Source organism: Pelophylax lessonae (genome assembly GCF_965119305.1).
Source record: "Pelophylax lessonae genome assembly, chromosome: 6".
In the NCBI taxonomy this organism is placed as follows: domain Eukaryota; kingdom Metazoa; phylum Chordata; class Amphibia; order Anura; family Ranidae; genus Pelophylax; species Pelophylax lessonae.
This window is the reverse complement of record NC_138773.1, coordinates 72,427,372-72,499,460: the sequence shown is the minus strand read 5'-3', so window position 1 is coordinate 72,499,460 and position 72,089 is coordinate 72,427,372. Positions and strand designations below refer to the sequence as shown.

General features: G+C 43.3%; 2 protein-coding genes across 2 annotated transcripts; both read left to right on the top strand.

Moving 5' to 3' along the window:
• The first annotated feature begins 6,248 nt into the window (after positions 1 to 6,248).
• Positions 6,249 to 15,664, top strand: LOC309559234 (piggyBac transposable element-derived protein 4-like). Its single transcript, XM_082262452.1, has 2 exons — positions 6,249 to 6,356; positions 13,811 to 15,664. The coding sequence occupies exon 2, from the start codon at positions 13,826 to 13,828 to the stop codon at positions 15,611 to 15,613; it is 1,788 nt and encodes a 595-aa protein (XP_082118578.1). The 5' UTR covers positions 6,249 to 6,356; positions 13,811 to 13,825; the 3' UTR covers positions 15,614 to 15,664.
• Positions 15,665 to 31,654: 15,990 nt separating this feature from the next.
• On the top strand, positions 31,655 to 58,240 carry LOC309559084 (forkhead box protein J1.2-like). Its single transcript, XM_082262219.1, has 3 exons — positions 31,655 to 31,770; positions 44,119 to 44,602; positions 56,967 to 58,240. The coding sequence occupies exons 2-3, from the start codon at positions 44,141 to 44,143 to the stop codon at positions 57,618 to 57,620; spliced, it is 1,116 nt and encodes a 371-aa protein (XP_082118345.1). The 5' UTR covers positions 31,655 to 31,770; positions 44,119 to 44,140; the 3' UTR covers positions 57,621 to 58,240.
• The last annotated feature ends 13,849 nt before the right edge of the window (positions 58,241 to 72,089 follow it).

Genomic DNA, 72,089 nt, shown 5'->3' with positions numbered 1-72,089 from the left:
CAGCCTGTGGGCTGAACGGAAAAAAAGAGAACCTATCAGAAATCAGCACAGGAATAATGCGTAGTATTACTCATCATTAACCGCCCAAACAACCACCCACTGAATTTAATGATGGGTATACACGACACTATCCACGTATACCAAAATAGGATTTTAACTGCAGTGCTGAAATCAGAAAATCACCACAGCTGCTATCAGCAAAGGTATCCATATATGCTGAGCGCAAACGCTGTTTGTGTCAGAATATATAAAATCAATGCGTGGTAGCCGACGAGGGACCTGCAAGAGAAACAGGTCACAAAAGAATGAAAAAACAAACAAAGGACATTGAAAAAAAGTATAGTAGGAAGGAGTAGAAGGACATATAAAATGACTGACAACAACAGTTTTTGGATCTTCATCATTAACCGCCCAAACAACCACCCACTGAATTTAATGATGGGTATACACGGCGCTATCCACGTATACCAAAATAGGATTTTAACTGCAGTGCTGAAATGAGAAAATCACCACAGCTGCTATCAGCAAAGGTATCCATATATGCTGAGCGCAAACACTGTTTGTGTCAGAATATATAAAATCAATGCGTGGTAGCCGTCAAGTACCTGCAAGAGAAACAGGTCACAAAAGAATGAAAAAACAAACAAAGGACATTGAAAAAAGTATAGTAGGAAGGAGTAGAAGGACATATAAAATTACTGACACCACAACAGTTTTTGGATCCTTTTATTTTTCTTTCTAACTGTTCCTTTACTTCTTGATTTGGGAGGGACTGCGATCTTCTGCGATCTTCTCTTCCAGCTTGGGTCTCTCAAAATGTCGATGGACATCCAACATCCTTCGAGACCCTGTGTTTATGTGCCCTACACTGTGTCGTGCTGTACCCTACGCTAATAATCCACTAGTGTATGGTAGCGCTCGAAACATTCCCCGATGCAGAGACCAGGTTGGTCAGGACATTTGGGACAATAATAACGGGTGTCACGCCTAAATCCGCGCTTGCTACAGACACGACATCTTCTTTGGGGCCATCTTTGGGTAGGGGTACTCGGGAGGACATGTGAAAAATGCCTCTCATGCAGCCGGCTCACTGCATCTGGAAGGGGAAGTTGGGCAGGCATGCCTCCTGGGTACAGGTAGGCAAGGATGATCTCTTCCTGGAATTCCCGGAAAGATCCAGTTCGTCCTGACGCCCTGTATAGGACAAAGGCGTTCAGCATAGCCAATTGGTATAGGTAAACAGACACTTTTTTGTACCAGCGTCTGGCTTTACGGGCAACTAAATACGGCGCCAAAAGCTGGTCGTTAAGGTCCACCCCTCCCATATTAAGGTTATATTCGTGGACACAGAGGGGTTTCTCCATAACGCCAGTTGCCGTAGGAATTTGGATCGTCGTGTCTGGGCGAAGGGAGGACAGAACATAAACATCCCGTGTATCCTTCCACTTCACCGCAAGTAATTTGTCCGTTTTCAAGCAGGCTCTCGCCCCCCGACTAAGACGGGAATCTACAAGCCGTTGGGGGAAGCCCCGGCGATTAGGTCGCACGGTGCCACATGCGCCAATTTGCAAATCGAGAAGGTGACTAAATAGTGGCACGCTTGTATAAAAATTGTCCACGTACAAATGGTACCCCTTTCCGGATAAGGGTGACACCAAGTCCCAAACGATCTTACCGCTGCTCCCTATGTAGTCTGGGCAGTTGGGGGGCTCCACACAGCTATCTTTTCCCTCATAGACCCGGAAACTAACTGTATAGCCTGTGGCCCTGTCACACAATTTATACAGTTTGACCCCGTACTTGGCACGCTTGCTGGGGAGGTACTGTTTCATAGCAAGGCGGCCAGTAAATTTAATCAGGGACTCGTCAACGCAGACAACTTGTTCGGGGGTAAACAAGGCTGCAAACCGCTGATTGAAGTGGTCTATGAGGGGCCGAATTTTGTGGAGCCGATCGTATGCAGGGTCTCCCCGAGGACGACAGAGTTCATTGTCGCTGAAATGCATAAATCGCAGAATTTGCTCGTATCTCGTCCTGGACATAGAGGCAGAGTACATGCGCATATGGTGAACTGGGCTAGTGGACCAATATAGCCGCAATTCACTCTGTTTAGTTATGCCCATGTGGAGGGAAAGGCCCAGAAAGATCTTAAATTCGGAAACCGTTATAGGTTTCCAGCCGAATTGTCTGGCAAGGGGTGAATTTGGGTTGGCGGCGATGAACTGTTGTGCATATAAATTTGATTGATCCACAATAGATCTGTAAAGATCTTCCGTGAAGAACAGCTCAAAAAAGTTCAGGGGCGTAAAACCAGCTGTCTCCACGTGGATTCCAGGTTGGGCGGTGAATGGGGGAAGTACTGGCGCTGTAGTATCAGTGGGTTGCCAATTAGGAAATGCCAGCGCATCAGGGAGGGCACTATGGGCTCTACGGGCCTGTCTTCGAATACGCGGTGGCCGCGGGCCACTACTTGTGCTAGCCACCGCACCAGCTTCAACTGCACTTAGGGGACTCGCCACGTCACCAGGTCTTACTGCAGTGCTGGTTGTACTAGGTCCAGGTTGTACTAGGCCGCTGGCGCTTGCCAGGTCGCCAGAAGGATGAGCGGCACTAGTACCCACACTCTGCTCCATACGAGCACCCTGCGATTCCTGCATCACAACAACTTCAGAATGGGGTCGGGTACGCCTGGGTCTAACAGGGACCCATCTGTCGTCGGAGCTATCTGTCAGGGAGCCGCTGCCGTCATCAGGTTCATATACTGACACTAATTCGGTCATTGTAGCTTCCCCTTCGCTATCAGATGACTCGGTCAGCATAAAACTGATAAGCTCTTCATCCCTGTACGAACGTTTGGTCATTTTGGTAACTAAATTTACTCGTACAGTGATGCGACTCACAGGTAATAAAAGCACCTGGTTGTCGAAGATTATTTCAAGCGCTACAAAAAAAAACTGCTAATGCTAGCAGGGATCAGGCCTGACTCTGCTAACACAGCGGTTTTGTGTCTTGTGTTTTTTTGCAAGTGACAGTAATCTATTGATTACTACACTTGCCTGGGTGAAAGGGTTAAACGCAGGTGCTGGCCGGAATCAGTACTGATCGTGCAAACACCGCGTTTTGGGAACCCTAAACTATGGGGGCGCTAGTATAGTTCTGATCAGATCAGATATTGATCTGTTCAAACACTATACTAAAAATGGAAGTGTAGGTGCGTGCGTGCGTGCGTGCGTGCGTGCGTGCGTGTGTGGCAATCAAGGGGTTACTTCTAGACTATGCGCTGGGGATCTGGGGGGGGTGGCGGGGACCCTAAACCTCCTTTGGGAAAGAAACTAGCTAGCTAGCGCAACCTCAAGTCACAATGACACCAATACAAAATACAGTAAAAACAGTATATTATGTGTGTATTAGTGCTAATGTGACAGAGGGTGTAGGGGTTAACGGGATGTGATCAGGGGGGGATCAGGGGTTTAAATCTTTATTGGAAGGGACTGGCGGGTATCCTAAGGATAAAAGGAACGGTGGCAAGCGCTAAACCTGGTCACAAGTCACACTTATACGGGTATATAGAAAATGCTATATACTGTATACAGTGTGCGTTGTGGTAGGGGGTGTAGGGGTGATCAGGAGGGGATCAGGGGATTAAATCTTTATTGGGCGGGTGGCGGGGACCCTAAACCTCCTTGGGACACAAACTTACTCGCCTGCGCTAATTCTGATCACAATGACACTAATACAAAAATACAAAAACACAGTATATTACGTTTGTATTAGTGCTGATGTGACAGAGGGTGTAGGGGTTAACTAGCGGTGATCAGGGGGGGATCAGGTGGGATCAGGGGCTTAAATCTTTATTAGGGGGGGGTGGCGGGTAATTCAAGTGGAAAAAGGGGGGTCGCAAGCGCTAGACCTGACCACAAATCACACTTATACGGGTATATAGCAAAATGCTATATACTGTATACGGTGTGTGTTATGGCAGGGGGTGTAGGGGTGATCAGGGGGGGGTCAGGGGCTTAAATCTTTATTGGGCGGGTGGCGGGGACCCTAAACCTTCTTGGGACAGAAACTTAGTCGCCTGCGCTAATTCTGATCACAATGACACTAATACAAAAATACAATAACACCGTATATTGCGTTTGTATTAGTGCTGATGTGACAGAGGGTGTAGGGGTTAACGGCGGTGATCAGGGGGGGGTCAGGGGAGATCAGTGGGTTAAATCTTTATTAAGGGGGGGTGGGGGGTAATTTGAGTGGAAAAGGGGGGGTCGCAAGTGCTACACCTGTTCACAAATCACACTTATACAGGTATATAGGTATATGCTATATGCTGTATATAGTGTGTGTTGTGTCAGGTGCTGTAGGGGTTAATTGGGGGGGCGATCGGGGGTGAAATGTGCCTATCTAACTGTGTGTGGGTGTGCTTGGTGCAGTACTCACAGTAAGATGTGCTCTCCTCTCACGCTGGATCCAAAAAGACCGTTGTGGGGGGAGGGCACATCTCCTCTAAGCCTGTGTTTACATTTCACAGGCTTAGAGGATGATCTGATTGGGCAGGACCGATCAACAGGTCCAGACCAAAAATGATTGGCCTGGACCTGATGACTGATCGGTTCTGAACCCCATCGAGTCATCATCGGCGGCGGGGACACGCGGGAGCGCGCACAGGGCCGGCAAATTGTGCTGACGTAGGCCTACGTCAGTTTGCCTGGCCGGGGCTGAGTGCCGACGTAGATCGTCGTGCGCCGGTCGTAAAGTGGTTAATTTAAATATATCATTTAACCTCTTTACCACCAGCCACTGTGCTGCTACTGCGGCACAGTGGCTTGTTATTGTCCAGCGACGTAGACCTACGTCGCTGGACTCCTCCCCTTGTAGGCGGTGCTCGCGTGCCGCCGGAGGCGCGCTCCTGCTGTTTTCATTCACAGCGGGAGTTGGGCCAGGGGAGGAGCGGCGGTGATCGCCGCCGCTCTTCCCCGATCGTCGGGGAATATAGTTTGGAGATCCGCCCACCTGTGTAAACAGAGCGGGCGGATCTCCTAAGTGACAGGGAGTGACAGATCGGAGTGTTCAGCATAGCTGAACATCCGATCTGTCCCTGGCTCACTCAGTCACCTCCCCCCACACATGTCAGTAAGCACCAGGCATACATTAACCCCTCCCTCTCCAATAAAATTAACCCCTTCCCTGCCAGTGTCATTTTTACAGTAACAGTGCATATATATAGCACTGATTACTGCAGTAATGTCACTGGTACCCCCAAAAGTGTCAAAAATGTCAGTCAAGGATCCGATCTGTCCGCCGCAATGTCGCAGTCCCGCAAAAAAAAAATCGCAGATCGCCGCCATTATTCGTTAAAAAAAAACCACCAAAAATGACAGAAATCTTTCCCTTAGTTAGTAAACGCAATAACTTTTGCGCAAACCAATCAAAATACGCTTATTGTGATTTTTTTTTTATCAAACATAGGTAGCAGAAAACAAATTGGCCAAAAATTTTAAAAAAATTAGATTTTTACTTTTTGGGAGGAATTTCATATAAAAAAAATTTAAAAATATTGTTATTTTTTCAAAATAAACACTCTTTTTTTGTTTATAGCGCAAAAAGTAAAAATCACACAGGTGATCAAATACCACCAAAAGAAAGCTCTGTTTGTGGGAAAAAAAGGACGTAAATTTCGTTTGGGTACGGTGTCGCACAACCGCGCAATTGTCAGTTAAAGTCGCACAGCGCCGAATCGCAAAAAGTGGCCTGGATGTAAGACAGCAAAATCCTCCGGTGGTAAAGTGGTTAAATAAAAGTATGAAACCAGAAATGATCTAAAATGGACTTTTATTACTTGATCACTTTGAATTGCACAAATCTACATGACATAAGTACAGGGAGTTTCATTGCCCCTATGGGAATTGTTTAATGAAAATGCAGTCAATTATTGGGATAAAATACTCCAAGCAGTAGAACTATCTCCTGCAGTATGTTAACAGACCACTGGGTGTCACTGTGCTTGTCTCTACACTCCTCTGCATGCGCCTTCTCAGCCCTTGATAGCTGTTAACAGATAAACACTAGAGGGCGACATTTTATATCAGCTATGACACATTTGTACCCGCTTGGCGGCCATTTTGGCGTAGTCGCCCGCCTTGATTTTCATTGTAAAAAGTCTTCGGATAAATGGCTTCCTGCGGCGCGGCTCTGTAGACACTGGAGTACACACATGATGTTCAGTTCTTGGCTAGATAGGAATCACTTTCAATACTGAGACCCCGCTATATCTTCTTATATACACCGGACAGGGTGAGCCGTGTCACCTGTGTGACTGCAGGACCTGCCTGCTCTGCCTTGTGCAGTACTGGAAGGTGAGCCTCTTCCATACAGATGGGCTTGGCCCACTAAGTGCAGGGAACCCAACAGAAATGAACTTTAACCTCTCTAAGGTGCTGAAATCTGATGCATCCTCCCTCCCTAAAGTAGTACATTGGGGGGGGACCTACAGTGGTTCACCCATTAGACAACACCTTACCACTTCTGGATCTGAAGATTTTCCCCCTTAAAGCGGAGTTCCACCCATTTTAATAAGTTTAGATGTACGTAATCCCCTTTAAAAATACTTTTACCAATGGAAACTATTTTTTTTTTTTTGCAAGGAAATACCTTTTTTTTCTTCTTTATTCATCCGCACTTCCGGGTCCGGCCGCCTATAGGCGATTCGCAAGGGCTGCTGGGATGTATCCATTATTACACCGGCACCAGCTGTACTCAGGGATGTATTGCTTGGAGTCCGCGCTCCGCCCCGCCTCCTCTCAGTGAGCTCTACGGGATGTAATGCTTTGAGCCTGCGCTCACTGAGAGGAGGCGGGGCGGAGCGCGGACTCCAAGCAATACATCCCTGAGTACAGCTGGTGCCGATGTAATAATGCAAGATTTCGTCACTAGGCGATTCGCAAGGGCTGCTGGGATACATCCCAGCAGCCCTTGCGAATCGCCGAGTGACGTAATCGCCTATACGTCACGGACTCGGAAGTGCGAATGAATGAAGAAGAAAAAAAGGTATTTCCTTGCAAAAAAAAAAATAGTTTCCATTGGTAAAAATATTTTTAAAGAGTATTACGTACATCTAAACATATTAAAATGGGTGGATCTCCACTTTAATGACCAGGTACATTTTTGTGATTCGGCACTGCGTTACTTTAACAGACAATTGTGTGGTCGACACTGTACCCAAATAAAATTGATGTCCTTTTTTCCCCACAAACGAAGCATTCTTTTGGTGGTATTTGATCACCAGTGTGATTTTTATTTTTTGCGCTATAAACAAAAAAGGAGCGACAATTCTGAAAAAAAAACAAAAACAATATTTATCACTTTCTGTTATATAACATTCCCAAAAAGAAAAAAATCGGATTTTTTCATCATTTTAGGCCAATTTGTATTCTGCTACATATTTTTGCTAAAAAAAAAAAAAAAAAAAAATCCCCATAGGCGTATATATTGATTGGTTTGCGCAAAAGGTATTGCGCCTACAAACTAGGGGGAGGATTTATGTCATTTTTATTTATTTATTTATTTATTTTTTCTAGTAATGGCGGCGATCATCGATTTTTAGCGGGACTGCGACATTGTGGCAGACAGACAAGACCCCTTACTGACATTTTTGACACTTTTGGGGGGACCAGTAACATTACTACAGTAGTCAGTGCAAAAAATATGCACTGTTACTGTACTAAGGACACTGGCAGGGAAGGGGTTAACCCAGGGGCGATCAAAGGGTTAAATGTGAGCCTAGGGGGTGTTTTCTAACTGGGGTGGGAGGGTGGGCTTGTAATATCAACACAGAGACCTGTGTTCCTAAATTGCAGGAACACAGGGGCTCTGTGTTGATAGGAGAGAGAACAATGGTCTGCTGTGTTTACAAAAGCAGACCACTGTTCTCTCTTCACGGGAAGCGATCGCGGGTGCCCGGCGGGAATAGCAGCTGGTCCCGCGTCTCGGCTTCCCCTCTGACGAGTGGGCGCATGCCTCTGGCCTCCCAAGATCGCTCCCGCAAACTGCCGTACAGCTATGGTGGTTCGCGGGAACCTGCCACCGTATAACTATAAGTACAAATCTTCAGCGCGGTCTTTGCATGCCGCCATCTTGGATTCGGGAGTCGGCTGTGACTTTCTGATCAGGCACAGCATGTGTGAGATCACAGGAGACAGTTCTGCAGTCTCCTGGATAGTGAATCGAGTCTAAATCCACCTTAGCTATCCAGCCAGAAAGTTGTCAAAACTGACAGCCAATCATAGACAGTCGAAGCATTACACGCCCCTTCAATACCGATGGGTTGGGGAATGCCTCCGCTGTCTATGATTGGCTATCGGCTTTGACAGCTTCCTGGCGGGTTCTGACTCATGTTCAAACACGGCTGAGCTCCTCCCTACTCTTTGGATGTGTGATGTATCCCAGCAGGTGGGGGGTTGGGGCACACCCAGCAAATGTCATCCTTGCCTAGGCAAGAAATAAGGAAGTGGGAGCATGTACTTTATGGAGAAACATATAGTGGGGAAATTAATTATTTTATCCCCTGCAGATTTTGTAAGTTTACCCACTTACAAAGAAATGAAGGGTCTATAAATGTTATCATAGGTGTATTTTACCACTTGCCCACCACCAACAGTACATATACTGCAGCAGGTCGGATCTGTCCCATAAAAAAGGACATAACTGTACATCGCCTCACGGGCCGCGAGTGGGGGCCATCCCCCACACAGTAAGAAAGCACCCCCTAGGGACACATCTAAACATTTGATCGCTATTGGCTGTGGACACGGGCCAGCATGGACACCCTGACTGGCCTACAGCTATGTAGCCCCATACACAACAAACCGCTGTGTATTCTGACATCTTTATATCAGAAGAAGCATTACCTTTTTCAACAATTTAAGCTACAATGGCTCTTCTATTGGATCGGACCATGACCCTGTCACTCGTTTGCTGGTTTTCCTTCCTTGGACCACTTGGGGTAAGTCCTAACCAGTGCAGACTGGGACACATCCCACAAGACCTGCAGTTATGGAGTTGTTCTGACCCAGTCGTCTGGCCATTACAATTTGGCCTTTGTCCAAGTCGCTTAAATCCTTACGCCTGCCTATTTTTTATGCTTTCAACACATCAACTTCAGGGACAACATGTTCACTTGCTGCCTAATATATCCCACCCACTTTCAGATGCCATTGTAACAAACTAATCAATGTTTTTCACTTTACCTGTCAGTGGTCATAATGTTATGGCTGATCGGTGTAGCTTTACAGCGGCCAAGTGTGTGATTACCTGCTCCTCCTGCTGCATGCAGTGGTTCCTCCCTATGGCTCGTACATCCTGTAGTGAAACAGCCAGAGGAGCTACAGATCGGTCACTAACCTGGGCAATGCAGAACATATGATCTGAAAAAAATAAATAAAAGCATTAGTGGAGGTGACCTTTATTTAATCACTTCAGCCCTGGAAGGTTTTACCCCCTTAATGACCAGGCCTTTTTTTGCGATACGGCACTGCGTTGCTTTAACTGACAATTGCGCAGTCGTGCGACGCTGTACCCAAATAAAATTGATGTCTTTTTCCCACAAATAGAGATTTCTTTTGGTGGTATTTGATCACCTCTGCGTTTTTTATTTTTTGCGCTATAAACAAAAAATACACAATTTCGAAAAAAAAAAAAATATATATATTTTTTACTTTCTGCTATAAAACATTCCCAATAATTTTTTTTTTTTAAAATCTAATTTATTCAATAATTTAGGGCAATATGTATTCTGCTACATATTTTTGGTACAAAAAAATCCTAATAAGCGTATGTTGATTGGTTTGCACAGAAGTTATAGCGTCTACAAACTATGGAATACATTTATGAACTTTTTTTTTTTTTTTATTGTTTTTACTAGTAATGGTGGTGATCAGCGATTTTTAGTGGGACTGCGACATTGCAAAGAACTAATCTGACACTAATTGACACTTTTTGGGGACCAGTGACACCAATACAGTGATCACTGCTAAAACAAAATGCACTGTTACTGTATAAATGACACTTGCAGGGAAGGGTTAACACTAGGGGCAATCAAGGGGTTAAATGTGCTCCTAAGGAGTGTTTTCTAACTGTGGGGCGAGTAGATGTACTGGAGGAAAAGAGAGATCTGTGTTTTAGCTGAGCTGAAATACAAGATCTCTCTTTTCTTCCCTGACAGAACAGAGGTCTGCCTTGTTTACATTCTGCCGTTCCGCTGAACAATCGGCCAGTCCTGGTGGCCATTGCGGCTGCTGGACCCGCTGATTGGCTCCCACTATGAAATTTCATGCGCAAAATCACGTACATGTACAAGACTTTGCACAGCCAGGCTGCTGCGGCAGGCGGTCCAGAAGTGGTTAAACAGTCCCCCCCCGGCCGTCATTTGTCTATAGGTTGGGCGGGACATTTGTCGTTCCGGGTGGACGTCATATGATGTTCTCCTGGAACAAGCCTTGAGCTCACGCCGTGAGCCACACTGCAATGCAATCTGTCATTGACTGTGTCCACTGGACACAGCCGTTGACGGATCACTGTACCAGGCCACTGACAGTACCATGTGATTGCTGTGACCAATCACAGCAGAGCACATGACAATTGTAAACCATTGCCATTCATTGTGTACAATGGTGTTGCAAGCTGTGATTGGTCACAGTGATCACATGATACAGACAGGGCCAATCACAGCCCATCTGTACCATGTGATTAGCTGTGGCCAATCACAGTTACTTACAACAATACACACTGAATGAATTAATTTAATTGAATAAAAATGGTTGCTTATTTAAGGGAAATTCACTGGTATAAGCAATCAAATTGTGTAAAAAGAAAAAAAAATCCTTTTTAAGTACAATGTTACTATGGTAACACTGTATTGCTTTGGTCACAGTGTGTTAAAAAAAGAAAAATCATAAAGAAAAAAAAAATGTAATAAAAGGAAAAAAAAATTTGAAAAAAAATGATTACAGTTTTTTTTTTTACATACTATCACCAATCAGTGTCCCTGATCACCGTCACGCCAGTAGTATGAGGACATTGTACTGCATTGGTAACAGTATGTTAAAAAAATTGTGAAAAAAGCAATTTTACAAAAAAATTACAACTTCAAAAAACTCGCAATGCATCTTACTAAATACATTGAACTGTCTAATTTTCAAAAAGGGGTCATTTGGGGGTATTTGTACTCTTCTGGTGTTTCTGGGACTCAAGAAATGAGATAGGCCGTCAGTACATCAGGATTGATCAGTTTTCAGATCTATCCCATAGTTTCTGGACTCTATAACTTTCCTACAGACTAAATAATATACAATGATTTGGGTTATTTTCACCAACGAAATGGAGCAGAATATAGTTTTGCCTAAATTTACAAAGAAAGATTATTTATTTGCAAAATTTTATAACCGAAACGAAGAAACATTTTTTTTTTTTTTTTAAATATTCGCTCTTTTTTCGTTTATTTAGCAAAAAATAGAAAACCCAGTGGTGATTAAATACCAACTAAAGAAAGCTCTTTGTGTGAAAAAAAAAATGCTAAAAATGTCATATGGGTACAGTGTTGCATGACCATGGCTTTGTCATTCAAAGTGTGACAGCGCTGAAGGCTGAAAATTGGCCTGGGCAGGAAGGAGGTGATAGTGGGCTGAAGGACACCGGAAGTTGCAGGTCTTGGCTTTCCTGTAAAAGTACGTTCGTTCTCTCTCTCACTTTCTGTATTGCTGACAACGGTTTTACCAGAGAGGAAGTGATGGAGAAACTGCAACAGGGACGCTGACAGAGGTGCAAATTTGACATTTTTTTCCGTCTGCTGCTGTTGAAAAGTTCCCTTTATTTCCTGCCTTGTAAAATGTCATCAGGACAGGTAGTATGGGCAATCTCCCTAATGCCTCGTACACACGCAACGATTATCGGCCGACCGATCGTCCGTCTTTTGTCCAGTGTTGTTGTGTTGGTTGAAATGTGCTCTAGACTGCACACGAATTTTCTCGGCCAACAAAAACCAACTTCAGAAGTGATGTCATGTGCTGGTTTACTTTCCGTGTGTTTTTTCTTCTCTGAGCATGCCCAGTCTTGCTCATCAGATTTTTGTCTGCCAAAATCTGTACTGACTGACGGAAAATCGCCCGTTCTGTTGATGGCCAACAAAAATTTTATAGCATGCACACCAGATTTTATTCGGCCGAAAAGTCGCAGTCGGTTGTCGAAAGCAAAAATATAAACAGTAAACAGTGCAGCGCTCTAAAACTAATAAAACACAATGGAATAAAATCGCAGCTAAAAATCACAGATAAAACACAAAAGCAAAAGTCCATCTAAAAGAGCCAGATCAGAGGTCGGGTAAGAAGTAATAGGTGTAGTAGTCCTTATAAGGTGCAAAGATTTCTAATGAATTCCCGAGGAGCCAGGTGCAGATAGCAGAAGACACACACACTCCCTCCACCTTCCAGAGTGGCCTCTCACCTTATTAAGGTTTTACACGGGCATTGTAAACATAGACACATCACCAACTCCAACCTCTTGACAATCCTTCCGGTTATCAATGAAGGAAAACCAATCTGTAGTAAGCATGAACCTACACAGCTTCGTACTGCACACTCCTGGATGTCTCTCCGATGATGTAGTACTTACTGTACTTCTCAGGTGGTCCGCCACGCACACAGAGCCCAGCAAGGTGTAACGTTCTTTGTTCCGTAGGATCTGCTCTCCAGGTGTGTCTTGGCTTTTCTAAGCTGAGAAAGGGACGCTCTCCTGGGAAGTCATTCTTCCAGCCAGCTCCCTGGAAGGAAGGACAGCACTTCCAAGACGATGACTGAAGCCTCTTTTGGAGGCTTCAGTCATCGTCTTGGAAGTGCTGTCCTTCCTTCCAGGGAGCTGGCTGGAAGAATGACTTCCCAGGAGAGCGTCCCTTTCTCAGCTTAGAAAAGCCAAGACACACCTGGAGAGCAGATCCTACGGAACAAAGAACGTTACACCTTGCTGGGCTCTGTGTGCGTGGCGGACCACCTGAGAAGTACAGTAAGTACTACATCATCGGAGAGACATCCAGGAGTGTGCAGTACGAAGCTGTGTAGGTTCATGCTTACTACAGATTGGTTTTCCTTCATTGATAACCGGAAGGATTGTCAAGAGGTTGGAGTTGGTGATGTGTCTATGTTTACAATGCCCGTGTAAAACCTTAATAAGGTGAGAGGCCACTCTGGAAGGTGGAGGGAGTGTGTGTGTCTTCTGCTATCTGCACCTGGCTCCTCGGGAATTCATTAGAAATCTTTGCACCTTATAAGGACTACTACACCTATTACTTCTTACCCGACCTCTGATCTGGCTCTTTTAGATGGACTTTTGCTTTTGTGTTTTATCTGTGATTTTTAGCTGCGATTTTATTCCATTGTGTTTTATTAGTTTTAGAGCGCTGCACTGTTTACTGTTTATATTTTTGCTACCCAGGTTTTGTTTCTGTGCCTGTTTTTAGTGTCCAGCTGCTATCTGTTAGGGTTGAGCGCTGATATTTCTTACCATTTGGTTGTCGAAAGCATCATACTAACAAGCCGAAAATCGGCCGATCGGACGTTGGCCAAAAATTCACGGCCAACTATCGATGCGTGTGTACGAGGCATAACAGAGCCCTTAATTGCATTAAAAACCTAACAAGGGTTCTTATCGTTCCCCACTCTATCAAAAATAAAAAAAAGTTTTGGGTGGATAAACACGCCCACCAAAAGGTATAATTTTAGTCATCTCAGGTAATTCTTCTTACGCAATTTTCCTCTACTTACAGAAAAAGCGTGCGACTATGGCAAAGCGTCACATGCCTGCTGCCGAAGTTGTAGTGCAGATCTCAGACTCTGCCTCTAGCGGAGGAGATTCTGATGAGTTCATTCCAGATCACAATCACGAGGAATCCTCAGATGTCTTCAGCAATGCGGAATATGAGCCCCTGCGCAAAAAAACAAAACACGGAGACACGGTGAAGCTTCAAAGCCATGTAGAGGATACACATACAGACTGTAGCAATGTTTCTCAACAAACATTTAGGGATGTTGCATGCGATGATGGACAGTCAGAGCCTCTGTTTAATTGGACAGTGCCTAATGTGATTCAACCTGTGCTGCCTCCTTTCACAGCAACTTGGGGATGTAGGGTTAATACTGATGGTTTTTTACCCATTAACTATTTCCAGTTGTTCCTGGATGATGAGTTCTTTGAGAACGTCGTCAAACAAACCAACTGTTACGCAGAGCAGTATTTTTTGGAACAAGAAAAAGAAAAGGATGGTAGTCCTGAATCCAGCCAGTGGACACCAACCAATCTCCCTGAGATGCGAAAGTTTTGGGGTCTCACTCTAAACATGGGCATTGCCCAGAAGCCGAGTATTGAGTCCTACTGGTCTGCAGAGCATCCACTTCCCAACCCTATTTTTGTGGCTACAACAAGCCTTAATAGATTTTTGCTGTTGCAGAAGTTTTTGCATTACAATGATAATACGTTAGCTCTACCTCCAGACCATCCTCAATTTGACGATATGTTTAAGGTGCGGCCTGTTCTTACCCACCTGCTGAAGAGGTTTCAAGAGGTCTACATCCCAGGGCAAAATCTAGTGGTAGATAGGTCTTTGCTCAGTTATAAAGGCCCTATAGTCTGCAGGGAATATTTTACCAAGGATGAAAAGTTTTGTAAACTACATAGACTCTGTGAAAGCTCGACCGGTTACACCTATCGATTTAGGGTTTGCGTTAACAAGGTTCCTGACCTGAATTCATCTGAATGCTCTTTGGACTTTGGTATCAGTGAGAAAATTGTAGACGACCTTGTGCATCCTCTCTACAACCAAGGCTACCACTTGTACATGAACCAAACATACTGCAGTCCTGCTTTGTTCAGGTTGCTGTACACTAAGGGAACATTGGCGTGTGGAACAATCTGTCCTTCTAAGAAGGGGTTTCCACGAGAACTCAAGATTAAAAAGCAGAAGAAAGGTGAAACCATCTTACAGCGCTGTGAAGAACTTCTCGCTGTGAAATACAAAGGAAGCAAAGATCATCTGCTTCTGACAACGATACACGATGAAAGCACGTTTGCCTTTGCCATGGAGGTGGAACAAAATGTCACCAAACCAAAGTGTCTCTTAGACTACAACTACTACATGGCCGGAGTGGAAAGGTCAGGGCAAATGTTGGAACCATTTATTGCTTATCATAGGGGCATGGTGTGGTATAAAAAGTTAGTACTTTATTTGGTTCAGCTCTCTATGTTCAATGCCTATGTGGTGTATCACCAAACAACTTCTGAGAAGCGCCTCTCTTTTCTAAAGTTTCAAGAATCAATCATAAAAAGCCTTCTTGATAATGATCACTTTAGTGTTGCTGTGGCAGAGTCGGAAGTGGAGGAAAGACTAGTTGGGAGGCACTTTCCTGAATTGATACCTCCAACCACAAAAGCACACCCGGCAAGGAGGTGTCGGGTGTGTGCTCGGCATGGATTTCGTAGAGAAACACGTTACTACTGCCCGGATTGCTCCTCGAAGCCAGCGCTTTGTTTACGAACCTGCTTCAAGACTTATCATACAGAAGAAACCTTTTAGTATATGAACTGCAACTGTTGTTCTTTGTCTGAGATGACTGTTTTGTGCGATTTTTAGACCCCGTTCAGACTGCGGCGACACGACTTGGTGGGGCTACCTGTGAAGTCAATGCAAGTCGCCTCCAGGTCGCCCCAAAGTAGTACAGGACCCTTTTTCTAAGTCGGAGCAACTTGTGTCGCTCCTATTAGAATGGGTCCTGTACTATTACATGGCGAGCGACCAAGTCGCCTGACAAGTCGCACTAGTGTGAATGGGGTCTTAGAAGTTATGTTTTTTGATTGTCTTATACAAAAGTTTTATTTTTCTAACATATTTTTATAAAAATGTTTATAACACAGTGTGAAAAGTAAACGCGTAACAGCTCAGAGGTCTACAGTTTAATTCATGCCTATGCTGTATGAGAATATTCTGGATTTCTGTATGATTGGCTCCTACAATGGGATGCATTGTTCTTTTAAATCATAATTCCAAATGCAATCCTAGGTAAAGTGCAGTCATACGTGTTGTGAACTATTTTCTTATTTGAACATTACAATGGTTGCATTCTTACAATAAAAGAAAGCTATAACCCTTCACATTCCCAGCTAGCCTCCACTTTTATTTTTGCTAGTGTCCTCAAGTGATGGACACCTTCTCTCTGTAGAGAGAAGCTTACCTCTGTATGTGGGGTGTTTTTCTCTCAAGACTTTTCTATCAAGTTCCTAGCTGCATTTTAGCCACTGTTGCTCGTCTTCATCAGCTACTGGGTTGGTTGACTCCTGAGCTGAGGCTTGGGGTACCGTATCTGGAACTGGCTAGAATGAAGATGAGCGGGGGCCAGCCTGTAATGTTGCTTCAGGCACTGGATTCTGCATGGGTTCTATCCTTGGCATGTGGTGCATCGTGTTGATTTAGCCACAGGGTAATATACATGTCCATGGCCGTGGTCTGCCTGTGGTGGAGTCCTGTTACTGGAGACCCCTTCAAGTGTACCCCCGAGGAGGGTGAAGGCCGAGTGAGCTTGCCCCCCTACATATCCTGCTCCTGGATAACGATTTTATGTTGCTGTAAATCAGGCTACAACCCTTCCCTGGGGGTCTTATAGGCAGTGTCGCTTTAACCACTTGCCGCCAAGCAACATACCCATACGTCACTAGACTTCAAATGGTTATACCAGAATGATGCCTGCTGGTGCAGGCATCATTCTTGTACCGTTTTTGAGAGCCAACGGGGCAGCTCTCTTGTAAAAGCAATCCTAGCAGCTAACTAGCTGCTGAATTGCTCTTATGAGAAGCAGGAGGGGAATTTCCCCCCCCCCCCACCTCACCACCTTCCGTAGCTTTACCAGGATCTCCAACCCTACCAGAAGTCCCAATCGACCAGCCAGCACTTCCTCCGGCTGATCACAGAGCCAAATAAAGACCGGAACTTTTGATCGGCTCTATTATATAGTAACCCAGAAGCAATGACCTTACATAGTTTCCAGTTTCACAGGATGTAAACTGTGCCATTGTTTTAACACTTCCTGCCCAGCAGTACATCATATGACATCCTGGGCTTTGAGTGGGGATATCTGAATGATGGGTGCAGCTGCAGGCATCATTCAGATATAATTTTTTTAAGCCACCCATTCCCTTCACCATAAGAACAAACATAGTGGCAGTTCAGCAGCTTGATCATTCTTACAGGCGGCAGGAGGGGACGTTACCCCCCCCCTCCCCCTCCCGCTGTCCTCCAGTGCTTCTACAGGCTCACCCATGCAAGCCAGAGAAGGAATCTGTCGGCGGTGGAAGTACACTATAGAGAATACAGAGGACCAGATGTTCTCCGGCAGTCTGTATGACTCTCGGAGGTCCGGGCGCAATGTTATCATGTCATGTCCAGCCTGGCAGTTGTAAATACTGTCGTGATCTCGGGTGGAAAGCCAAGATCAATTTTTTTTTATTATTTTTGTATCTCAGGCTTTCCAGCCTAGAAGAGAGATCTGGGGTGCTATTGACCCCAGATCTCTCAATAAAGAGGACCTGTCATGCACTACTCCTATTACAAGGGATGCTTACATTAATTGTAATAGGAATAAAAGTGATCAAAAAAAAAAAAATTTAAAGTGAAAGTGTAAAAATAAAAAACAATACATTTTTTTTTAAAGTGTCCCAGTCCCCACCTGCTCACATGCAGAAGTGAACGCATACGTATGTCGTGCCCACATGTTTAAACGGCATTTAATCCACACAGGTATCGCAGCAAACGTTAGAGCGAGAGCAACAATTCTAGCTCAAGACGTCCTCTGTAACTCTAAATGGGTAACCTGTAATGTTGCCTATGGAGATTTTTAAGTGCCGAAGTTTGGCGCCATTCTACGAGGGTGTGCAATTTTAACCACTTTAAGACCAGAAGATTTTGCTGCTCAATGACCAGGCCACTTTTTTTCAACTTGGCACTGTGTGAATTTAACTGACAATTGCGCGGCCATGCAATGCTGTACCCAAACGAAATTTATGTCCTTTTTTTCCCCACAAACAGAGCTTTCTTTTGGTGGTATTTGATCACCTCTGCGCTTTTTATTTTTTGTGATATTAATAAAAAAATGCAAACATTTTGCAAAAAATTGACATTTTCTACTTTTGATAGTTAAAAAATATCCAACATATTCAATTTTTGTCATATATTTAGGCCAAAATGTATTTAGCTACATGTCTTTGACGAAAAAATTCTCAATGAGCGTATTTTTATACACTTTAAGACCGGAAGATTTTACCCCCTTCCTGACCAGGCCATATTTTGCGATTCTGTACTACATTATTTTAACGGACAATTGCGCGGTCGTGCGACGCTATACCCAAATTAAATTTACGTCCTTTTTTTCCCCACAAATAGAGCTTTCTTTTGGTGGTATTTGCTCACCTGTGCGATTTTTAATTTTTAAAAAAAGAGCGACAATTTAAAAAAAATAAAAAAAAACAATACTTTTTACATTCTGATCTATAACATTCCCAAACAAAATGTAAAAATCAAAATTTTTTAACATTTAAGGCCAGTTTTCTGCTACATATTTTTGGTAAAAAAAAGTGCAATAAGCGTATTTTGATTGGTTTGCGCAAAAGTTATCGCGTTTACTAACTGCGGGAAATATTTTTACTAGTAATAGCGGTGATCTGCAATTTTTTGCGGGACTGTGACATTGCGGCGGACAGATTGGACCCCTAACTGACATTTTTGACACTTTTGGGGGGGACCAGTGACATTACTACAGTAATCAGTGCTAAAAATATGCACTGTTACTGTAATAATGACACTGGCAGGGAAGGGGTTAACACTGTTGGTGATCAAGTGGTTAAATGTTTGCCTCATGCTTACTGACGTGTGTGGGGGGAGGGGGTTCTGTGACACAGACAGAGATCGCAGGTTCTGTGATCTCTCCCTGTCTGTCACAGAGAAGATCCGCCCGCTTGTTTACACAAGCGGGCGGATCTTCTCACACTTTCGCCGACGATCGGGACAGAGATCGCCACCTCTCCTCCTCCGGCCTGACTCCCGCTGTGTCTAAACACAGTGGGAATGAGCCTCCGGCGTCACGCGCACGCCGCCGAGACCGGCAAGAGTCCAGTGACGTAGGTCTATGTAGCTTGACCCAGGGCTGCCACTGTGCCTCAGTAGAAGCACAGTGAGCAGTCAGAAAGTGGTTAAAGCCTGACATGTTGGGTATCTTTTTACTCGGCGTAATATCATCCTTGACATTTTAAAAAAACTTGTTTGAAAAATTGCTGGGCAAATACCATGTGACATAAAAAGTTGAAACGCCCGCCATTTTATTCCCTAGGGTCTCTGCTAAAAAAAAAAAAAACATGTATAATGTTTAGGGGTTCTGAGTAATTTTCTAGCAAAAAAAGATGAAGTTTACATGTTTTTTACAAAGATGAATTTTACATGAGTGGAGTGCCAAAATTGGCTCTGTATGGAAGTGGTTAAAAATCAAAAGCATTTGATCACACTGATCTTGATGTGATCAAATGCTTTTACGGGCAGAGGAGAGATCTCTCCAGTAGGAGTGCAAAACTATAAAAGGTACATCGCTCAACAAAAAGTGAATCAATTTATAAAATTGGAACAAAAGCTAAATTGAAACACACCGTGCTTTGATAATAAGTGAACAGTGAGGTGAGAAATTAATAATTCAAAACTCTGGTGCTCAAATACTAAAATTGAAGTGACAATAAATCAAATATATAAATCAAGTCTCTGGTGCTCAAATGCCATCAAAAAGATAATCCAAATATCAACAGCTGATAGGAAATCTTAAAACTTGATAGGAGTGTATGTTCCTCTAAGCCTCTACCTTCACTCGTTCACCCAGTACAAGCAAATCTTACTGCTTACCAGAAATATGGGACCCCTCGATTATAGGGGGTCACATAAGCGTAGGTCCTTTCAACAATTGACCAGACCAGACCAAATAGATCTCACATCAATAAGTATCCACATATAAGTTGGCACTCGATGTAGAAAAACACATTCTCAGCAGGAAGAGAGTGTAGCCAAACCGTGGTATTTGAATCAGGACCATGAAATAAGTGGAGAAAAGAAAGAGGCTCTCATGGCGTAGTATCTCACAATAAATCGTTTTAATGATTTAAAATTGCACTTACTACATCCAGATAAAAAGAAAGCCTTTAATGTAGAAATTGCGCTAACAAGGGATGGGAACGCCACTTCCGTGTTCCACCTGCGTTCCACCTTGACCGAAAGTTCCTCTATGGTTACGATCTCACGTTCCCGACGCACGTTTCGTCAGTACGTCACTGACGTCATCAGGATATCATGATCATGAGGAGATGTCAGTGATTTACTGACGAAACGTGCGTCTGGAACGTGAGATCGTAATCATAGAGGAACTTCCGGTCAAGGTGGAACGCAGGTGGAACGCGGAAGCGGCGTTCCCATCCCTTGTTACCGCGATTTCTACATTAAAGGCTTTCTTTTTATCTGGATGTAGTAAGTGCAATTTTAAATCATTAAAACGATTTATTGTGAGATACTACGCCATGAGAGCCTCTTTCTTTTCTCCACTTATGTTGTGGTCCTGATTCAAATACCACGGTTTGGCTATACTCTCTTCCTGCTGAGAAAGTATTTTTCTACATCCAGTGCCATCCAGCACCAGAGACTTGATTTATATATTTGATTTATTGTCACTTCAATTTTAGTATTTGAGCACCAGAGTTTTGAATTATTCATTTCTCACCTCACTGTTCACTTATTATCAAAGCACGGTGTGTTTCAATTTAGCTTTTGTTCCAATTTTATAAATTGATTTACTTTTTGTTGAGCGCCGTACCTTTTATAGTTTTGCATTTATCCACGTGTACCACTTTTATGTTGCAGCTCACAAGGTTGAAAGTAATTTCACAAAACACATGAATCAATATTTAATTTATTAAGTAATTTTTCACATTCATTAGCGCAGGTTGGTTGGTGTTTACACCAAACCCCCCTTCTTTCTCTCCATAAGGAGTACCTGTCACATGCCTATTGCTGTCACAAGGGATGTTTCCATTGCTTGTGACAGAAATTCAAAAGATAAGAAAAAAGTTAAAGCGACAGTTTAAAAAAATAAATAAATAAATAATAAAAAAAATTAAAGTACCCCCGCCCCCCCATGCTTGCTCGCAAAGACCAATGCATGCGGTGGTCCCGCACACACGCAAACAGCGATCGTCTGCCCTAGATCATGGGTGACAATTGTAGCCCCAGGCCTCCGATGTAAATCTAAAGTGGTAACCTGCAAAGGCTTTTAAAGGGTCGCCTATGGATATTAAAGTTTACATAGTTTTCCGCCCTTGTAAAGCCGTGCGCAATTTTAAAGCGTGACATGCTTGGTATCTATTTACTTGGCGTGACATATTTTATGTTTTACTAAAAAAAATGGTCATCTATTGTGTTTTTTTTTTTAATGAGTATTTTTTTATATAAAAATTGCGTTTGAAAAACTGCTGCACAATTGCCTTGTGACATAAAAAATTGCAAAACCCACCAATTTATTCTCTAGGGCCTCTGCTATAAAAAATATATAATGTTTAGGGGTTCTAAGAAATCTTCTAGCAAAAAATACTGATTGTTACATATAAGCAAAAAAGTGCCAGAAAAGGCCCGGGGGGTCAAGTGGTTAAACGTTCACAGAGCTTAATGTGCATGTATGTACCATTATTATTCCTGGTGCACAGGGGACAGCTAAGTGTTCTCCCGCCAGTGAGGCAGCACAGCAGTCAGAGGACACTACATGGGCTCTAGCTGCCATGGGTACCTGGCACATACACCGGTAAACTTTCCACCCCACTACAACTGTTGTGAGTACCCCTATGGAGCATGTGATCTTCACTAAGCCTAGTACTGTCACATTATGGAGAGGGTGATGTCTCGTTCTAAGCTCTGACACCAGGTATTTTGGTGGTCTTCATCGGGAACACTTACTGGCTCTGCTCCTGATGAAGTCATTGTGATGAAACACATAGAGCAGGGATCCTCAAAGCTATGGCCCACCAGCTTTTGCGGAACTACACATCCCATGAGGCATTGTAAAACTCTGATATTCACAGACATAACTAGGCATGATGGCAATTGTAGTTCCTGAACAACTGGAGGGCCATAGTTTGAAGACCCCTGACATAGAGTGAGGCCAATGGTTTTCTTACACAATATACATTTGCACTTATTTCAGAAGCTTTTTAGCACAATTTTTGTATTCTTATTTATTTATTTACTATACTGATTGCTTTTTTATACTGGTTTGTATTTTCTAATCGTAATAGAGAACATAATGTCACCTCCTGCATGTGCAAAGTGGCAGAAATATTTTAATACAATTTTTTTTTTCTTCACAAATACCATAGCTGCTTAATATATCAACTGCAATGAAAAAAAAAAAGCCCAGAAGCACTGGAACTATGACATGAGTTTATAGTGAGATGGCAAAAACATTTGAAGAGCTCACTAGATTGGGTTAGGCTGCTCATTACAGACAGGGCTACCCTCCAGTGGGTTCCCCAGCAGCATCCTGTATCAACATGTCAGATTCCTGGCTTAATTTACAAGATAAAAACAAGACTGGTTACTGTGGATTGCTGGTTCATGTGGTTTCATTGCAGGTAACTGATGAGCACCTTCTGCCATGGCAGTACCCTATAACATACACTAGGTGGTGCTCTTAACAAAGGCAATCCAGAGGCTGTTTGAATAATGTACAGGTGCGTCTAAAAAAAAAATGTGAATATCAAAAAGTTAATTTATTCAGTGATTCGGTTTAAAAAGTGAAACTCATATATTTTATACGATTAATTTCACATAGAGTGGTATATTTCAAGCATTTATTTCTTTTAATTAATTAATGATTATGGCTTACAGCTAGTGAAAACCCCAAATTCAGTATCAGAAAAGTAGAATACTGTGAAAAAGTTCAATATTGTAGACTCATGGTGTTACACTCTAATCAGCTAATTACCTAATTACCTCAAAACACCTGTAAACCTGAGCCTTTAAATGGTCTCTCAGTCTTGTTCAGTAGGTTTCACAATCATGGAGAAGACTGCTGACTTGACAGTTGTCCAGAATACAATCATTGACACCCTTCACAAGGGAGGTAAGTCACAAAAGGTCATTGCTAAAGAAGCTGGCAGTTCACAGAGTGCTGTATCCAAGCATATTCATGGAAACTTAAGTGGAAGCAAAAAGTGTGGTAGAAAAATGTGCACAAACAACAGGGATAACGGCAGCCTTGAGAGGATCATGAAGCAAAGGCCATTCAAGAATTTGGGGGGAGATTCACAAGGAGTGGACTACGGCTGGTGTCAGTCCTTCAAGAGCCATCACACACAGACGTATTCAGGACATGGGAGACAACGTCAGATGCGTGTTACCTAGGCTAAGGAGAAAAAGGACTGAACTGTTTCTGAATGGCCCAAAGTCCTCTTTTGGGATGAAAGTAAATTTTGCATTTCGCTTGAAAATCAAGGTCCCAGAGTCTGGAGGAAGAGTGGAGAGGCACAGAATCCAAGTTGCATGAGATCCAGTGTGAAGTTTCCAGTCAGTGATGATTTGGGGAGCCATGTCATCTGCTGGTGTTGGTCCACTGTGTTTTATCAAGTCCAAAGTCAGTGCAGACCTCTACCAGGAAATTCTTGAGCATTTCATGCTTCCCTCTGCTGACCAACTTTATGGAGATGCTGATTTCATTTTCCAGCAGGACTTGGCACCTGTCCACACTGCCAAAAGTACCAATCCCTGGTTTAATGATCATGGTATCACTGTGCTTCATTGGCCAGCAAACTCGCCTGACCTAAACCCCATAGAGAATCTGTGGGGTATTGTCAAGAGGAAGATGAGAGACACCAGACCCAACAATGCAGACGAGCTGAAGGCCGTTATCAAAGCAACCTGGGCTTCCATAACACCTCAGCAGGGCCACAGGCTGATCGCCTCCATGCCACGCTGCATTGATGCAGTAATTCATGCAAAAGGGGCCCCGACCAAGTATTGAGTGCATACCATACAGTACACAGACATACTTTTCAGTAAGCCATCATTTCGGCATTAAAAAAACTTTTTTTAGTCTTATGTAATATTCTAATTTTCTGAGATACTTAAATTTTCACTAGCTGTAAGCCATAATCATCAAAATGAAAAGAAAGAAATGTTTGAATTATATCACTGTGTGTAATTAATCTATATAATATATGACTTTCACTTAAAAAAGAACCAATAATAGCATGAGTACTGGTTCCTCTAAAGCTGACCACACACAACCTAATATACAATTTTATTTAGGTTTACTAAGTTTGAAAGACAAGGATAAAAACTGAACGGGTTATGTAAAGTACACGTTGACTTTAGACTGCATTATGGTTTTACTTAGCAGGTGATAGAAGACTGAAATACTTGATCTTGCTTTAAGAAAATGCTATTTCAGGCTTCCTCCATATCTTTGAAGCCTTTGCCACATGGCAAAGGCTTCAAAGATATGGAGGAAGCCTGAAATAGCATTTTCTTAAAGCAAGATCAGTATTTCAGTCTTCTATCACCTGCTAAGTAGAATCAACCAGCCTGAAGGATACAGCATAGGGCGCCAACTAAGTGCAGTATATGCCAACTCACAAGATACATAAGGATAAGAGCGTGTACTCATAAGAGCGTGTACTCATAAGAGCGTGTACTCATAAGAGCGTGTACTCAGCCCAGTGCGGTTTGCTGTTAAGCCTCCGTGTGCCATGAAGCAGATGCCGTTTTCAGGAGCTGTGTAGGACACCAGAAACAACACCGGAAATCCTGGAGTGTATGGACTGCGCAGGACCGGAAGTGACAACACATCTGGGGAGGGGGAAGCACTGGGAGTATGGCTACATGTTTAAGGGCGCAACTGTTCCTTTTTCAAGAGACTTGAAGAAGGAGCAATTATGCTCCGAAACATTTCTGGTTTTGTTTTTGGTCAAGCCATAAAAAATTTAAAAATAGAAACCCAACACCTTCAGCTTCTAGGCACTAGTGAAGATCCCACATCCCACAAGTAGATGCACTCTCACGGAATGTCATGGTGAGGCACAGTGATGTCACTCTAGGCGAGCCACCGACAGGCACACCCCACCATTCCCTGCACAGCCCAAGCACAGACAATGGCACAATGTGACTGTTTAGGTCCGGTATATCAGATTGGCGCAGCATGTGGCCCTCTTTTCCTGCAGCCCTCGTGGTTTGAAAATAGTGTCCTCCAGTTAACAAAAGCTACATATACTTATTCAGATTTAAAAGACAGGGCTATCTTTATGAAGATATTTAATGTTAGACCCATATTCATTGAAACACAGTCTCTGCAGCCCCCTACCTCCATACTGAGGCCCTTAATTAAGGAATTAATCCAGGGCTTTTTCTGCTCACCTGTTCCTGTCATTATTTGAATTTGGCATGGTGTTGCACTGACTGACTGATTTTGGCAAAAGGACACATTTCACCGAAGGTAAATAATGTCCCTTGTGTTGATTTTTTATTTTTTTTTTGTTTTAGGTAAGCCTACGCTTTAAATTAACATTTTGTAAAGTGCTACCAACCTTACAATCAGTTGAGGACTAATGATACCTTTTGGCTCTAAGATTCAGATACTCGATGCTAGCACATCTGATTGACCTATGATGTCTATGGCTTCCGTAAATGCAACTCCAAGTGATTGTAATAGATCACCATGTAAAACAATCCATTCAGTTTTTGTTTTGTTTTTCAATCAGGAGAAAGTTTTATTTGAACACATGCAAGCATACATGTTCCATAAGCACTCACAAAAGAATGCAAAGTTGTAATGTACAAAACAGTAAAAAACAAATAGGCAATTATAGCTTCTAACTGCAAAAAGCTCAATAAAGAGAACATACAGCCCCACCTAGTGGCTGAAAACAGAAATGACAGTGCCAATAGAGCATTAATATTGCATATTCCAAGGACAGATAGTAATAACCAGCATTGAATGACCAACAGCATTCTACCACAATATCTATAATCAGGTTTACTAAGGCCAAGTCTGGTGCACCAAGCCAACCTCCCCAAACCCTCTAAGATTTAGCAGATCCACAGTGCTGGTAAATAACCTTTTCATATCCTAAAGTAGTACCCATTTGGCCTAGCCATTCCTTAAGGGATGAAGGGGAAGTGCTTAGCCATTCAGTTTAAAATAGAAATGAAATGCAAAACATTTTTGTATAGATGAAAAAAAAAGCAACATTATAAATACCTTTTTCCCCTTTTTTTTATTCCCTCTATTCTCAACTGCATAAAGCCTCGTACACACGTGCAGATTGTCGGCCGAAAAGATTCGGCTGACGACCGATCGACCGATTTTCGGCTTGTTAGTATGATGCTTCCGACAGCCGACAGCGCACTTTCGGCCGAACAGAATCTGTCGTGCAAGCATTAAAATTTTTGTATGCCGACACCAGAACGGCCAATTGTTCGCCAGTCAGTACAGAATTCGGCCGACAGACAGCAGATTTTCAAGACTGGGCATGCTCAGAAAAGAAAAATGACAAGGAAAGTTAACCATCACATGACATCACTTCTGCAGTCGGCTGTTGTTGGCCGACAATATTTGTGTGCAGTCTTTTGCAGTTTTCAACAGACACGACAGACCTTGGACAAAAGACGGCCGATCGTTCGGCCGACGATCGGTACGTGTGTACGGGGCATAAGAGCTGGGGGGGGGGATACAGCAGCACACTAAGCTTCCCAGTGACAGACTGTGCAGGGGAGATGTGTCTGGGCAAGTATGATCATTGGAGGAGAGCACACTAAGTTCCAAGCATAGCTAGAGAACTGACTTGGTTGTGCTCTAATGCTTAGCGTGGTCAGTTTTTATTAGGAAAGAGAGGGACTGGCAGGAACACCAGGGATTTCACACACAGGAAGCAATACAAAGATAACAGGATAGTTTCTCCTACAAGTACATGGTACAGCAGGCACATATCAGGAATATGAAATGTTGGGGTAACAAGCACTTTAAAGCCCAAGTTTGGTAAAAGTTATGCCTATACACACAAAATGTTTTTCTTTATTCAACCTAGTGGGCTGCATGAAAAAAAAAAGAGCTTGCTGTACGAACTATGTGATGTTAGTACACCAATCTCCCAGCTGAGCTGTTGTGTTCTGGCAGAGGAAGGGACCCCCTGCCAGAACAAACCAGTGAGCCATTGATTGCCAGCATGCCATTTGACAGAAGCCAGTTGTGAGAGGTCCAGTACACATGGGCCGAATGTCAGCCGGCAGAGGTGTAACTAGAACCTTCAAGTCTGGGGCTCTTCCCCTGGGGGGACCAGGGGAGCACACAGGGGCCCAGAGACAGCAGAACACAAGTGAACTGGATAGGAGGAGTGTCGGGGGCAGCATACAGAGGAAACAATCTCCTCTATTTTCCTCGTGCAGCTACAGGAGGAGAAAGGAGGACAGTGATTTCTCTACATGCTGCACCCGCCGCCCCTCCTATCCAGTTGTACAGGGGAGCAGCACAGGCCCCCTGGAGCATGGGGCCCGGTTGCAATTGCAACCCCTGCAACCCCTGTAGTTACGCCCCTGTCAGCCGGTTTCTTCTGTACCGGTTGATTTTTGCCAATTTTTAGCCCATGTGTACTAGGTTGAAAAGTTCTCCCCTGTAGTGGGGCTGCCCCCACAGTGCAAGGGTTATATGCTCATTTTAGTCTAGGGCAGGGGTCTCCAAACTTTCTAAACAAAGTGCCAGTTTACTGTCCTTCAGACTTTAGGGGGGCCGGATTGTGGCCATTGGGAGTAGAAAAGGTCCTGAGTGGGGAAAAAACAAGGCCCCCCCCATCATTGGTATCAGTGAGAGGAATTGTGCTCCGTTATTGGTGTGAGTTGGAGGAATTATTGTGTCCCATCATTGGTGGCGTTGGGCCTCATGTTGGTTTCATTGGGAGAAATTGTGCCCCAGCATTGACGTCATTGGCAGGAATTGTGTTCCATCGTTGGTGTAATTGGAAGCAATTGTGTCCCATCATTGGAGTCATTGGGCCCCATTGTTAGTGTCTTTGGGAGAAATTGTGCCCCATCATTAGTGTCATTGGGAAGAATTGTGTCCCATCGTTGGTGTCATTTTGAGGAATTGTGTCCCATCGTTGGTGTCATTTTGAGGAATTGTGTCCCATCGTTGGTGTCATTTGAGGAATTGTGTCCCATCGTTGGTGTCATTTTGAGGAATTGTGTCCCATCGTTGGTGTCATTTTGAGGAATTGTGCCTCGTCGTTGGTGTCATTTTGAGGAATTGTGTCCCAGTGTTGGTGTCATTTTGAGGAATTGTGTCCCATCGTTGGTGTCATTTTGAGGAATTGTGCCGCATCGTTGGTGTCATTGGGAGGAATTGTGCCCCTTCATTGGTGTCAGTGAGGGGACTTATACCGCATTTTGGTATCAGTTATTGAAACAGTGCTCTAAGGGCCAGATAAAAGCAAGCAAGGGGCCACATCTGGCCCACGGGCTGCAGTTTGAAGTCCACTGGTCTAGGCCGGGATGGGAAAAGTACATTCACTTACATGATCCTCAGCTCCTCCAGCAGAAGGCACTCTCCTCTACTCCTCCATTCAGTTCCTTAGTATCCTCATGTCCAGCACAGGCCTATGGTGACGTCAGGGGTGTCCATCCACCTGGGTGCAGGTGTGAAAAGCCTGTGGGGACTGGTCTACCAATGCAGAGGATCCTGCAGGAGGGGAGGGGAGGTAAAACTGCTCTTCCAATTCCCTTGTTTAACCCTTGCAGTGAAGGGGCAGCTCCACTCAGTAGGAGGACTTTTATTCTTCCTGGAGTGGCCTTAAGGCTCCATTCACACTAGCTTGATTTCAAAGTCATGACTTTCCGAGCACCTTTGACCTAACTTTACACTCAATGGATCGCATCACTTTACCACATGTACTTTGTTTTATTACTCACACAGTTACAGTATATGTGCTTGTGATGACAATAGCTATTTATATTCATTATCAACTATTGAATTGTTGGCTTTGTGATTTTCTGTGCACATTAAATGCTATCTATGACACAATAGCGCCGCACATATCGCTTACATTTTGTATGCAGATTGTCCTCTGTTGTGCTGGCTGCTCATTTTTGGTCTGTTGTTAAGGTTATCAGCACGGTATTTCTCTGTTTTCTTTATATACCTTTTCAAAATTGCTGCGACTTCAAGTTGCACCAGTCTGCACGGGTGCCATTGAAAAGAATGGCTGCGATTTGTCATGCCCAAAGTCGCACGACAAGTTGCGCTACTGTGAATGGAGCCTAAAGTAGATCTAAACCCAGTCACTAAAATCTCATATAAACTTTAATAAAATTTCAAAAGATGTGTTCAAAATTATTGTAATCAACAGTTTTCATCAAAATGATATCAGGTGATCCAGCCATTAATGTCCCTGTTCAGTTACTTCCTGGTATGAGGTAAGGATCCCTATGGGAACCCTGTGCTGTCACCCTGTTACATGATCCTAGTGGGCAGACTATAAACAGCCATGCTGAAACACATTGGTTATCACTATCAGGAAGCCGGTCCTGACAAGAAGTGGATGAAAGAGGCTGCAGGAGATCAGCAGCACACAAATACAAATAATGATTTAACAAAGATTAAAAATAGTTTTAAAAAAAACATAGCAATTGTTTATTACACAGACATTTAGCAAATTTAAGTGGTATTAAAAATATATTGCAGTAGCCAAATCCTTAGATGTTATGACTGCATTTGTTTTCTTTTTTTTTTTCTCACCTTCTTCCCTCTGAGCCCAGGTCATCTTGGACCCACCCCCAGCCTGTGACTGGACAGTGATAGGAGAAGCAGCACAGTAATGAGCCCATTTCTCTTTCACTCTGGTTTCTCCTCCTATCAGCATGCTTCTTGTCAGCTCATGAACTGATTAGCTCCACACTCCATCCCTGCTGCAAGAAGCTGATACCAGGGCACATTCAGGTGCATTAAAAATAAAATTAATATCTGCTTGAAGTTAGTTTTTAACCAGTTCTGGACCCAAAGATTTTCCCCCTTAATGACCAGGCCATTTTTTGCGACTGGCACTGTGTTACTTTAACGGACAATTGCGCGGTCGTGCAACACTGTACCCCAAAAAAAAAATTGATGTCCTTTTTGTTCCCCACAAATAGAGCTTTCTTTTGGTGGTATTTGATCACCTCTGCTATTTTTATTTTTTGCGTTATAAACAAAAAAAGAGCGACAAGTGCTGCGTAAACTATATAAATATTATATAATAATAATAATAAATATTTTTCACATTCTGCTATATAAGATTCCCAAAAAAAAAAATTAAAAATCAAATTTTTTTTAACATTTTAGGCAAATTTGTTTTCTGCTACATATTTTTGGTAAAAAAAAAAATCGCAGTAAGTGGTGTGCACAAAAATTATTGCGTCTACTAACTACGGGAAAGATTTATGTCATTTTTATTGTTTTTTTTTAAATAGTAATGGGGGCGATCTGTGTTTTTTTAGCGGGACTGCGACATTGCAAAGGAGAGGTTGGACCCCTAACTGACATTTTTGACACTTTTGGGGGTACCAGTGACATTACTACAGTAATCAGTGCTATAAATATGCACTGTTACTGTAATAATGACATAACGAAGGCGGCGGGAGGGGAGGGGACGTCCCCTCTCGATCCCTGTAATGACAGCCGAGCGGCTCCTCAGCCACATTTGTTATCATTACAAGACAGCCGACCGTCGGCTATGGATGCCGGTACCGGGGTGATACCTCTAGCTGCAGGCATCACTCCGGTACAGCACTTTCCAAAATATCAGCAATATCGGTAACCTCCGGGGCCGATTCCAATATATCAGGGAAAGTGCAGATCGGACCTCGATATATCGGCTTTGCTGATAATCAATCGATCCCTATTACAAAGTATTGACTCAGGGGGGTGAATACAAATGTACACCACACTTTTCACTTATTTATTGCGTTGGTCTATCAAAGGGGTCTTTATATTTTGGCCCTCCAGTTGTTCAGGAACTACAATTCCCATCATGCCTAGTCATGTATATGAATGTCATGGTTCTACAATGCCTCATGGGATGTGTAGTTCTACAACAGCTGGAGGGCCGCAGTTTGAGGATCCCTGCAAACCCCAATAAAATACATTTACATTTGGTTGTAACATGATAAAATTGTTAAAATGTCAAAGGGGTATGAATACTTTTTGAATGCAGTGTAGGGCAGACCAGGATGCAGTGGTGGTCTATATCTATCTATGAGATATAAATGAATGGACATGCTCATTGTTCTAGGTGAATGCATAGAATAAAAGCCTCAGCAGTCACAGGACACTCCAGGAACCGTCACCCAACAGTCACATTCCTTCTCCTCAGAAAGCAGCGCACACAGCCCCTCTCCGCCTACAGCACAGGGGGAGGAGTTTACAGACAATCCCCTGGACGGTTCACAATCCCTTTCAGCCCATTGGATGGCGTGGAGAAAGGGAACCAGGCAACCGGCAGCCAATGAGATTTCAAGGATGTGTTTAAAGGACTGAACTCCCCAGGGAGGTAAGGTGGCAGAGGCAGCAGGTTAATGTAGATGTGATCATATCACCGAGGAGCCCGAGCATCACCCACCGCCTGTCACCCCGGGTACATCCATCTCAGGTGAGGAGAGCTGTGTGCAACATACATCACATATTACCAGCAAATTGTAACTTCTGCGCAACTCATCACCAACTAATGAGAGATCCTCTGCATGGATTGCTAACAAGCATTCCTGCTGATGGAGGAGAACTACAAATCCCAGCATACTCTGTTCTCCCTGACTGTAAAGAAAATATGGGACCCAGTAAGGATCGGTATGAATGTTACCTTGTAGGATATACATTTGTATCATTTCATTTTCTATTTCTAGAGCTATAGGAATGCAAACTTACATTATTATTATTATGTTCTCTGCATTGCATGTAGATTGGTAACTCTCATCTCTACTAATGGAGTAGAACTACAGATCCCAGCATGCTGTATTGTAAACAACAATATGGTACAGTGTGGATTACCTTATAGGAACTACATTTCTATCATTTCATTTAAGTTTTGTATCCCTAATATATTAGAGATTCTGTGCAGGGCTTATCGATTGGTAACGATCATCCCTACTAGTGGAGTAGAACTACAGATCCCAGCATGCTCTGTTCTCCCTGACTGTAAAGATTCTCTGCATAGCTGATAGATTGGAAACATTTATTTCTACCAATGGAGTAGAACTACAGATCCCAGCATGCTGTATTGTAAACAATAATATGGTACAGTGTGGATTACCTTATAGGAACTGCATTTCTATCATTTCATTTAAGTTTTGGATCTCTGTTATATTAGAGATTCTGTGCATGGCTTATCGATTGGTAACGATCATCCCTACTAGTGGAGTAGAACTACAGATCCCAGCATGCTCTGCTCTCCCTGACTGTAAAGATTCTCTGCATGGCTGATGGATTGGAAACATTCATTTCTACTAATGGAGTAGAACTACAAATCCCAACATGCTGTATTGAAAACATAAATAGGGACAACATTTAAATCATTTATTTTTAATTCTGTATTTCTATAGCTATGGAAGTACAGAATTGTTTTATAGATTCTCTGCATGGATTATGTATTGGTAACAATCATCCCTGCTGATTTAGGAGAACTACAAATCCCAGCATACTCTGTTCTCCCTGACTGTAAAGAAAATATGGGACCCAGTATGGATCGGTATGAATGTTACCTTGTAGGGTATACATTTGGATCATTTCATTTTAATTTTGTATTTCTAGAGCTATAGGAATGCAAAATTACATTATTATTATTATTATTATTATGTTCTCTGCATTACATAAAGATTGGTAACTCTCATCTCTACTAATGGAGTAGAACTACAGATCCCAGCATGCTGTATTGTAAACAACAATATGGTACAGTGTGGATTACCTTATAGGAACTGCATTTCTATCATTTCATTTATGTTTTGTATCCCTAATATATTAGAGATTCTGTGCATGGCTTATGGATTGGTAACAATCATCCCTACTAGTGAAGTAGAACTACAGATCCCAGCATACTCTATTCTCCCTGACTGTAAGGATTCTCTGCTTGGCTGATTGATTGGAAACATTCATTTCTACTAATGGAGTTGAACTACAAATCCCAGCATGCTATGTTGCCAACATGAATAGGGACAACATTTGAATCCTTTAATTTTAATTCTGTATTTCTATAGCTATAGAAGTACAGAATTGTTTTATGGATTCTCTGCATGGTGTATGGGTTCTCTGCATGGTGTATGGGTTCTCTGCATGGTGTATGGGTTCTCTGCATGGTGTATGGGTTCTCTGCATGGTGTATGGGTTCTCTGCATGGTGTATGGGTTCTCTGCATGGTGTATGGGTTCTCTGCATGGTGTATGGGTTGGCAACTTTCAGTCCTACTAATGCTCTATTGTCCCTTATTGTAAAGAAAAAGTGTAAATATGTACAGTACTGATCTATATATTCTTTCCTTGTAGAAACTACATTTTTTCATTTAATTTTTTTTTTTTTTTTTTACAATATTGCACCTTTGTTGTCACTGGACTTTGGCTTCTTTTTTTCATTTAATTTTATATTTCTGTAGAAATAATTCTCTACATGACTTATGGATTGGTAATACAGTACTCATTTCTACTAATTGAGTAGAACTACAAATACAAGCATGCTGTATTGTAAACAAGAATAGGGACAGCATTTGTATCATTTCATTTTAATTTTGTATCTCTATAGCTATAGAGTACACAATGTTATTACAGATTCTCTGCATGGTGTATGGGTTGGCAACATTCATTCCTACTAATGAAGAACTACAGATCCCAGCATGCTGTAATGTCCCCGACTATAAAGGAAATGTATAAATATGTACTGTACTGTATGGGTCCATATAATCTTACCTTATAGAGACTCCATTTTGTCATTTATTCTTCAATTTATATTTCTATAGCTATAGAAATACAACATTAAATGATAGATTCTCTATATTTCTTATGGATTGGTTACATTTATCGCTACTAATGGAGCCAGCATGCTGAATTGTAAACAAGAAAGTACAGTAAAGATCTGTATAATCTTACCTTTTATGGGTTACATTTGTATCATTTCATTTTATTATGCTGTAGAAATAATAAAAAATAATTAAAAAAAATATCAATTAAATGATAGATTCTCTGCATTGCTTATGGATTGGTTACATTTATCCCTACTAATGGAGTAGAACTACAGATCCCAGCATGCTGAATTGTAAACAAGAAAGTACAGTATGGATCTGTATAATCGTACCCTTTATGAGCTACATTTTATTTTGCTGTAAAAATAATTAAAAACATCAATTAAATGATAGATTCTCTGCATTGCTTATGGATTGGTTACATTTATCCCTACTAATGGAGTAGAGCCAGCTACAGATCCCAGCATGCTGAATTGTCACTGTCTGTAAAAAAGAGTATGTACAGTATAGAGTTATATAATCTTACTTTATTGGGGTTCTGTTTTTATAGGGGATCATCATTTTTACTTATTTTAGGTTGTTGGGGGAGGAGTCACATTGTTGTCTTTTATGCGGTGTCAGATGAATCCTTTTGTAGGTTTTCAGCCATCTCATATCAGAACATGTTAGTTGGATGTTCAGAAATGTAATTATGTAACAGATGCTTGCAGTCTTCTCATGCATTATGTAGCTTTTCATTTTCAAGTAGTAGCTTCTTATTGTTTTCTCACATAGGTCACTGTTGCAAAATGGGTGATTGTATTAACATACCTAAACCCAAGAAGAAAAAATATGATTGCAGCTTAGTGGTCTTTAGATGTGATAGCTGCATTCATTTTCTATTTAGTCACATTTTTTTCATCTATTTTTACTTGATAATCCTGCAATTAACACACCTGCTGCCCTAGAGTGACACAATACTGAGCAGTGTTGTCACCCTTAGGAAGAGGAGTGTGTTAAGACTACATAACACCCTGTTACTACTACATAACACTCTGTTACTACTACATAACACTTCCCTTTCTATTCCATAACAAGGGAGGTGTTTTGTAGACTAGGGGACAATGTCACATGTGACCACACACTATACAATCTGATTGTACAATCTCCTTTAGATCTACCATAAACTTTATAGAGCCTGGGCCTGCTTGTTTTCATACAAATGCAATCACATATTTAGGTTTGACCTCAAATTACATCGTTTTGCTAAATCTAAAAGAGCTTGTACAATCGGATAGTATAGTTCACAGGTGTCAAACACAAGGTCCGCGGGCCGAATGCGGCCCCCCGGTCATTTCATGTGACCCTCGCACCTCTCCTGCAGCTGCGGCACTTTCCTTGTCTCTGCCTCCACCTTGTCTCTGTAGTCGGCAGCAGAGAGGACAGAACTCCTTTGCCAGATCCTGCACTCCTCTGTGCAGCTGCAGAAAGGCTTGTCTTTGCCCCCCCCCTTCTCAGCAGCCCACAGCAGAGAGGAGGGTGGAACTCCTCTTCTACAGACCTTGCACCTCCCTGTGCATCCGCAACACCACCTTGCCACTCCCTCCTCTTGTTTTCAGTATTCAGCAGACTCTGGAAGCTGACTCCAGCCCTCCTCTGGTTCTCCTCCAGACTCTGCACTTCTTCCCAGATCCACCTGCATCTTCTTCCTGGCAGCAGCACAAGATAAAGGGGTGCATTGTGATGTAAGGAAGGGTGGGTGACTCTTGACTTCTGATGGTGGGGGGGCTCTTGACACCACATGTAAGGGTGTAAGGGGGCGTGGGTTACTCTGGACATCTAATCCTACAGATATAACACGCCCTTTGAGGGCAACTATAATGCTGATGCGGCCCATGATGAAATGGAGTTTGACACCCCTTGTATAGTGTATAGCCAGCGGTAGATCAGATCACAAGATTTCTGGCTGGGTGAACAGATATTTTTTTGCACTTGTTTAACAGATATAATAAAACGCTTCCAATATAATATTTAACTGACCAAATGGGAGCAAGTAGAAGAAAAGTATTTCTACACATTACAAATAATCATTGCAAGTCTAAACTAAAACCACATAAAGATTCATGTAAAGGAAAGGCAGTCGCTATATATATATATATATATACTATATAATGGAGCCACAAAGCAAAATGATTGCATGTTCTTCTGGCTCTCTGACGCCCATCTAAGATCTACTGCTGAGACGAGTACCAAGAAAATAATACAATACAAGCTGAACTACTATTTTTACAGCTGTCTGATAGATATGATTGTACGGCTTATGTATTTATTTTACATTAATGGCTCTCTGGGTTGTCAGCGTTTTGGCGCGGTCACATGACCTGCTATGGCCGCAGTCACACCTTCATTTAAAGGGAGAGATCAGTAATCTCATATTGGTAGATTGTGATGAAGTCAGTGTAATGGTGTTACTCACATTCACAGAGATTCAGCAGCAAACTGCTCATAGCAACTCTCTTCCTTCTGTCTCTTGTGTCAATTAGAAGGAATATAGAACTCTGGAGGGAGAATCATGGCAACTAGGGAGATGGTGGAGAGCTATGTGAAGGCCAGGCGTGTGCAAAGGCTATCACTTTGCTGCTTAAATATCTCCCTTCTAGATTGTAAGCTCTAATGAGCAGGGCCCTCTGGTTCCTCCTGTATTGAATTGTATTGTTACTGTATTGTCTTCCCTCATATTATTATTATTATTATAATACAGGATTTATAAAGCGCCAACAGTTTGCGCAGCACTTTACAATGTGAGGGAAGACAATACAGTTACAGTACAATTCAAAACAGGAGGAACTAGAGGGCCCTGCTCGTTAGAGCTTACAATCTAGAAGATTGTAAAGCGCTGCGCAAACTGTCGGCACTTTATAAATCCTGTATAATAATAATAATATGTGTGGATTGTGGGTACAGAAATCTAAACCACATCATTACACTTATCTTTATCCATATAGTGTATTTATCCATATAGTGTACAGATTGTATAGTATAATATAGTGTCATTTCAGTAAGTGAATATTTTGAGTTATTATTGCAGTATCATTACTATGTGCATTTTTGATTTTTGATGTGTCTTCTTTCACATTTTTACTTATCGCATTAATTATTGAGATTTGCAGATTAGCCACTAGAGGCAGAGTAGAGTAACCCCTAGGCTTGTATTGCTGGAAGAAGAACCAGCAAAGCACAACCATTGTGTAGCATTGCAAAGCTGGAAGCTAAGCTTGCATAGGTAATGACACCATACATATATATATATATATATATATATATATATATATATATATATATATACACATATTTGTGTATATATATATATCCCTCCCTTCTAGATTGTAAGCTGTAACGAGCAGGGCCCTCCTGTATTGAGTTGTACTGTAACTGTATTGTCTTCCCCCACATTGTAAAGTGCTGCGCAAACTGTTGGCGTTATATAAATCCTGTATAATAATAATATCTATATATATATATATATATAGCTATATATATATATATAGATATATCTATATCTATATATAGATATATATAGATATACCTATATATATATATATATATATATATATATATATATATATATATATATATATATATATATATATATATATATATCTTAGACATATGTAGAAACAAGGTTTTTACAGTATTGAAAATAAATACATCAAGCAAATCCATTTACTATCCTTATCCAAATAACATTGATAAGGCTATATACCAGTTCAATGTAGAAGTCAATGATTACTGTATGTGCCTAATGCAGTAACCCCCAGCACACACCTCCCAACTATCTGACATGGGATCGAGGGACACCTTTTAGCAAAAGTATGTAGGCATAGGACACACCCCCTGCCACACCCCCTAAAGGAGAATTGGACAAAACAATGATTGGTAAAACCCACAAATGCTTTTTTTTACCACTATTATTCCTTTATATTGGCTTTTGGAATTTACAAATGCAGCCATTTAGAAATTGGATGAAAGGATCAGCACTTGGAAAACACTTTTAGAAAGATAAATAGTGCATTTTATATACAACTATACAGATCAGACCAAAATGAGGGACAAATGGGGAGGAAAGAAGGACAGAGGGACTTTGTTACAAATCAGGGACAGTTCCTCCAAATCAGGAACAGTTGGGAGCTATGCTTGAGCAGGATTTTATTCTTTGGTAGTCTTCCGAGTAAAAGTTTATTTTCTCTTTGTTTATCATAGGTTGTGGCAGTGGCCCATTGCTTATTAAACATAACTGTTTAGTGCCGGTTCACATTGGTGCGGTGCGGGAACTATGCAAATCCACTGCGGGTTCCTGCATTGCACCCGACTCGCAGGCAGCTCACACTGCCATATGCAAACTGCTGGGAGTGTTAATACAAAGTTAACGACACCCCCAGACTAGTTTGCATATTGCAGTGTGAACTGTCAGTTCGGACATGAATCGGATCGCATAGGTGTGAACACCAAAAAAAGGGTCCTGTGCGACTTTGGTCCCAATGTGATGCAAATTCAGCCATGCAATCTGTATGGCTGAATTCACATCGCATGTGATTTGCAGAGCAGTGCGGTTTGAGTGCCGGTTCACATTAGTGCGATCACAGAGATCGCATGTAATTCGGAGCGCACTGCTCCTAAATTACATGGGATCTCTGTGCGGTGCAAATTTCAGCCATACAGTTTGTATGGCTGAATTTGCACCGCAATCGCACTAAACACGCACATGACCCTTTTTTTTATCCGCAGCAGAATCGGATCACATGGTGGTTCACACTAGTGCGATCCGATTCTGTGCAAATTGCAGATCGCACTGCGATATGCAAACTAATCTGGGGATGTCGTTAACTTTGTATTGACACTCCCAGCAGTTCGTATATGGCAGTGCGATCTGCCTGCGATGCGGGAACCCACAGTGAATTCGCAAGGTTCCTGCATCGCACCAATGTGAACCGGCACTTAGACAAGTACTTACACTGTTCTGTGCAGGTCTGCAGGAGAGCACACCAGGGTTAGAGGCCTGACTGCCATTGTATCTCCTGCATCCTGATTAAATTGCCTGGAGATCTGATCCTGCCACACATCCCAGGGGGATTGTCACCTCCTACAAATCAGCTATTACAGGGAAAGCCAAATAACCAAAAGCAGGCCATCTCTAGGTAGCACTGTATGCGTATCTATAGGGACAGGATCTCACTGTTCTGCTTCTATATAATATCCAGAGATGACTGACTATAGATTATCAGGACAGGATCAGACAGAGCTGTTCTATATAATATCAAGAGATCACTGACTATAGATTATCAGGACAGGATCAGACAGTGCTGTTTCTATATAATATCAAGAGATCAATGACTGTAGATTATGTGGAGGGGATCAACCATTGTGTAGCACTACAAAAGAGGAAGCAGATCCTGCCTATAAAATAATCTAGAGATCAGTAACTGTAGATTATAAGGATGAGATCAGACAGTACTGCTTCTATATAACATCCAGAGATCTCTGACTGTAGATTATTGTGAAGGAATCGGCCTTTGTGTAGCACTACAAAGCAGGAAGCTGATCCTGCCTATGGAATAATCCAGAGATCACTCACTGTAGATTATGAGGATGGTATCAGACAGAGCTGCTTCTATAAAATATTCAGAGATTATTGACAGTAGATTATTGTGAGGGAATCAGCCATTGTGTAGAACTACAATGCAAGAAGTTGATCCTGCCTATGGAATAATCCAGAGATCACTCACTGTCGATTTTAAGGATGGGATCAGACAGTGCTGCTTCTAAATAATATCCAGAGATCACTGAGTGTAGATAATTAGGAGGGGGTCAACCACTGTGTAGGACTGCAAAAAAAAAAAAAGGAAGCAGATCCTGCCTATGGAATATTTCAGAGATCACTGAATGTATATTATGAGGATGGGATCAGACAGTGCTGCTTCTAAAGAATATCCAGAGATCACTGACTGTAGGTTATTAGGACAGGATCAGACAGTGCAGCTTCTTTATAATATGCAGAGATCAATGACTGTAGATAATTGGGAGGGGGTCAACCACTGTGTAGCACTGCAAAAAAAAAGAAAGCAGATCCTGCCTATGGAATATTTCAGAGATCACTGACTGTAGATTATAAGGATGGGATCAGAGAGTGCTGCTTCTATATAATATTCAGAGATCACTGACAGTAGATTATTGTGAGGGAATAAACCATTGTGTAGAACTACAATGCAAGAAGCTGATCCTGCCTATGGAATATTCCAGAGATCACTCACTGTAGATTTTAAGGATGGGATCAGACAGTGCTGCTTTTAAATAATATCCAGAGATCAATGACTGTAGCTAATTAGGAGGGGGTCAACCACTGTGTAGCACTGCAAAAAGGGAAGCAGATCCTGCCTATGGAATAATCCAGAGATCACTGACTGTAGATTATTAGGACAGGATCAGACAGTGCAGCTTCTTTATAATATCCAGAGATCAATGACTGTAGATAATTAGGATGGGGGTCAACCACTGTGTAGCACTGCAAAAAGGGAAGCAGATCCTGCCTATGGAATATTTCAGAGATTACTGACTGTATATTATGAGCATGGGATCAAACAGTGCTGCTTCTAAAGAATATCCAGAGATCACTGACTGTAGGTTATTAGGACCGGATCAGGCAGTGCAGCTTCTTTATAATATGCAGAGATCAATGACTGTAGATAATTAGGAGGGGGTCAACCACTGTGTAGCACTGCAAAACAAAAAAGAAAGCAGAGCCTGCCTATGGAATATTTCAGAGATTACTGACTGTATATTATGAGCATGGGATCAAACAGTGCTGCTTCTAAAGAATATCCAGAGATCACTGACTGTAGGTTATTAGGACAGGATCAGACAGTGCAGCTTCTTTATAATATGCAGAGATCAATGACTGTAGATAATTAGGAGGGGGTCAACCACTGTGTAGCACTGCAAAACAAAAAAGAAAGCAGATCCTGCCTATGGAATATTTCAGAGATTACTGACTGTATATTATGAGCATGGGATCAAACAGTGCTGCTTCTAAAGCATATCCAGAGATCACTGACTGTAGGTTATTAGGACAGGATCAGACAGTGCAGCTTCTTTATAATATGCAGAGATCAATGACTGTAGATAATTAGGAGGGGGTCAACCACTGTGTAGCACTGCAAAAAAAAAAAAAAGAAAGCAGATCCTGCCTATGGAATATTTCAGAGATCACTGACTGTAGATTATGAGGATGGGATCAGAAAGTGCTGCTTCTATATAACATCCAGGGATCTCTGACTGTAGATAATTAGGAGGGGGGTCAACCACTGTGTAGCACTGCAAAAAAAGGAAGCAGATCCTGCCTATGGAATAATCCAGAGATCATTTACTGTATATGTTGAGGATGGGATCAGATAGTGCCATTCCTATATAATAACCAGAGATCATTGACGTAGATTATTAGGACAGATCAGACAGTGCTTCTTCCGTATAATATCCAGAGATCACTGACTGTAGATTATCAGTAGGGGATTGGATTTTTCTGGATTCTGTACAATGTATGGACTTGGTTTTATATTGGAAGTAAGGTGATTCTGTATGACTGGCCAGGAAAGGGTGGTTATCTGAACAGGTAACGGCATTCCCAAGTGGCTCAGCGACAAGCGCAGGCAGCAGGAACAAGCGCTATTTGTTCTGAACAAACAGTCTCTGGGGCGAGGCCTGGGGGAGGTGGTGCGGCTGTGGCAGAGCCCACAGAGGGAAATTATCTGACTATATTTACTGTCATTAGGGGAGAGGCAGCTAAATGGAGAGCAAGATGGCAAACAAGAGGGATCAGAGCGGTGCAGATTGATCTGAAAAGATTTATATCCATGTTTTATATAAAAAAAAAAAAAAAATAACAATTATAATTTAACACTCGATTTTCAAACAGTCATTGGCAGATTTAACATGCACTTCAGTAAAGGACTGACATACACTGAAAAATTTCAACCGATCAATTAAACCAGTTTTTACCTATCAGTAGAACTAAAGGAAAAACGTTTTATTTGTTATGGACAGAGTGGAGAGGGATTTGTATTGCTGTCTGTGACCCCGTTAGAAAGATTCACCCTCTCTATTGTCCGGTTTACTGTTATCACTAAAAGGGAAAAAATAAAAATTTGGGTCGTCACCACAACAGGCAAAGAGGGGAAATCTGCCAATGGTGACAAGGGAATCCTTTACTGTTGAGGGATTTCCTCTAACTTCCTGTTTTGGCTATGTGACAGGAAGTGAAGGTAAATCTCCCCAATAGGACACGCAAGTAAAAAAAAGGCTCTAATTCTATTTTCTATTGAAGTCTATATTCTTTAAATATGAAGGGTACTCTACAGGATTGAACACTTGTAAGGATGGGGTTTAAGAGTGGCTTTTTTATTATACAATTGTTGAGAGGGTAATGTGATGTCTGTAGTATTCTATGGTCATTCCACGTGGTGTCACACTTGGTGAAGCCATAGAAGCAAATATTTCACCTGCTCATTTCCCACAACCCTAATACTTGTATGTGTTCTAGCTGGCAGCATAGTCCATCAGGGCCGCTGATAACGCAGTACAGCCAGCCGTTCTGTACTGGGCCCCCGGCTCCATCAGTTTAAAAGTGGGGCCCAGGCACCTGTCTAGCACCAATCCTCTGCTGTCTCCCACTGCAGTGCTGCCAGCTTCTCCTCTTCCTCCTTCCTGCTGCACTGCAAGGGGATTGGTTCTAGTGCATGCACCCCTTCCATCTCCTGTCCAGACCACCCTTTGTGCTCCTTTCCCCCCGCAGCACTGCCGGCATCCCCCTCTCCTGCAAGCACACAGGGGATGTAATTTACTGGCCCCTTTCTTTTCTGAATGAACACCGTGAGCAATCAGTACCAATCACTCCTGTGTCCATTCATCATTAAGGCATAGTAAACTGTGTTTACTATGCTTTAGTTTGTGAATGAGCAGGAAGCCTCAAAGTGCTTCCTATTCATTCATCTGTGCAGCTGAGGCTGTAGAGAATGAGAATGATAAATCTACGTCCTCCGTCACTTTTGGTAGGGGGGCTCTCAGGTAGGCTGCATAGGGCCCAGTGATTTTGAATATTATTATTTCAGGTACTTATATAGCGCTGTCAATTTACGCAGCTCTTTACATATACATTACACATTCACATCAGTCCCTGCCCTCAAGGAGCGTACAATCTAAGGTCCCTAACTCACATTCATACATACATAGTAGGGCCAATTTTATACAGGATCCAATTAACCTACCAGCGTGTCTTTGGAGTGTGGGAGGAAACCGGAGTACCCGGAGGAAACCCACACAGGCACAGGGAGAACATGCAAACTCCAGGCAGGTAGTGTCCTGGTTTGGGATTCAAACCAGCGACCCTCTTGCTGCTAGGTGAAAGTGCTATAGCGGCCCTGTAGTCCATTAAAGCACACAAATATGGAGCCACCATGCTATAGGAACTGCAGAATTAAAGTAGATGTAAATCCAATCACTAAAATGTCCTGTAATTTTTAGCATGTTTATGTAATATCAAAAATTATTTTCAATCTTTTTAAATCTGCAGTTTTTATTACAATAATGCCTGGTAATCCTGCCATAAAGATCCTGGTCCAGGCTCTTCCTGTTAAAAGGGGAAATGCTGTATCCCTGACTCCTAGTTGTTCTGGTTTGTCAGCTTACCATGTGCCTGTCTAGTGGCCATGCTGTTGCCTATTGCACAGGCATGCTTGGCCATTGTCACCATCATGAAGCCCGCCCATAGCAATGACATACAGCTGTTGCTGGCATGAGTGCATGAAGATAGGAAGTGCTTGAAAGAGGCTGGAGGGGATCAGCAGCATTGAGTTGCAAAAATTAAATAAAAAAAAGTGAAAATAGTATTTTCTAAATTAAACATTTACGGCACTTGTTTGTGATTACACTTCTTATTGCAGAGTTCTAATGAGATGTCTCTGATTATAGGTTTCCCTCTTCCTAGAAGACCATGCCAGTCCTTTCTTCCCACCACCAGTCCTTAACGCTTATGGAGAAAGACAATAGTCGAGAAGATGACAGTTTAACCAACCTTCAGTGGCTCCAAGACTTCTCCATCCGGAGTTCAGACTTGTCATCCATTGCCACCTCACGTCCTCCTCCTCTTCACACAAACCAGGGTCCATGCAGCCCCACAGCTGGGGATATAGCCTCCTGCCAGGCTCCTCGTAATGGGAAACAAAGAGCTACCCTGGGGAGCAATGCCTGGCCTTCTTTACCTACATCTGCCCCCAATCCCATCCAGGACGTGGATTACAGAACCAATCCCCATGTGAAACCGCCATATTCCTATGCTAGCCTCATCTGTATGGCCATGGAGGCAAGCCAGCAGAGGAAACTGACCTTGTCTGCCATATACAACTGGATCACCCAGAACTTCTGCTACTACAGGCATGCTGACCCCAGCTGGCAGGTAAGAGATGTCAGGCAAAATCACCTTTCTGTGTTCTGCTATATACAGTACCAAGCCTAGGGTAGATTGTTAACCACTTAAGCTGCGGAAGATTTTACCCCCATTCCGACCAGGGGGTATTTTGCGATTCGGCACTGAGTGACTTTAACGGACAATTGCGCGGTCGTGCGACGCTGTACCTAAACGAATTTGACGTCCTTTTTTCCCACAAACAGAGCTTTCTTTTGGTGGTATTTGATCACCTGTGCGATTTTTACTTTTTGCGCTATAAACAAAAAAAGAGCATACATTTTGCAAAAATAACAATATTTTTCACATTTCTTTATATGAAACCCCCCCCCCCCAAAAAAAAGTAAAAATCAAAACTTTTTAACATTTTAGGCCAATTTGTTTTATGCTACATATGTTTGGTAAAAAAAAAATCGCAAAAAGCGTATTTTGATTGGTTTGCGCAAAAGTTATTGCGTTTACTAACAAAGGGAAATATTTTTTTCATTTTTGGTGTTTTTTTTTTTTTTAACGTGTAATGGCGGCGATCTGCGATTTTTTTTTTTTTGCGGTTCTGCGACATTGCGGCGGACAGATCGGACCCTTGACTGACATTTTTGACACTTTTGGGTGACATTACTGCAGTAATCAGTGCTATATATATGCACTGTTACTGCAAAAGGACACTGGCAGGGAAGGGGTTAACTTTATTGGGGAAGGAGGGGTTAAGTGTGTCCCTAGGGGCGTGCTTCTAACTGTGATTGGACATGGCTACTGGTGTAGGAACAGTGATCATACGGTCCTACATAGTAGAACCGTATGATCACTATTCCTACACAGGGGAGAATGACAGACGGCTTGTTTACATTAGCCGCCTGCCTTTCTCCCTCTCCACCGACGATCGACGAGTGACCGGCGGACATCGGGTCCGCCGGTCACACGCACGGACTTCCTAGTGAACGAGCCGGGGCACGCGCGCTATTTGCTCACAAGCAAGTGACAGGCAAGTGACGTACCCATACGTCACTTTGCCTGGCCGGGGCTGACCACCGCAGTACATGTACTTGCGGCGGTCGGCAACCGGTTAAACAAACAAAAATCCTTCATTCTCAAGAATGGATTTTCTCGATCAATCAAAGTTTACCTTTTATTCTCCCGTACTGCATTGGAAGAAACCGTTTTGGGCAAAAGGTAATCTAATAAGTATGGTCTTATTCCATGGTCTCTATGAGGGGTTCAAGGGAGAATCCTTTAAAGCCCAACTCCAGCCAGCGCTTTATATTTTGCTTTGGATAACCTGGGGATGGGTAATGGGTTAGGACCTCCATCGTGCTTTTATTGTCAACTGTGTTCCTATTGGGGAGTTTTCTTTGCCTATAGTAGGATGTGTGCTGAATGAGAGTGGCAGCTGAAGGTTATCTGACATGCTAAACAGTGCGCGGAACAGCATGCTAAGTGCAGAGTACAGTCATAGGCGTGCACAGGGGGTGTGCCGGGTGTGCCTGGGCACACCCTAATATCCCTGTGCGGCAAAGATTCTCCCTGCTGATTTTCACCAAAGCCCTAAAAATGTTGTAAAAAATAATAATGAATCAAATAATAAAAATAAAAAATACTGACACCGTCCACTGCCCTACTGACACCAACCTCTGCCCTACTGAGAACTCCACTGCTCTACTGACACCAATTAATGTTTTAAAACATTTGGGTGCACAGTGCACACCCTAATGCAATAGGCTGTGCACACTTATGAGTACAGTAACCCAAAGCAGCCAATCAGACTTTGCTTTACTGAAATCGAACCAATACAAGAGGTATTCTGATTGGTTGCCACAAGTACTTCCCCCTTTTTTTTTAAAAAATAAGCTCTTTTATTGAAAATGTCACATCAAGCAACTATTCCAACGGGACCAGCTCTGTAAGGTACAACATGCTCTTGATTGTCTTTCAAAGAGTCGGCTTAACTGTCAGATGGTCCTTTCAAATAATTCTTGAATAGAGTTTGTTGACCTGTCAGTTGATTTAAAGGACAAATGTATTTTTGATGCAGGTTGTTCATTTAACAGACTCCCCCACCCTACTGAGTACAGCCCGGCCAGTCAAACATTTACCTCTGCCCCCATTCTAGTGATCTTTACTGAGCGGCCCTGCCCAAAGCCATACACCCTTTATTTCAAAAGCATCAATGGTGGATTCTTTTCCTCTTGCACATACACACATACACACATACCAAAAGTATTGGGACGCCTGCTTTACACACACATGAACTTTAATGGCATCCCAGTCTTAGTCCATAGGATTCAATATTGAGTTGGCCCACCCTTTGCAACTATAATAGCTTCAACTCTTCTGGGAAGGCTGTCCACAAGGTTTAGGAGTGTGTCTATGGGAATGTTTGACCATTCTTCCAGAAGCGCATTAGTGAGGTCAGGCACTGATGTGGACAAGAAGGCCTGGCTCACGGTCTCCATTGTAATTTATCCCAACGGTGTTTTATCGGGTTGAGGTTAAGACTCTGTGCAGGCCAGTCAAGTTCCACTCCAAACTCACTCATCCATCTCTTTATGGACCTTGCTTTGTGCACTGGTGCGCAGTCATGTTGGAACAGGAAGGGGCCATTTCATTTTGGAGCATGAAATTGTCCAAAATATCTTGGTATGCTGACGCCTTAAAAGTTCCCTTTACTGTAACTAAGATGCCAAGCCCAACCCCTGAAAAACAACCCCACATCATAATCCCCCCTCCACCAAATGATTTGGATCAGTGCACAAAGCAAGGTCCATAAAGACATGGATGAGTGAGGTGGAGTGGAGGAACTTGACTGGCCTGCACAGAGTTCTGACCTCAACCCGATAGAACTCCTCTGGGATGAATTAGAGCGGAGACTGCGAGCCAGGCCTTCTCGTCCACATCAGTGCCTGACCCCACAAATACGCTTCAGGAAGAATGGTCAAACATTCCCATAGACACACTCCTAAACCTGGACAGCCTTCCCAGAAGAGTTGAAGCTGTTATAGCTGCAAAGGGTGGGCCAACTCCATATTGAACCCTACAGACTAAGACTGGGATGCCATTAAAGTTCATGTTTGTGTAAAGGCAGGCGTCCCAATACTTTTGGTAATATAGTGTATGTGTCACTTTCATTCCTGTGTGTGGGAACCCTCTAGGACTACCAGAGACTGCAATAAGTACTGATCCCCATAGAAACATACAGGGCCTTGGCATGTAGGATGAAAAGCAAACCTCCCAACTTTTTGAGATGGGAACGAGGGACATCTATTAGCAAAAGTATTAGGCATAGGACACACCCCCTGCCACGCCTCCATAAGGAGAATTATAGGAAAAAAAGTATTAATTTAACCCACAAGTGCTTTTTTTTTTAATTTTTTTACCACTACTATTCCTTTTTTATTGGCTTTTGAAATTTACAAATAGGCCTGGGACAAGGGGTGGGCAGGAGGAGCACTGTGGTATCATGTGAGGTGGGGGGGGGGGGCACCACACAGAGATTGGGGGGAGGAGATTTGTGTTGGGAAGGGAACTTTGGGGGCGGCGAGGGTAAGAATTGTTCTAGGAGGGCAAATTTAGGAGTGGTGATTTGGGCGGATTTGTGCTGGGAGGGGGGAAGAACTTTTGTGCTGTGGGGGGATTTGGGGGTTTGTGCTCTAAAAGCAATATTGTAGAGGGGAAACTTTTTTTTTTTTGGGGGGGGGGGGGATTTGTACTAGTAGGGATGATTAGAGGGTATTTGTGTTAGGAATGGAGGGGGGGTTGTCCTAGGATTGGGGAAGGGAATTTGTGCAGGAAGGGGGATTTGGAGTGGGTGGTGGGGGATTTGAGCTTGGAGGGGAAATTTTAGGGTTAGAGGATTAGTGCTAGGATAACGCCTATACATCTTGCGGAGGGGGCAGGTTGGGGGTAATTTGGCATGTTTGCTCTGGGCTCTAGATGGCCTTGTCCCAGCACTGCTTATAAATGCAGCAATTTAGAAATTGGATGAAAGGTTTAGCGCTGGGAAACACTTTTTGAAAGCTAAAAAGTACATTTTATTTACAACTATATAGATCAGACCAGAATGAGGGACAAACGAGGAGGAAAGAGGGACAGAGAGACTTTGTTCTAAATCAGGGAATGTCCCTCGAAATCAGGAACAGTTGGGAGGTCTGGGAAAAGGACCCAGTGGGGACACTTTCGTAAAAAAAAAAAAAGGCTTTGCAATTTTGCAAAAGCCAAGGGCTGCACTCAGGAGGGTGGGGGCACACCTTAAAGCAGTGGTCCTCAACCCTGGTCCTCAGGGCCCACTAACAGGCCAGGTTTGCAAGATAACTGAAATACATCCCAGTTGATATCATTTGCTGCTCAGTGATTGCAGCATTCTAGTCTGCATCTCCCCAAGGTAATACTTAAAATCTGGCCTGTTAGTGGGCCCTGAGGACCGGAGTTGAGGACCACTGCCTTAAAGGACAACTTTTAGCTAAAGTACAGTTGTCCTTTTATCCAGAAAGGTGGAGAGCTTCCCAGGCGTGGAGTATTCCTAACCCTATGGAGTGGGTCATGATGGGGGACATAAGCCTCCACAGACTGGATTTCAACATGATACAAGAATAAGTAAAGTAAGGTGCTGTAAGGGTAATAATAATTATGTGATGAAAATATACAGTATCTCACAAAAGTGAGTACACCCCCTTGTCCCGACACAGCTTATAAATACAGCAATTTAAAAATTGGATGAAATGTTTAGCACTGGGAAACACTTTTTGAAAACTAAAAAGTGCATTTTATATACAACTATACAGATCAGACCATAAAGTGGGACAAACGAGGAGGAAAGAGGGACAGAGGGACTTTGTTCCAAATCAGGGACAGTCCCTCGAAATCAGGAACAGTTGGGAGCTCTGGGAAAAGGACCCAGTGGGGACGCTGCAAATTCAAGGGCTGCACTCAGGAGGGTGGGGCACACCTTAAAGGACAAATTTTAGCTCCACCACGTGAAATGACAAATAAATGCGCTCACCAAACTCCTCAGGTTCAAAGGACCACAAAGCCTTATCTGGGGTGGGATCCCCCAAGTCATCCAAAGATTTCAACATGGCTACATCTTATGATCAAAATTTGCTTAAGGATAAAACTTTTTTGTGCACTTAGCAACCAATCAGATTTTTATTTTTTTCTTGTCATTAGAACACCATGATTGGATGCTGTAGCACTCTTCTCTCTGAATATTGGAGCAAACTGTAGTTGCCCATCACAACCAATCCCAGGCAACTGTTCCAATTTTCCTCCACTTTTTAGAAATCGGGCTCTTTTTGTTGCAGGGCCATCTGTGTAGCATCTATTTTGTGGTTCTATATAGAAGAGCAGGCCAGCGTAGATGGAAATGCCCCCAGGCCACGGTCCCTTTCTTTCACTTGTGTTGCACCTGTGTCTTCTTATCTGAATTTGGGACATGGCAGGACTTGTTTTTTCCCTGGTCAGGGAGATAAGGGAAATCTTTGTATAGGAAGAGCAGTGACAAGCTGCACATGGTCCAGTGGGAATCCTCTAGTGTCTGTGACACACTGCATTATTCATGGCTATGCTGGGTGTATGGCGAGGACTGTGCCAGGTGTCTGTCTATAGTCATTTGTGTGCTTCCTGCCTGCTCCCAGAAACAGCTGCATAATGGGCCACTTTGTCCTGGCCAGTAAGTGACACCTGAGCTATTAAGGAGGGGGCAGGGAGCGGGACCATAAAAGATAGGTCATCCCTTTATATTCCACAATCATCAAAGTCCTGATAACTAGATCACATGAAGGATATCCCCACCCTCACCTGTCAGATAAGGAAGAACTCAGATGAAATTAGAAAGTAGAATGTTGTAATAAAACAAGGAGCATAAAATAAAAAGAAACAAAGAATTTATCACTATGATCTATTTTTCTTTTAATAGAAGATTAATTAGTAGACCTCTCACATGCTCATAAAAGGAAACATTAACCCCGCAGGAAAATAGCAGGCACCCTCCTGTGCCACATCTTACCTTTATGTTGGCAATACATATGCCAGTTTTGTTTTTCGTTCAACCAAAAAGGTTTTCTGGTTGCATGTGACGAAACGATAAAGGTAATTGTAGTTCATTTCCATTGCCTTTCCAATGATTTACTCAATGAAACCGATTTGAAAGCTTGTGACACAATTGTTTAGCTGTGTGGCCAGGATCAGATTGGCTTCCTCCTAAATGAACCATAGACTGCCATAAGACCTAAACTCCAGTTAGCCATAAAACTTCACTAGTGTGAGTCCCCCCCGGTATAGCAAGGATTAAATGCTAATTTGGTCTAAGGGAGGTTTTAAATAAAGGAATACTTACCTTATTTCTAGCTCTTATGATAGCTAGTGCACCAGTCTGCTGCCAGTATGTGGATGAGCCCTCAACGTCCTAAGTCAGTGGTTCTTAACATTGTTGGAGGTACTGAACCCCACCTTCTTAATTGGAAAAATAAAATCTGGCTCTCCTCACCTTGAATTCAGCGAGCGTTGTGTTCTTGTATTTTCCATCTCCATGCAGCTTAAAGCGGTTGTAAACTCTATAAAAAAAAAAATAAGAAAAAAAAAAACCTGCAAGACAAAGGCATAATGAGCTAGTATGCATCGCATACTAGCCCATTATGTGTAACTTACCTTAAAACGAAGCCCCGACACGGACCCCCGGACATCGCTGCGGGCACTGCCATGGTCCCTCGTCGTCTCTTCCGGGTTCGGCGGCTCCGGCGCGCTGATTGGCCGGAAGAGACGGCTCCGGCGCGATGATTGGCCGGAGCCGCGATGACGTTTTTTCCGGCAAGCTCCCGGCAACTTAATTGAAGGTCCCCCGGACCTTCAGAGCGCATGCGCCGCTCGCGCGAGCGGCTGCATGCACTGTAAATATCTCCTAAACCGTGCCGGTTTAGGAGATATTATTTGTACCTACAGGTAAGCCTTATTATAGGCTTACCTGTAGGTAAAAGTGTCAAAAAGCGGGATACTACCGCTTTAAGGAAGTGTTCTCTTAGTTTTGCCGGTGCTAGACTAGAATTGCTCAACATGGCATTGCAAATTGTGCAGTTAGGACGCTGACTCCCATCACGTTCCGTTATAAATATGAATCCATAATGTTCATATTCGTCCGACCACTTTCTTTTTTTGCTCGACATAGTATGAAGGGATTAATATTAAGAAAGAAATCACACGACGTACCCTGCAGCACAGATAGGCCAAGTGATCATCTGCAGCCAATGAGTGGGCGTGTCATCACGAATCATATGAGTCGGGTGTGTGTCTTGACCTCCGCCGAACCCGCGAGACTGACTCACCGAACCCCTGGGGTTCGATCGAACCCAGGTTAAGAACCACTGTCCTAAGTACTAATATTGGGGAGGTTGTGACTGCATGACCAATGAAGAGAAGCAGCTTCATAGGACTGGTCATATGGCAGGGAGCAAGTCTGTGGGACCAAGAAATAAGGAAAGTATTTCTCAGCTTTTAATTCTCCTATACCTAACAAGTATTTGAGTTTTACCATTGGTGAAGAGTTTGGTGAAGAGTTTGGTCAGGAAATCAGCTTTAATTTACGGGTGTGGAGCAGACTTGCACCCTTCCTCCTCATCCCACATTACAGTGCCTGACCACTATCATATGGGGTGAAGAAATCCCTAGCCCTGTGCAAATCTTGGCTTTCAGAAAGTCGGTATTTGGGTACCATAATCAAGGTAATGGGGGTGGAAGATAGAAGGGCAGGCAGATGAATGGTAGCAGGAGGTGCCAGGAGGGTTCAGGAGGAGCTCAGTCCATAGGGAACAAATGTCTCCCCATGAAGCAAGGCTAACCATACACTGTAAAAATTGTGTCCAATTTGTGATGGCCCAGCCAACGTTCACTTAGTAGATGGCCCTGTTGGCAACCTCCTGGCTGAGATCCCTTAAATGAAAAATTGAAGGAACAGGGTGACAATTTGTCACCCCGAAAGCAACTATCAAAATGCAATAGGCACAGTGGGAGATTCATCCTTACATGGCAATAGGTACAGTGGGAGATTAATCTATTCATTCATGCTGTAGAGCAGGCATGTCCAACCTGCGGCCCGGAACCGCAGGCAATGCGGCCCACTGGCCCCTGACTATTTTTTTTTGCTGGGGAGGAAGGAAGTCAGGTTGGGGGCATGGCCACAGCAACTTCCAACTAACGGTAGGCAGAGGCGGAGGGGAGGGGGGGGGGCGAGCATGTGCAGTGTTTCTGACTCCTACCACCATGACCACTTCAAATCACTGAAGTGGTCATGGTGGTTAGAGTGTTCCTTTATTATCTCTCAGAAGAAGTAAACCTCTGTATACTGATTCCATTTCATTTGATCATCCTCTAGTTGTGTCAAATTAGTGCGGGGGCGCGGCAGCGCGGGAAGGGTGCGGCGGCATTTTATTACTTATATACCTTAACCATAGTATATATTTTATATGCGGCCTGAGAAAATTTCTCTACACTAAATGTGGCCCAGAGAAGCCAAATGGTTGGACACCCATGCTGTAGAGTGTGGCCAGCTTAAGCCACAAAAATAGCATGTTGTTCATTTCCAAATTGCCGCCCAGGGGCTGTATGCGGCCCTTTGCCTTTATCCGGTCCTTGAGGCATTAATACAGCCACTGACACCAACAATAAGGCATAACTCCTTCCATTGTCACCAACTATTGGACATACTTCCTCCCAATGACACCAACGACGGGGCCTTTTTCCTCTCACTGACCCCAACTATTTCTCCCCCTAAAACCAAAAATGAGGCATTGTTTTCTTCAACTGGGCGCAGTCCGACCCCCCTAAAGTCTAAAGGACAGGAAAGTGGCCCTTTGTTAAAAAAGTTTGAACACCCCTGTTGTAGAGATTGAAAACACATGATTGGAACATTGTTACATAGTGTGAGAGTAACCACTACTACATGCTACTTGTGTAGTTTACTCCATAGGCTGACATTTGTTCCATCTGCTTAGATCAGCCTTTCCTAACCCTTTTAACGTAAAGGAACCCTTAAAAACAACGTTCCAGTCTCAAGAAACACCTGCTCTAAATTACCTTATCTACAGCTCAGCAAAAATTAATGTAATGGCCACTGGAAAGATCACTCCTTAAAGCAGAGCTTCACCCAAAAGGTGAGCGGAAGTTGCCCCCCCCCCCCCTTCTTTTCCCGCAGCATTCTGGGACACATCACAGGTCCTGGAAGACTGTGTGACCATTCACAAATCCCGGCTCTTGCATGCACAGTAGGAAACCAGCTGTGAAGCCACAAGGCTTCACTGCCGGTTTCTCTTAGTCAAAATGCTGGCGCCTGGACCTGAAGCCGATTGAAGAATCGACTCGGGTGAAGGCAATGCTGGATCCTTGGACAGGTAAGTGTCCCTATATTAAAAGTCAGCAGCTACAGTATTTGTAGCTGCTGATTTTTAATTTTTTGGGGGATACTGGAGCTCCTGTTTAAGCTTGTGGTCATTGGGAAGAATCCCTTGTTACAGATAGCTAAAAAGATAATTGTTGTCTGTGGTTGCTTATCTGAGAGTCAGACACTGCTAATTGCTTGACTAACAACCTCTAGATCAGGGATCCTCAAACTACGGCCCTCCAGTTGTTGCGGAACTACACGTCCCATGAGGCATTGTAAAACTCTGACATTCCCAGACATGACTAGGCATGATGGGAATTGTAGTTCCTGAGCAACTGGAGGGCCAAAGTTTGAAGACCCCTGCTCTAGAGGAACCCTAATGTTTCATGGAACCCTGGTTGAGAAAGTCTGGCTTAGATCTGTTACTGATCCTAAAAAAATTGGTAGCATGATTTACCTAAATATCTCTTGTGTAGTCTTAGCCTATGGTTCCTTTCTTTGAGCATGTGCCAGGTATGACTTGAGTACTTGAGTCACATTAAAACATCTTGTCATTATGTCCTCCTCCTCAACCATAGTGTGCTCTTCTACAGCATAAGGCAAAATAATAGTAACTTCTAGTGCATCTCTGTGTATCATGACACCCTGGGGTGGTAAAATTGGCATTAAACAGCCTTTTTCATTCTGAGGCCTATGTTAGTGGTACTTGTAAGCTTCATAAGAGAGATTTCCCTGTATGCTGGAAAATCTTCTAAGATCAACAATTATTCTCGTTTATTCATTGGTAAAGGGAACAATCACAACATTGTGGAGTTGATTTACTAAAGGAAAACAGATTGTGCACTTTGCAAAGTGCAGTTTCTCCAGAGCTTAGTAAATGAGGTAAAGCTTCACTCTGCAAAGAATACCCAATCACATGCAAGGAAAATAAATAGACAAAATTTGTGCTTACACATGATTGGATGATGAAAGTCAACATAACTTCTGCTCATTTACTAAGCTCTGGGGCAACTGCACTTTGCAAAGTGCACAGTCTATTTGTCTTTAGTAAATCAATCTCTATGTATCTGCCATATGGGAACCCTTCTATTTATGCTTATTCTCAGAAACAGCCCTCCTCATGAGTGCATGCCAGCGACAACTGTGTCAGATGTTTAGTATTGTTGAGCACTGTGTATAAACTGTAACAGTCAAGTTTCTTCTGGGTTACTGATACAACCAATCACATTCCACCTGACAGTCCTTATTAACTGTAGTTTAGAGAAACTTACATGTGCTTGGATGGTATGGTCAACAAAGACACTTGCTTTGGTTTTAATACAATAGGTCAGGGGTATGCAAACTTTGGCCCTTCAGATGTTGCAGAACTACAAGTCCCATGAGGCATAGCAAGACTCTGACAGCCACAAGCATGACACATAGAGGCAGAGGCATGATGGGGCTTGTACTTTTGCAACAGCTGGAGGGCCACAGTTTGCTTATCCCTGCAATAGGTGTTATATGTTTAACAAAACAGACAAGGGGAAACCCTTTATGTCTGGAGGAAAAGAAATGTAACCTCCACATACAGAAAGGCTTCTTCACAGTACGAGCTGTGAAAATGAGGAATAGACTCCCTCACAAAATAGTTTTGGCCAGCTCAGTTTTGAAAAAGAGCTGGATGCATTTCTAAATGCACAAAATATAACTGGATATTGCCATTTATAGGTAATAGCAGCAGAGATTGCTGATACTGGGAATATCTAATTGCCTTCAGGGGATGAGGAGGGATTTTTTCCCCCACTAAAGTATATTGGACCATATTTTATAAAGGTTTTTTGCCTTCCACAGGTTCAGCTGTGGGTATAGGATTCTGTATATGGAGGTTTTCTATGTACAGTATTTATTTTTCCTATTGGTTGAACTGGATGGACTTGTGTCTTTTTATGTAACTATGTATTGTATATGAATCTTAAAATTTGTTGAAAGGGCTCTTTCACAGGGCTGCCCCGTTTTTTTTTTTTTTGTTTTTTTTTACGGACACGGATGACACTTGTGTCATCCGGTCCGTATGTCCGCATATCATCCCATCCGTTTGCAGATGATATACGGACATAATGTTAGCCTATGGGGATTGCGGATGTCAGCGGATGACACCGCTGACATCCGATTTTGCTTCAGTTCCGTTTTTTTAACGGAGGAAAAATAGGGTTCTGTTCCGTTCCAAAAAACGGAACAGAACTGAAAGGACGCAAATCGGATGTCAGCGGATGGTCATCCGCTGACATCCGCAATCCCATTGACAAGCATTATGTCCGTATAGCACCCGCAAACGGATGGGGTGATATACGGACATACGGAACGCCCGTGTGAAAGAGCCCTAATTATCAAAGAATCCCTGCGAGTTATATCCAGGATGAGAGTTTACCATCACCAGGCATCATAGCAAAATCATTTTAGGGCCCTTTACACAATTATCACCTCCAATGCCAAATTATCTACCATTCCAAAATAGTGACTCACGTTAGGCTGGTCATACATTATACAATTCTCTTATTCAATTTCCTTTGGATTTACCATCTACTGATTGCATACAAATTTAAAGTGTTTAGGTTTGACCTCATATTAAATCTAAAGGAAAATTGTACAAAAAAGTTGTATAATGTATGGCCAGTCTAAGTGCCATCCTGTCTGCTGTCATTACCTGACAAGTCCCAAACTAGATTTTCTGTCTGTCACACTCAAGTTAATTTTTTTTTGTGTTTTGCATGGGACAGGAAGTGAGGTCAAATCTCCCTGAGGGGGACACAGATGGTAAAAATAAACCTTACAGGGGTCATAACCCTCCCTTACTTTAACTAAAATGAAAAGAAAAAAGTTTTGCCTATAGTTCGACTTTATTCAAGACCTGACAGAGTTTTCAAGCCTTCCCAACTTTATCGTGAACTAATAAAAAATATTTGTCTGTGGTTATATCCTAACACTTACAACAATTCTTCCTTCTTTGTGCTTCAGAATTCCATCCGTCACAACCTGTCCCTGAATAAATGCTTTATGAAGGTCCCTCGTGGAAAAGATGAACCTGGAAAGGGTGGATTTTGGCAGATGGATCCCCGTTATGCAGATATGTTTGTAAATGGAGTCCTGAAGAGGAGAAGAATGCCAGCTTCTCACCTTGAGCCTCCGAGGTGCAACAAAGTGACACTCCACCATCCCTACCAAACATCCGCTCGAGCAAATAACCACCAAACCCAGCGTTCCTCCTGTGGATACAAGCAGCCTCGAAGACAAGAAAAAGCCAATCCTGTTCTTCCAGCTCTGAGAGTCCCCAAAAGACATGGAGACAACCTCTTTCCTCCTGAAGATCCTCTGAATGGCAGCAACTTTGATGACCTTGATCTGCAGACCGCCTTAATATCCATGTGGTGGGAGGGAGATATGGGCTCTTCTGGTCCCAATGCCTCAGTAGTGACCAACCCTGGACTGGAACTGGCCCAGCAAGACCCTGCCATAGTGGATAGCCAATGGTTTATGCTTTCTGAACACCACCCAACTTGGCAAGAGTTGAAGGAAGAACCGGTGGCAGAGCAGTGGTACAGTGAAAATGGCTATGCTGAAGACGTTTTGTATGAATGCCCACCTTGGGAACGGGCAGAGACATTGTTATGACCTTTTACAATGACTAAGGTTCTTCAGTTATTACCAGAAATATAGCTGAACAGTCCTTTAAAATGACTAAAAATGGAAGTGGACCTGAGGTATTGTTCAGAGACTTTTCCTTGCTGATCTACAGTTAGTCAAGGTTTATTGTGGAATTTTGCATTGTAGATAGGTCCCAGTCTTAAGAATGATCTAAAAAGACTAGTAACGATGGAAAAAGAGGTCAAGGAGGACTGAGGCCTCTATTTCGCCTTTTCCTGGTGCAGCGTGCCTGATGCCATACTTGGGCCACCAAGTTTCTACAGATGTTGTGGCATCTCACCTAGAAGACATTTGATCTTTAACTCAAGGACCAGCATGACATGCTGAAGTTACAAACAGCTACGGACAGTGGACAGTCACAGCCATTTAACATATCCGCTATGTCGTGGAAATATATTTTTTCTATAAAATACCAGACTATTGGCAAAAAATGTGGGTGGTGAGAGTTTTTAGTAAAATGAAGAATCTATGCAGCTAATATTATATGAAGAATATATGGATTTATTGTGATTTGAAGGATAGTTGGCTCCAAATGTGAAGCCTTTAAGGCCTATCTAGCCTGTTGAAAATAAAGAAAGAATATTTAATCTGTCTTGCCTTTTTATGTGTATTGGCGTGAGTGTGGGCAATTTAATCTTCACTGGATCCTGACTAATTGCTATGGAAAACACCAAAAAAAAAAGTTTGGCCCTAAGGCTGGCCATACACTATACAATTTTCTTATTCAATTTCCTTTAGATTTACCTTAAACTACGTAGTGCAAGGGCCTGCCTGACTGCATACAAATTGAAAGTGTTTAGGTTTGACCCTATATTACATGGTTTTGGTAAATCTTTTTTTAAGTAATTTTTATTGGAATTTTAAGGTTTTGGTAAATCTAAAGGAAAGTTGAACAAGAAAATTGTATAGTGTATGGCCAGCCTAAGTGCACTACCGCGGCACGACTTCGGGGGCGACCTGTGAAGTTGCGTGCACCGCGACTTCGGCTGGACTTGCACGGACTTCATATAATGAATGTAAATGCAAGTCGCTCCGATGTCGCCCCGAAGTAGTACAGGAACTATTTTCTAAGTCGGAGAGACTTGAGTCGCTCCTATTAGAACGGTTCCCGTAGCACTGCATGGACCGCGACTTGTCAGGCTGACCAGTCGCCTGACAAGTCGCGGTAGTGTGAATGGGCACTTATCAAACCCCTTGCATATTGCTCAATTATCGTGAAAGGGATTTTTTTTTAAACCAGCAGGTATTGTTATATAATTGCAACCTTTCACACCTGTGCATGCTTCCTTTGTTTGAACTGTCATTTTGCAGCAGTTGAAAAATGTAGAGAAGCAGGAAATTGATTGGGATGCAGCTGTCCCAAACCATAGTGAATAAGCCGGTCAGTAAAACAAAATAGTTACGCAATTTAGGTGCTGCACAGTGTTTAGTCACTGAATACAAAGTGCATTAACTTATAGTGACCAATCAGAATTCACATTTTCTCTTTCGTTCATTGACGGACATAACTCCTGATATTCTTAACCATTGGGTTTATACTGCCCCCTACAGAAGTAGGACACTAGGCAGAAAAAAAAAAACTGGCTATGCCTATGGGCAGTCCCAGGGGGTATACTCCCTCTCTCTGCTATAGGTACTCAGTTTTTTACAAGCAGTTTTTTTCTGCCTGGTCGGGAGTAAGGACTTAGTTCCTTGCTGGGATCTCTGGTCCTGGCAAATTTTTATCTTTTAGATAGATTTCTTTCTCCTGGTTTTTCCTGTGAGATCTACAATCAATTGCCGGATTCGGCGATGGGCTGGATAATCTAGATTTAGTGGTCACCCCAGGCTGGCCAGCAAGCACACGCAGACCTAAGCTCCGTGCTAGGTCGTCCGCGAGATAGCCCCACTGGACGGGGGCTGGCCTGCAGGTTAAAAGCCTTGCAAGGTCGCATACGACCGGGTCTCGGCCCGAGTTGGAGCATTCCTCCTGGCCAACAGCCCCCCCCTCCATTTCAATGGCGAGGGGTTCTGTCTAGATTGGTGCCCGCTTAGTTCCTGGTATGGTGAGTAGCTGTCCCCCCTCTCCCCCTGGAGGGTTTTGGGGTGGACGCGGGCCCCCCCATGGCACAGTCAGACCCCCGGGTTCCCCTCCTTCTCATTAGGTACCCCCCTCACCTTTCCCCCATGCTACCCTCCCTCGACTAATGCTGGGGCTGTGAGGGTGGTCTAGGACACCATCCGGGGTGGGGGCAGGGTGCTATGCTGGTGATGGGGGCGGGGGGGGGCTGCGCCGCCAGACGATCAGCTGTGCGGGGGGGGGGGCTGAGGCCTAGGGATCCCTCCTGGGTCCCTGGGAGTCTCGTGGTGCCGTACAGAACAGCCATTTTCTTGTAGCCTTTGTGCTGCAATGCACGGCGGCCATGTTTGTGTAGTCTGGCGGCCCTTTTGCGGTGGTTTGCCATAGAAAACAGCGGCGGCCATAACAGTGGAGCCCTATGGGTGGAAATTTTGATGGTGGGAGCCCCTCCTCATCCCCTGGTGCTGACTCCTGGACCCTTTCTTTTCCTGATCGCCGTACGTGCAGTGCAGAATCTCCTGGTGGCTGTGGTGCCTGGTTTCTGTGAGGTGGTGAGTCTGATGGGGTCCTCTCCCACTCTGCTGAGGATTGATTGGGGCTCTATGACTGGCAACTGGGTGTGCTGTCAGAGCGGTGAGGGTGTCCCTTAGTAGTGTTTTACACTTTTTTGTGGGGTCCCCCTGGTGACTCGTGGAGTCTTTTAGAGCAGTGGTCCTCAACCCTGGTCCTCAGGGCCCACTAACAGGCCAGGTTTGCAAGATAACTGAAATCCATCCCAGGTGATATCATTTGCTGCTCAGTGATTGCAGTACTCTAGTCTGCATTTCCCCAAGGTAATACTTAAAATCTGGCCTGTTAGTGGGCCCTGAGGACCGGAGTTGAGGACCACTGTTTTAGAGCATATCTCCCCACCTAATCCCCTCTCTGAAGCCGCGGGGCACTGCGGGTCCCAACCATCCATCGACACACTGACGGCAGTCCTGGAGTCTTTTGTTTCCCGGGTGGAGTTAGCTTTTGGGCGATACGCTGGCAAAAAAAGTGCCCCCCCCCCCCCTCCTCTGCCTCATCTGTCCCCTTAGATCCTGAATCTGATTCGGCCGCCGAGGACATGAGTCACTCTGCATGGATCTGCGACCACAGGCCCTGAATCCTCAGATAGAGAGGAGGATTCCTCCAGTTCTGCAACTGCGCACGAAAAGGCGCTGGGGGACGCACTTATTGTATCTGTGTGTGAGACCTTAAAGATGGATGACGCAGCTGCAGCTGCGACGGAGGCGCAGGTCCCCTTTGGCACTTACAAGCCATCCAGAGGTGTTCCCTTTCCCCTCCTATTTTGACAGAAATGGCACTACATAGTGGGGACGACCAAAGCGTCCCCTTGGGGTCCCCAAGCGCTTTGCTAGGAGATAGCCCTATAAGGAGTCCTTTCTTAAGAAGTGGACTTTTCCAGCGGTGGTGTACCCTCCAGTTTCCAGATCAAACAAGGCAACCATGATTCCAGTTGATGAGTCCCCGTCCATTAAGGACCTGGCTGACAGGAAGGCAGAGGCTGTGGCCCGCAATATGTACACCCTGGCTGGTTCGGCACTGAGGCCGATATTCATCATTGCTCTGGTGTCGCAGACTCTGAACGAGTGGGCTAACCTTTTGCGCCGTGACCTAGAGGGAGGACACCTCCCCCCTGCCTTTGCTGAGCTGGCGGACCAGCTGGTCCAGGGGCTGCAGTTTATCTGTGATGCCTCTATGGATGCGGCTTCCCTAGTGGCTCGACTCTCTGTTTCGACAGTAGTCCTTTGGCGTGTCTTTTGGCTCAAGTGCTGGTCTGCAGACTAGACTTCTAAAAAGGCCTTGACTGATCTTCCCGTTTAGGGAGATCATCTGATTGGTGCTACCCTGGATGACATCATTAAAGGTCTCACAGGGGGTAGAAGTACCCTTTTTCCACAGGCTACTAAGGGCAAGGACCCTCGTCATAGATGTGGGCCCTCCTTCTCGGCTCATACGTTTTTTTTTTTTTTTTTTTGACCCTCAGGGTCGACTGACAAGGGATTGGAGCCCTTCAGGGCCTCCTCTAGAGTCTGGCTGGCTACTGTTTTTAGCCTTGGGAATTTTTTGCTGTTCCAACTCCTCATGCTTTGGGACATCTCAATGGTTAAGAATATCGGGAGCTGTGCTCGTCAATAAACGAAAGAGAAAATGTAATTTTTGACTTACTGTAAAATCCATTTCTCTGATGTTCATTGACGGACACAGCACCCACCCCTCTGTGGAGTTGTATTTTCTCTGACACTGCTTGTAACAAAACTGAGTACCTATAGCAGAGAGAGGGAGTATACCCCCTGGGACTGCCCATAGGCGTAGCCAGATTCTTTTTCTGCCTAGTGTCCTTCTCCTAGGGGGCAGTATAACCCAATGGTTGAGATCATCAGGAGCTGTGTCTGTCAGTGAACATCAGAGAAATTGATTTTACGGTAAGTTAAAAATCCAATTTTTTTACTTGTCAGATTGTAGCAAGCTAAAATCTAATTGAGTCCTAATGTTTAAATGTTATCTAAAGCCAAAAATAAAAATGTAATATACTACAATTTATCAGTCCTTAGGCTAGGTTCACATCTGAGTGGGTGCGGGAAGGCGAGTCATCATCACATGCCTTCCCGCAACTGCAGAGAAAAAAGCGCTGCTGCTGAGGAGATGCTAATCCTAATGGCAGCCCCACTCTCTGGGAATCGCAAAGCACTGCGGTTTCCCTGAGGCCCTGTGTTCTCAGAAAATACAGCAGCCCATTCAAATGAATGAGCTGCTGTGCACATGCAAACGCAGCTGCCGTAAACTAGGGCTTATGAGAAAGTCACGTCAGAACCGAGGATAGAAAAAAGTTACAAAAATTATCGTACGACAAAGGCTTTTATGTTTGTTATTTGTTGTTTCTGATCATGCGCAGTCTTTTGTACCTGATATTTCTCATACGAAAATCGTACAAAAACTGTACATATTAGGCCAAAATCATTTGTTCTGTTCCCGTACGGGAAAAAATTTGAAGTTTGTCCCTTTGGAAATTTTTGTGCGGAAGGTCAGAATCGTCTTTCGAAAGTTGTGTCCACACTATCAGAAAATTGTATGTTTGTTCCATACCCAATTACCTTCTCAATTCTATAGAGGGTTGTTTCTTTGTGCAAGTAGTTCACAGAAGTTAGTTTAGAAAGCTGATAACATTGATTAAGATTTAAGTTGAATCCAAATCCAGTTACGGGGATACAAGATTTATTGCGGGATTAATAGGTATTTTGCTTTATTTGCAGTAAGAGAAAACAAATGCAGGCACCACATCTAAGGACTGGCAAGTTGCAATGTATTAAAAAAGTTCAGATGTATTTGATGGCCTTTGCACATCTTTAATACATAAAACAGACAAGAAAGGAGGCGCAAACGCCTAGTGCATTACCCTTCGACCTTTTTAAAAAGTTTATGAAAAAGCCATGTGTAAAAGGACACGTCCCTGTACTAGGACCGCTAACGTGTTTCGGGAGACATGCTCCCTTCCTCAGAGCTCCTGCAAAAGCATAGAATACCAAAAACTGATCTATAATGCCTCATACACACTGGGTGTTTTTCCTGCCACTTTTAGGGGCATCAGGCGTTTTTTTTTTAACAGCTTAATTCTATTGTCTATGCACACACAGGCTTTTAGGAGCTGTAAGTGGCATAGGCGTTTTCAAGCTGAAAAAAAATCCCAGGGCCATTGCATTACAGCTGCCAAAACACCTGACCCGGCTAAACGCGTGTTAACGCTGTATACATCGTTAAGCTGTGCCAAGAGTGTTTAAGCTGTAGTAATTGGATTTGGGAGTAGAAAATGGAAGAGGGCAGAGAAACGCTGCTAAACGGTAACGCGGCTAAACGCGCATTAACGCTAGTGCAAAATGCTTCTAAAGGTGCGTTTATACAGCCGCTTTTTCCTGGCGTAGGTCCCGGCATGTTTTTTAATGCCCTGTGTGCATGAGGCTCAACTGTTTTAGTTAGATACTGCTTGGGTAAATCATCTCCTGGTTATCTATATCTGTCAAAGGATCCAGTTGTGAGATCTCTGTGCCTGTGTCACAATGGCCCTCCCCTACCCGCTTATGAGGCTTAAAGTCTTAAAGTACAGTATATATTTTTTTTGGGGGGGGGGGGGGGATACAGCACTATACAATGGTGTATCCCATTACCTGCAGGCTAAGTTTGAATGGGTACAGAGGTGCGCTCGGTATCGAAGGTCATCACACTTTATTAAAAGTTATTTATTGAATTTTACGGTTCACATGTAATGAGAAGAGCCAACATGTTGCGGGGGAAGAGCCTCCCCCTTCATCAGGGCTGTGATAGTGGATATAGTAGGGACTGGCCTGAAACTGGAGGTCAAAAGGGACATAAGCTTGTTCGTTGCTGTCAGCCTACAGAAAAATTACATGTATACAGGTGTCCTCCTCAGCTGCCTTCCAGCTCTGTGAGTGGTAAATTGGTTGAAAAGCCTAAATATATTTTACCGTAATGCAGTTCCTTCATTAGGGTAAAAAATGTCCCAGTACCTGCATTGCTCCCTTACCCCAACCCCCCCCCCCCCCATACTTAGCTGAGCCCTCACTCGATCAAGCGCTGTGCCAGTCTGTAGTCTGTAGTGGCTCTCCCCACTCTCACAAGCTTAGCTCAAGCAGCGGGAGCCAATGGCTATCAATGTCTATGGACACAGGCAGCATGGCTCAAGATCGAGCCTGCAGGTGAGACACAATACGAAGCGACTTCCTATGGTGGCGCACCATGAAAAACAAGACCCGGGAGTGCTGGGGGGAACCCCAAAACAGGAGGATTGGGGCCACTCAGTGCACACAGGAGGTAAGTATAACATCTTTGTTATTTAAAAAAATATACTGTATATAATTTACAATAACTTTAACTGGAGCCATTACTACTAAGAAAAGTTGGGTCGCTCACCCGCCCCCCTTCTACTCTCTCTACCTTTCACAGAACACATCATACTTCAATCCCACAATGCATCCTGTTCTGTGAATGGGTATGGGAGCCCTGTCCATCAACGCCTCCTTCACCATTCACAGAACAGGATGCATTGTGGGATTGTAGTATGACGGCGTGTTGTGTGAATGGCAGAGAGGGCAGAAGGTGGCGGGCAGCCAGTGCAACTTTTCTTGGTAGTAGCAGCTGCAGTTAACTCTCACAATACTGGAATCTGGTGGCTGTGAAGAGGCACTGAGGGGAAGATTCTTTTAGCAGAAGCAGACACCGACAGGTAATGGTATGGTGCCAAGCAAAAAAAGAAATAAAGTATTGGGATGCCTGCCTTTACACGAACATGAACTTTGGCATCCCAGTACTATGCTGGCCATATACTATACGAAGAAGTGCATTTGTGAGGTCAGGTACTGATGTGGACGAGAAGGCCTGGCTCGCAGTCTCCGCTCTAATTCATCCCAAAGGTGTTCTATCAGGTTGAGGTCAGGACTGTTGCAGACCAGACAAGTTCCTCCGCTCCACCTCACTCATCCATGTCTTTATGGACCTTGTTTTGTGCACTGGTCCAAAGCAATTGGTGGAGGGGGGATTATGGTGTGGGATTGTTTTTCAGGGGTTTGGCTTGGCCCCTTAGTTCCAGTGAAGGAAACTCTTAAGACATCAGCATACCAAGACATTTTGGACAATTTCATGCTCCCAACTTTGTGGGAATAGTTTGGGGATGGCCCCTTCCTGTTCTAAAATAACAGCGCACCAGTGCACAAAGCAAGGCCTATAAGGACATGGATGAGCGAGTTTAGAGTGGATGAACTTGACTTGCCTGCAAAGAGTCCTGACCTCAACCTGATAGAACACCTTTTGGATGATTTAAAATGGAGACTGCGAGCCAGGCCTTCTCGTCCACATCAGTGCCTGACCTCACAAATGCACTTATGGAAGAATGGTCAAACATTCCCATAGACACTCCTAAACCTTGTGTACAGCCTTCCCCGAAGAGTTGAAGCTGTTATAGCTGCAAAGGGTGGGCCAACTCAATATTGAACCCTACAGACAAAGACTGGGATGCCATTAAAGTTCATGTGCGTGTAAAGACAGGCGTCCCAATACTTTTGGTAATATAGTGTATATTACATGAAAACAACTGCATATATACATTATTAGAGGTGAAGAGGTTGAGTTTCACTGTGTGGGTTACAAGGAAGTTTAGTGGTCCCACGTCACAGTCTACAGACTGCGATTCCAGCCATGGGTCCCATTCAGCTTCTCCAGTTACAGCGGGTAAGTTAGGGCATTCTGATGATCACTTACGGGAAGCTAACGCAGCGGCCCAGCCCTATTACCAGGTTCCCAGTGTAATCCTAGAATTCTGTGTCATCTCTTCTCTCAGCAGATGACAGCTAATTATTTCCAGCAGAGGCTCAGTTACCCGTGGAATAATTACACCAGAGGGGAGGGATCTGTGTGTAGGAGATGGAGCGCACCACGGGGGTGGATAGGAGGCACCGTATGACCCCTGTGACCTGGGCCTTAATTAAAGTATGTAGAAGATGAGGCTGGCAGACCCTGACCAGCCACCTCTAAGGGTCTATAGGTTATCTGCGGTCTCTATCAGTGCTTCAATCCATCAAGTATATTTGCCTTGATGGGAAAATATATATATATATATATATATATATATATATATATATATATATATATCTATATAGATATATATATATATATATATATATATGTATATATATATATAGATATATATATATCTATATCTATATAGATATATATATATCTATATATAGATATAGATATATATATATATATATCTATATAGATAGATATATATATATATTTGTGTGTGTGATATATATATATATATATATATATATCACACAGGTATATATACAGTGCCTTGCGAAAGTATTCGCCCCCCTTGAACTTTGCGACCTTTTGCAAACATTTCAGGCTTCAAACATAAAGATATAAAACTGTAATTTTTTTGTGAAGAATCAACAACAAGTGGGACACAATCATGAAGTGGAACGAAATTTATTGGATATTTCAAACTTTGTTAACAAATAAAAAACTGAAAAATTGGGCGTGCAAAATTATTCAGCCCCTTTACTTTCAGTGCAGCAAACTCTCTCCAGAAGTTCAGTGAGGATCTCTGAATGATCCAATGTTGACCTAAATGACTAATGATGATAAATAGAATCCACCTGTGTGTAATCAAGTCTCCGTATAAATGCACCTGCACTGTGATAGTCTCAGAGGTCCGTTTAAAGCGCAGAGAGCATCATGAAGAACAAGGAACATACCAGGCAGGTCCGAGATACTGTTGTGGAGAAGTTTAAAGCCGGATTTGGATACAAAAAGATTTCCCAAGCTTTAAACATCCCAAGGAGCACTGTGCAAGCGATAATATTGAAATGGAAGGAGTATCAGACCACTGCAAATCTACGAAGACCTGGCCGTCCCTCTAAACTTTCAGCTCATACAAGGAGAAGACTGATCAGAGATGCAGCCAAGAGGCCCATGATCACTCTGGATGAACTGTAGAGATCTACAGCTGAGGTGGGAGACTCTGTCCATAGGACAACAATCAGTCGTATACTGCACAAATCTGGCCTTTATGGAAGAGTGGCAAGAAGAAAGCCATTTCTTAAAGATATCCATAAAAAGTGTTGTTTAAAGTTTGCCACAAGTCACCTGGTGCTCTGGTCAGATGAAACCAAAATCGAACTTTTTGGCAACAAATACAGGACCATTCTGGAAGAAAACCTGATGGAGTCTGCAAAAGACCTGAGACTGGGACAGAGATTTGTCTTCCAACAAGACAATGATCCAAAACATAAAGCAAAATCTACAATGGAATGGTTCACAAATAAACATATCCAGGTGTTAGAATGGCCAAGTCAAAGTCCAGACCTGAATCCAATCGAGAATCTGTGGAAAGAAGTGAAAACTGCTGTTCACAAACACTCTCCATCCAACCTCACTGAGCTCAAGCTGTTTTGCAAGGAGGAATGGGCAAAATTTTCAGTCTCTTGATGTGCAAAACTGATAGAGACATACCCCAAGCGACGTACAGCTGTAATCGCAGCAAAAGGTGGCGCTACAAAGTATTAACTTAAGGGGGCTGAATAATTTTGCACGCCCAATTTTTCAGTTTTTTATTTGTTAAAAAAGTTTGAAATATCCAATAAATTGTGTTCCACTTCATGATTGTGTCCCACTTGTTGTTGATTCTTCACAAAAAATTACAGTTTTATATCTTTATGTTTGAAGCCTGAAATGTGGCAAAAGGTTGCAAAGTTCAAGGGGGCCGAATACTTTCGCAAGGCACTGTATATACAGTATATACCTGTGCAGTCTGGGTCTGTTCTTTGCAGATACAGTCTCCTCTGTGTGTATAGAACAGCCTGTACTGAACAGAGATGTGAACTGGTGCCATTAGGCTGACATACAATACTGCCTGAGAAACTGCTGCCCCAGTCTCATCCCCGATGTCAAACTCAAATGTCAACCGCGCCCCCCCCCCCCCCCCCAAATGTTCCTGTCCCTGATTATTATTATTATTTAGGATTTATATAGCGCCAACAGTTTACGCAGCGCTTTACAACTTGAGGGTAGACAGAACAAATACAAAGACTTTAATACAGTAGGAATCAGAGGGCCCTGCTCGTCAGAGCTTACACTCTAAGAATCAGTCTTTTCCAGGCCGCTCAACCACTTGCCGACCGGCTAACATTCATTTACAGCGGCAGGTCAGCTCTGTTGCGCACAATCCTGTACCTGTACCATATTTCGTGCATTAGCCACTTCCTACGCTGATTGGTAAGAGAAGGAGCCAATCAGCAGGTCCGGTTTACCCAATGTTCACCAGCCACACGCGATTGCTCTCAAGAGAGGCAGAACGGCTGTCTGCCTGTGTAAAGAAGGCAGATCGCTGTTCTGACAGTGGAGAAGATAGAAATCTTGTAATCCTGCTAAGCAGAAACATGGAGCTCTGTCTTCCTCCAGTCAGAGCACCTCCCCCACACAGTTAGCAAGCACCCACTAGGGACACATTTAACCATTTGAGCGCCCTTGGTGTTAACCCCTTCCCCCTGTGTCTTTAGTACAGTAATAGTGCATTTTTTTTTAGCACTGATCGCTGTAATAATGTCACTGGTCCCCCAAAAAAAGTGTCAAAAGTTTCAGTTAGGTATCCAGCTTGTCTGCTGCAATGTCGCAGTTCTGCTAAAAATCGCTGATCACCGCCATTACTATAAAAATATCCCATAGTTTGGAGACGCGATAACTTTTGTGCAAACCAATCAATGTATAAGTATTGGGATTTTTTTTTTTACCAAAAATATGTAGCAGAATATATATTGGCCCTAAACTGCTAAAGAAATTCGATTTTTATTGGATATGCTTTATAGCAGAAAGTAGAACATATTGTTTGTTTGTTTGTTTTTTTTAATTGTTGCTTTATTTTTTTGTTTATAATGCAAAAACTAAAAACCGAAAAAACTAAACACCAAAAGAAAGCTCTATTTGTGGGGAAAAAAGGACATCAATTTTATTTGGGTACAGCGTCGCACAACCGCGCAATTGCCAGTTAAAATAACACAGTGCTGTATCGCAAAAAATGGCCTGGTCATTAGGGGTAAATCCTTCCAGGGCTGAAGTGGTTAATCAAATTCCTCCTTTTTTTGGACTAAATATGGAAACACAGAGGTCTGCTGGGTTATGGGAAATGGGAAACACAGAGGTCTGTGGAATTATGGGAAATGGGAAACACAGAGGTCTGTGGAATTATGGGAAATGGGAAACACAGAGGTCTGCTGGGTTATGGGAAATGGGAAACACAGAGGTCTGCTGGGTTATGGGAAATGGGAAACACAGAGGTCTGTGGAATTATGGGAAATGGGAAACACAGAGGTCTGTGGAATTATGGGGAATGGGAAACACAGAGGTCTGTGGAATTATGGGAAATGGGAAACACAGAGGTCTGCTGGATTATGGGAAATGGGAAACACAGAGGTCTGTGGAATTATGGGGAATGGGAAACACAGAGGTCTGTGGAATTATGGAAAAATGGGAAACACAGAGGTCTGTGGAGTTATGGGTATACATGGAAACACAGAGGTCTGTGGAGTTAAGATGTAAACATGGAAACACAGAGGTCTGTGGAATTATGGGAAATGGGAAACACAGAGGTCTGTGGAATTATTGGAAATGGGAAATACAGAGGTCTGTGGAGTTAAGATGTACACATGGAAACACAGAGGTCTGTGGAATTATGGGAAATGGGAAACACAGAGGTCTGTGGAATTATGGGAAATGGGAAACACAGAGGTCTGTGGAGTTAAGATGTACACATGGAAACACAGAGGTCTGTGGAATTATGGGAAATGGGAAACACAGAGGTCTGTGGAATTATGAGAAATGGGAAACACAGAGGTCTGTGGAATTATGGGAAATGGGAAACACAGAGGTCTGTGGAATTATGGGACATGGGAAACACAGAGGTCTGTGGAATTATGGGAAATGGGAAACACAGAGGTCTGTGGAGTTAAGATGTACACATGGAAACACAGAGGTCTGTGGGAATTAGGATATTAAAACTAAAACAGAGGTCTGTAGAGTTACTGTATATAATGTATATAAAATGGAAAAAATAAAGATCTGTGGAGCTATGATGTAGAAATGAACACACAGAGGTTTGTGGTCTTCCATGACAACATTGATTTCTGAAGCCAGCTTTGCAGCAAAGTGTCCCCTAAAACGATAATGTCCCAGGCAAAGCTCACAGAGTGCTATGTGCCTAGGGGAAGGTGTTTTGGCATTCGTGTCTTGATAGGATTTCCATGAATCCAGGCTCAGACAAAACTTTTTATTTTATTTTGGATAGAGTATGGGAGGTTTTTAACCCCCGTAACAAAGAGATGGCCCCTGCCCCCATCTATAACTGGCCTTCACAGCAAGAAGCACAAAAGGCAAAACCAGAGGAAATTCCCAGCTTGACTCACCAACCAGTCTGCTTACCAACCAAATTAACCTGTCCAACAGTATGCGTTAAAAGCAGGGGTTTAATTAGCACACATTTGCAAACATGTGTAAGCTGCAAGTATTACAGGGTGCTGTGAATGGGTCTTGCAGCTTACACATGTGTTTGCAAATGTGTGCTAATTAAACCCCTGTTTTTAACACATACTGTTAGACAGGTTAATTTGGTTGGTAAGCAGACTGGTTGGTGAGTTGAGCTGGGAATTTCCTCTGTATTTGTCTTTCATGCGCTTGCCCGTCCATGTGATTCTTGCTGTGAAGGCCATTTATAGATGGGACAGGGGCCATTTCTTTGTTACTAGAGTAATATTGGTGGGGGGACACACTGGACCCTTTTGCTGCCATTGTGCTATGTGCTGGGTGTTCATGGTGCCCCCCCCCCTTCCCCTTTGGGGAGGACTGGGCTACCTCCAGGCCCACCTGCCCCTCATCTATTCATTAGAATGCATGTGCCTCCATTGTGAAGACTCTCATAAATTAGTAGGGTTAGGACTGCAAGTAATACAGGGTGCCGTGAAGGGGCCTTGGAGCTTACGCATGCATTTGCAAATGTGTGCTACCAAACCCCTGTTTTTAACGCATAATGTTGGACAGGTTAATTTAGTTGGTAAGCAGACTGGTTGGGGAGTTGAGCTGGGAATTTCCTTTGTTTTTGTCTTTCAGGGTTATAACCCCCGTCAGATTTTTTTTCGCAATCTGTGTGCCAAAGTGGAGATTTCCCTTTACTTCCTGTCCAATAGCCAAACAGAAAGTGAGCGGAAATCCCTGCAAATTAAGGGACCCCCAGGTCACCAGAACTAGTGCCCCCATTGGAAGATTTTCCCTCTATTACTTTTCTAGGGACAATTTTGGATTTTCTTTTACTTTCACTTTCAGTGAAATCTCAAGGATTAGAACATTAAAGTGGAGTTCCGGCCACAAAAAAATATTTTCAATGAAAATCCCCGCGGGACAGTCAGGGCTAGTACATTCCACAATGGATAGCCTCTGAACTGTCCCGGGTCGCACTTACCTGCAAGAAGAAATACTTACCTTGAAAATTTCTTCTCCAGCGTTGCCATCTCTGATGTGGGCAGCTGAAGCCAGCGCGATCCTCTTCTGCGTCCTCTTCCGTGTCTTCTACTCCCAGAATGCGCCTGCACCGGCCCCTCTCGTCACTTCCGGTGCGGCGCCGCATTCCTCCACAGCTTCTGGGCATGCCCAGAAGCTGTTTAGCAGGGAATGCAGCGTCGCACCGGAAGTGACGAGCGGGGCCGGTGCCGTCGCATTGATTCCTGGGAGAGATGACGTTCAGCTCCCAGGAATCATTGCAAACCGGA

Excerpts from the sequence above, each read along its gene's own strand:
- LOC309559234 (XM_082262452.1), top strand. The coding sequence starts at position 13,826 with ATGGCAAAGCGTCACATGCCTGCTGCCGAAGTTGTAGTGCAGATCTCA.
- LOC309559084 (XM_082262219.1), top strand. The coding sequence starts at position 44,141 with ATGCCAGTCCTTTCTTCCCACCACCAGTCCTTAACGCTTATGGAGAAA. Across the intron at positions 44,603-56,966 it reads ATGCTGACCCCAGCTGGCAG|AATTCCATCCGTCACAACCT; the intron begins GTAAGAGATGTC and ends TTTGTGCTTCAG.